Source organism: Dipodomys spectabilis, unplaced genomic scaffold (assembly GCF_019054845.1).
Source record: "Dipodomys spectabilis isolate Male_0828 unplaced genomic scaffold, ASM1905484v1 ptg000212l, whole genome shotgun sequence".
NCBI classification, from domain to species: Eukaryota; Metazoa; Chordata; class Mammalia; order Rodentia; family Heteromyidae; genus Dipodomys; species Dipodomys spectabilis.
In genome coordinates this window covers 2018122-2081722 of record NW_024870889.1, presented here as the reverse complement: position 1 = coordinate 2081722, position 63601 = coordinate 2018122, and the positions used below count along the sequence as shown (strand labels likewise).

The window sequence follows — 63601 nt, the reverse complement described above, 5'->3', positions numbered from 1 at the left end:
TTCCCGGCCCCGAGGAGTCCTGCAGGTAGCCACGGGGCAGCGTGCCACCCTTGCCTTGCCGGGAGCATGCGTGTTTGTGACGGTTGGGCCTTCAGAGGGCACGGGTGGCATGCGGAGAGGCCTGTGGGTGGCCACCCAGGGCTTCTCTTCCACTTTATGTGCTGTGTGGTCTAACTGCAGGGCATTTCTGATCGGGGGGCCAAGGTCCGCGCCCCAGGCTGCCCACGGTGGTGTGGGACCTTCCCACTTCCTGAGTGTGGTGACTCGCGGGTCTTCCTGCCACAAGCTGGGCCCTGCCACAGGGGAGCAGCCCGGGCTGGGCGCTGGGCTTCACCTTCAGTCCCACAGTGACAAGGGGGGGTCATGCCCCAGGACCTGGGCACCGAGTGCCCCGGAGGGTGGCTTCCGTCTGGTGAGCGCCACTCCTGTGGGCCAGGCCCTCCACCGGCTCGGTGGGAATCACCGCTTCGTGGTCACACAACGCCAGGCGAGGGTGATGCCCGCCCCCGCCGACAGATGAGGAAGCGCACTGTGGTGGGCCGGCTTGCCAGCAGTGCCCCCGCGTGGAGGTCAGCCGGGAGCCTGGGCTGTGGGCGTGCTGTCCCTCCCCACCCCACGCCAGGCCCTGGCTTCAGAGAGAGCAGCTGCAGAAGAGGGGCCGGATGCTGGCCGGGGACCAGGCACCAGGGAAGGGGGTCTGTGCGCGGTGGGTCGTGGCACCCAGCCAGGACCGCTGGGAGGATGCCGGACTAGGGGTTCATCAAGAAGAGACAGGCCGGCACAGTTGGGGTCCTGCTTAGTGTGCGGCCCTTGGGGCTGCCCCAGAGCCGGCGGCTTCAGCACCTTGGCCAGCACCGGGGATTCTGGGCCGGGGCTGGAGGGCTGGGAAAGGGCCGGGGTGAAGCCTCCGCCATTTCCCTCTTCCCTTGGCTTGCACACGGCTCCCCAGTCACCTCCGTGGTCCGTGATTCCTGCTCCTCCCTCTGCGGGTGTCCTCCCCACCAGGACTCTGTCCCGGTGCTCCACCCTTCACCGGATGCCTCTCCCAGCCCCACAGGGCACCAAGCACCCTGCTTCTGCACTGGCCCTCCTGGAGGATCCGCGGCGGCCAGGAGAGCCCCAGAGCCAGTGGGTCCCAGAGCTCTGCTCCCACCGGGCCGCAGGGCCGGCTCCTCCCCCAGCCCCAGGCCCCGCCCCACACGCGGCGGCTCCTCCCCCAGCCCCAGACCCCGCCCCACTCCACATGCGGTGGCTCCTCCCCAGGCCCCGCCCCTCCATGCGCGGCGGCTCCTCCCCCAGGCCCCGCCCCTCCACGCGTGGCGGCTCCTGCCCCAGGTCCCGCCCCACACGCGGCGGCTCCTCCCCCAGCCCGAGGCCCCGCCCTCCACGCGTGGCGGCTCCTCCCCCAGCCCCAGCCCCCGCCCCGCTCCGCACGCGGTGGCTCCTCCCCCAGCCCCAGGCCCCGCCCCACTCCACATGCGGCGGCTCCTCCCCCAGCCCCAGGCCCCGCCCTGCCCCACACGCGGCGGCTCCTCCCCCAGCCCTAGGCCCCGCCCCGCACGCGGCGGCTCCTCCCCCAGCCCCAGGCCCCGCCCTGCCCCACACGCGGCGGCTCCTCCCCCAGCCCCAGGCCCCGCCCACTCCACATGCGGCGGCTCCTCCCCCAGCCCCAGGCCCCGCCCTGCTCCACACGCGGCGGCTCCTCCCCCAGCCCCAGGCCCCGCCCACTCCACATGCGGCGGCTCCTCCCCCAGCCCCAGGCCCCGCCCTGCTCCACACGCGGCGGCTCCTGCCCCAGCCCCAGGCCCCGCCCTGCTCCACACGCGGCGGCTCCTGCCCCAGCCCCAGGCCCCGCCCTGCTCCACACGCGGCGGCTCCTCCCCCAGGCCCCGCCCCACACGCGGCGGCTCCTCCCCCAGGCCCCGCCCCTCCACGCGGCGGCTCCTCCCCCAGCCCCAGGCCCCGCCCTGCTCCACACGCGGCGGCTCCTCCCCCAGCCCCAGGCCCCGCCCCTCCACGCGCGGCGGCTCCTCCCCCAGCCCCAGGCCCCGCCCCTCCACGCGCGGCGGCTCCTGTCCCAGCCCCAGGCCCCGCCCTGCTCCACACGCGGCGGCTCCTCCCCCAGCCCCAGGCCCCGCCCTGCTCCACACGCGGCGGCTCCTCCCCCAGCCCCAGGCCCCGCCCTGCTCCACACGCGGCGGCTCCTCCCCCAGCCCCAGGCCCCGCCCTGCTCCACACGCGGCGGCTCCTCCCCCAGCCCGAGGCCCCGCCCTCCACGCGCGGCGGCTGCTCTGCTGCCCCCTCGTGGGTGGGTCTCTTCCCCTACACTTCCCTTGCCCCCTTTTCTAGATCTGCCCAGAACTTCTCCACCCCTGACTAGGATGGCGCCCGCCCAAGTCTCCTCTCGCTGACTTCCATCACCCATCCTAAAGTCAGCCCCAGAGGACCAGAAGAAGTGCAGTCTCCGGACCGGGCCGGAATAAAGCGCTGCCTGGGTCCCCAGGCTGCCCCGCTCCCGCCCCACTCAGAGCAGCGCAGCCCGTGCCACCGCCCTGCCCACGCTGGGCACAGCCCATGCCTCCCGCCACCCCAGCCCACGTCCTCCCCACTCCTGGCAGGAAGGTGCTTGGCACCGGTGGCCCTGTCTCCTGACTGCCGTGAGAGAGGAAAGCCAGGCCGGGGGGTGGGGGGAGCCAGCCCTGGGGGGAGCCAGCCCTGGGGGGAGCCAGCCCTGGGGGGAACCAGGCCGGGGGGGGGGGGAGCCAGGCCTGGGGGGAGGGACTAGGCCCTGGGGGGAGCCAGCCCTGGGGGGAGCCAGCCCTGGGGGGAGCCAGGCCCAGGGGGGAGCCAGCCCTGGGGGCGGGGGGGGGAGGGGGACTAGGCCCTGGGGGGGGGCGAGCCAGGCCCGCGGGTCTCGCCCATGCACGGAGCTGCCAGCTTCTCCCCACAGTCCCGCATCAAGTCACCGTCCCAGCCGCCCTCCTGGTCCCACCTGTATCTCCGCAGCCCCTACCCCTTACTCTGGCCAAGGCCCCAAACCCCAACACCGAAGCCCTGGCAGGTGGCCCAGCCGCGGGCACACTGCGCCTACAGTCAGCAGGGGGCGCACCTTGTCCACTGTCTCTGCGACCAGAGCCAATGAGGACAGGCTTGGTCCTCCTACACAGGTATGGAAACTGAGGCCCTGAGGGGGACAGCGTGGGGGGAGTCCCAGGCCCCCAAAAGGGTGAGAGGGATCCGAGGCGTGAGTCCAAGCTTCCACCTCCAGGAGAGGAGAGGAGAGGCTCCCCAGCCCAGCCACCTCCCACAGCTCACCCACATCCTGCCTTCCTCTCTTCCTCCATCTCCCACTGCAGCCTGGACTCGGCTTCCATCTTGAAGCAGGCAGTGTGGAGGGAGAGGGCTGGGGGAGCGAGGTCCCCTCTGAGCTCGGAGGACCTCCCCTGAGATGCAGCCTTGGACACTTGCTGGCACAGAGGCGAATGGCCACGGCGGCAGGCTGGCCCGGCCGCTCCTCCATCGGTTCCTCTGGGTGCACCTCCCATGGGAGACACTGCAGTGTCCTCCGCCTGACCTCTGCACCCCCAGGGCCCAGGGCTGGGTGCATGCGTGCACGTGTGCACATGTCTGTGTCTGTGTGTCCATACGCTCCTGTGTGATGTAACTGACAGGCGGGTGTGGAATTGGGATGAGAGTCTGAGGGCTCGGGCAGCACCAGTGAGGACAGAGCATGCTCACTCCGGCCGGGGAGGGGCTGGGGGCAGGGAGTAATCTCAACACTTAGGAGGCTAAAATAGAAGATCTCAAGTTCAAGGCCAGCCTGGGCTACAGAAAAACCTTGTCCCAAAAAAACAGAAAGAGGATGAAAGGGAGAGGAGGAGGAGGAAGAAGGGAGGGAGGGGCTCACATGTGAGGACTAGAAAGTATACAGGCCCACACATCTCTACAGTAACTATGAAAGCTAGCTAGCAGTTGCTGGGTTGTTTGCAAGTCTGAGGGAAAATGAGCCTTTGCCTAGAATTCCACACCCAGACCACTGATCAGCTGACCAGAAAAGTAGTCAAAATCAGCCAGGCTCACACCTGGCATCCCAGATACTCAGCAGGCTGAGATCTGAGGATCATGCCTGGAAACCAGCTGGGGCAGAAAAGTCCCCTTGAGACTCTTAGCTTCAATTAACCACTCAAAAAACTGGAAATAGGAGACGGATGGGAGGGCAGAGAGGAGTCAGGGAGGAGGGAGGGAAGGGATGGTAGGGGAAAAACAAAGGAGGGGGTAACAATCCTCCATTGGAAAGGTACTCATTACCTTGCTCATGTAACTGTAACCCCTCTGTAAAGTATCTTTACAATCAAAAATATGTACTAAAGAATTTAAAAATTAAAAAAAAAACAGAGTGGCTGTGGCTCAAAGCGGTAGAGCATTAGCCTTGAGCAAAAGAGCTCAGGACAGTGCCCAGGCCCTGATTTTCAAGCCCTGGGACTAGGAAAATAAAATCAAAACCCATGTGTGTAGAAAAGGCTTATTATTGGCAAAGTGTGAGGTAAAATACTGAGAAAATTTGAATCATGGTTGTGGAAAAATTAGCCTTATAACAAAGGGTTTAACATAATGTGCTCCATCAGCTAAGAACAATCCTCGAAAGGATCCATCTGGACCAGGAATGTGGCTCAGTGGTAGAGAGCTTGCCGAGGATGCATGAAGTCCTTGGTTTGATTCCTCGGTACCATGTGAATAGAAAAGGCCGGAAGTGGTGCTGTGGCTCAAGTGGTAGAGGGCTAGCCTTGAGCAAAAGAAGCCAGGGACAGTGCCCAGGCCCTGAGTTCAAGCCCCAGCACTGGAAAAAAAAAAAAAGGATCAATCTAAGGTTGGACACCACTGGCTCAAGCCTATAATCCCAGCTACTCAGGAGGCAGAGATCGGGAGGATTGTGGTTTGAGGCTAGCCCAGCCAAAACAGCACATGACTCTGATTAGGATATGTTTCGAACCTGAGTGGAAATGTCATAATAATCTCTTCAGAAAAATCTCTTTAAGAGCTGGGAAGGTGGCTCAGCGGTAGAGCGCTTGCCTTGCATGCGTGAGGCCCTGGGTTCGATTCCTCAGAACCACATAAGAAAAAAGCCGGAAGTGGCGCTGTGGTTCAAGGGGTAGAGCGCTAGCCTTGAGCTGAAGAGCTGAGGGACAGTGCCCAGGCCCAGAGTTCAGGCCCCACGACCAGACCCCCCAAAAATCTCTTTAATACTAATATATGCTCATTTAAAAAAATGACACCCCATCTTAACAGAAAATGTTGGGTGTGGAGGTATGTGCCTGACATTCTAGCCATAATAAGCGGATCACAGTCCAGGACAGTCTGGGCAAAAGTAAGACTCTCCCTTTCCCTATTTCCAAAATAACAAGAGCAAGGGCTAAAGGCGTGGCTCAAGTGGTAGATCACCTGCCTAGCAAGTAGCCCTGAGTTCAAGCAAAAAAATGGATGTTTCTATTTATATGACATTTAACCATGTCCCAGAACAAAGGTCACAAGCATTTGTAGGGAAAAATTATCTAGTACTCAATGATACAAAGTTCACAGTGTTAAGTGGCCAATAAAAACTTACCAGGCATGCAAAGAAGTAGAAAAATGAATAATGAAGATAAAAAACAAATCCAGAAATGAAGCAGATGATAAAAATAAAAAACTAATAGATTAAAAACATGAAAATCATTTCATAAATATATTTCCAAGTTCAAAACTGAAAACAGTAAAAAAAAAAAAAAGATCAAACTCACAGATAGAAACTTTTTTTTTTGCCCTGAACTCTGGGCCTGGCCGCTGTCCCTCAGCTCTTCAGCTCAAGACTAGCACTCTACCGCTTGAACCACAGCGCCACTTCCGGCTTTTTTTTTTGCTTATGTGGTGCTGAGGAATCGAACCCAGGGCCTCTGGCATACAAGGCAAGTGCTCTACCACTGAGCCACCTTCCCAGCCCCACAGATAGAAACTTTAATACCCAGAAAATAAAAACAACACAGGATGCAATTGTTAGAAAATTAGATGCTGGACTTACTTAAATGGCACAATAATAATCCAAAACGACAGTAGGAGAAAGCAAAAGCCTCTTTAAAAGAGTATAGCTTCTGTGATCTTTGGGACAACCTCACAGAGCACAGAGTACTTGTCACCAGAATCCCAGAAAAGGGGAGAGGGCTTGGCAAAAAAGATTTAAAGAAATAATAACTGAAAACTCAAAAATGGATGAAAATGATCACCACAAATCTACGAATCAGAAAACCATACCAACGTGCACGACCCATCAGGAAGCCAGTGATGGAACTCATCCTCAAGGTGTCCAGAGCGCGGGGGGATGGGCGGGGTGGGGGAGACCCACAGACCTTTCTCCAAAGTAATGCAAGCCGGGGACAATGGAACCACCAATGCCAGGAAAGAAAAGGTTTCAGCCCCCAAATCTATAGCCAGTGAATACACACATCAAACTAACAAGCTGAGTAAACTTCTTCTGACTTAGAAATGTTGAATAAATCCCTTACCAGCAGACCTGTGCTACAAGAAATATTAAAGAATTTCTCCAGGCACAAACCAAATATCAAATGGAAGTCTGATCTCCACAAAGGAATAAAGAACACTAAGTACTGCAAACGGTTCTTTTTCATGTTCACATCTCACTGAAAGATAATCAACTAGAGCAAAAAATAGTAACACTATATAGTGAGGTTTAAAATATGTAGAAAAAATAAATATGTAGAAATAAAGGGTGAGGCACCTGTGGCTCACTCCTGTGATCTTAGCTACCCAGCAGACTGAGATAGAAGGTTTTGGGTTCAAAGTCAACCCAGGCAGATAAATTTAAGAGACTTTTATTTCCACAAAAAGCCAAAAGTGGAGTTGTGACTCAAGTGGTAGAGTGCTAGCCCCAAGACCAGCACACACATGAAAACATGCGCACACACAATAGATAAGTAAATAAGTAACAACAGGACACAAGCTGAGGAGGAAAATGGAAATACATGGTGCACACTTGTAAGCTTTATTTATTTATTTACTTATTTAATTTTATTTTTTGCCAGTCGTGAGGCCTGAACTCTGGGCCTGAGCGCTGTCCCTCAGCTCTTCAGCTCAAGGCTAGCGCTCTACCACTGGAGCCACAGCACCACTTCCGGCTTTTTCTGTTTATGTGGTGCTGAGGAATCGAACCCAGGGCCTCATGCTTGCAAGGCATGCACTCTACCACTGAGCCACCTTCCCAGCCCACTTGTAAGCTTTAATACTAAACTACATAGAAGGGTTTTTTGTTGTTGTTTTGTTTTTTTTGGTCAGCTGTAGGGCTTGAACTCAGGGTCTGGGTGCTGTCCCCGAGCTCTTTTGCTAGAGCTCTACCACTTAGAGCCACATGCCACTTCTGATTTTCTGGTGGCTAATTGAAGATAAAAGTCTCACGGGCTTTCCTGCCTGGGTTGGCTCTGAACCACAATTCTCAGATTTCCGCTTCCTGTCAGTAGGATTACAGGCAGGAGCCACCAGCGCCTGGCTATAGAAGTTATTATACTATACACACATTGGTCTAGATTCCTGGAAAAAATTGAATGTGGTAGCTAAAGGTGGCGGGTATACCACATCCCCACCGCCAAGGAAGCTGGCACACAGAGATGGCGTCATGAGATCGAATCTCTCCATGACTCACAGCCACATCTGTGTGAATGCAGACACTGAACCGGCGTGCACAGCGAAGAATCTGCCTGAGGACACAGGTCTCAGACCAAGTCCCACGGCCAAGTGACACATGACTACCGCAGTGAGGAGTGCACCAAACTCGTAAGACTACGAAGGAGGTGACACCGAACTGAAGCAACTGCTCCAGAGAAGAGTGGGAAGAAAGAGAAAAGGGAGAGCAAATAGGACAACAAACAAACAGACAAACAAGGGAAGATGGAGCTCAGGCAATCCCAGGGACCTCGCTGAAAAGCAGGGCTGTCAGGCACATGAGGGAGCAAGTTCCCAGTGTGAGCTGTGCGGGAGACACGGCAGCCAGGCCTGCCGGGCTCGCGGCTGGCAGGAAAGCCAGAAGATCGTACGTTGAGATGCGGAGAGAAATGGGCCAAAGTAAAAGAACAAAAGTAAATGGCAGGTAACTCATCAAAAGCAAGCTGCCGTGCCTGTATTAAACAAAATAGGAATATTTACAACCATGAATATAATTAAAGTCTTACTCCTGGGGTGTGTGTGTGTGTGTGTGTGTGTGTGTGTGTGTGTGTGTGTGTGTGTGTGTGTGTGTGTGTGTGTTGGTACTGGGCTTGAACTTGGTCTCTGGCTCTCACTTTTCTTGCTCACAGCTTGTGCTCTACCACTTGAACCATACCTCCAGTCCAGCAGTTTGCTGGTTGACTGCTGATGGAGTCTAACAGAGTTTTCTACCTAGGAGATGCGCCAAGTCTCAGCCTCCTGAGTAGCCAGGATTACAGAAGCAAGCCACCTGTGGCCCGTGTTTACTTCTGTTTTGAAACACACGGTGGTGGAGCTTTGCTTGCCAGGCCAGTGCCCTGCCACTGACAGAGCCCCACAGAGCCAAACAGGCTTGCTTCAGAAGAGACAGCAACTCTGAAGAGGCGGGGCTTCAAAATGCAAGGAGCAGAATTGTACAGAGCTGAAAGAAGGACTAGAAAGATCCATATAAAGGGCTCTTCTTCCAGTAAGTGACAGAGCAGGCCAACAACTCCCTCAGGACATACGCTGTTTGGACAATGCTATCAGCCAACTGAGCCTGACTGACTGCAGACATTCCTTTACTCACAGCGGGCTCTGTCCCCACGAGCCCACTGGAAGCAACCCTCTCCTGAGTCCTATCTGCATTGAAGGCCCTCATCAATCCACCGTAAAGTTGAAAACTTGCAAGCTGACCACTCTAAAGTTCATAGCTGGCACTCAACCACCTCCAGCAGAAAAGACATTGCTGTGGGCACACGGTGTGTGTGTGGGGGGGTGTCTACCAGGACCAGTCACGAGCAACTCCAATCAACTTACAATGGTCCAGATAACCTCCTGCGGCCTGTACATCAAACAGGATTAAATGTAAAGTAACAGAAAGATATTTCCCAATATCTTGAAACTAAACACTGCCAGGTAACCCAAATGTCAAAGAAGTTTCAAGTGAGAAATGAGTGGGTATTTCGAAGGAATAAAAACAAAAGCAAAGCTGGGTGCTGGGGGCTCATGCCTGTAATCCTAGCTTCTCAGGAGGCTGAGATCTGAGGATCACGGTTCAAAGCCAGCCTGGGCAGGAAAAGTCTGTGAGTCTCCTATCTCCAATAAGCCACTGAAAAAAGCCAGCAGTGGAGCTGTGGCTCATAGTGGTCGAGTGCTAGCCTTGAGCACAAAAGCTTAGGGACAACTTGTTCCAGCCCCTGCGTTCAAGCCCCATGGCCAACAACAACAACAACAACAAAGCAAAATATATCTAAATTTGTGTGATGAAGCTAAAGCTGCACTCAGAGGAACATGTCGAAGAGTCCGAACTTCAGCACAGACTTACAGAGTGTCACAGCGTCCTCAGCTTCTACCCTCAGACGCTAGATGTTGGCTAAAATACACAGATTTTCAGTTAGACAGGAGGAATAATTCAAGAGATCTATACAGCATAGCAACTATAGTTAAAAACATTATGTTGAAGTCTTAAAAATTGTTAAGTAGTTGAACTAACGCAAGTGTCAATGAGTTTGGTTTAACCATTCCACCAGGAATACAACATGATCCCAAGCAAGTTCTACGCGGCAAGTACACGCAGCATGCATGTGTCAAGGAAACAAAGTGATGGTTTTTTAAAAAGGAACTAGAAAAAAAAAGAGCAGCAAGCAGCAACCCAAGAAAGAAAAAAAATGATAGCGATCAGAGTAGAAACCAATGAAATGAAGAACAAAATAATGGAGAGAAATGGTTTAAAAACAAACCAAATAAACAAAAGGAAAGAAGGAAAGCTGGTTGTTTCCAAACATCAGTAGAAGCAGTAAACTAGCAAGACTGACTAAGGAAAAGGGAGAAAGAAAAAACACGTCTTCAAGTTTAAGAATGGGAGATGCGACATCATTACAGATGCCGCAGATCTTAAAAGAGAACACTGCAACTTTATAACCATAAACTCCACAACTTAGATAAAATAAGCAAGTCCTTTCTGATCTATTAAAACTCAGTAACATTGGGCTGGGAAGGTGGCTCAGTGGTAAAGCGCTTGCCTTGCATGCCTGAGGCCCTGGGTTCGATTCCTCAGCACCACATAAGCAAAAAGAAAAAAGCCGGAAGTGGCGCTGTGGCTCAAGTGGTAGAGCGCTAGCCTTGAGCTGAAGAGCTGAGGGACAGCGCCCAGGCCCAGAGTTCAGGCCCCACGACTGGACCCAAAAAACAAAACAAAACAAAAAAAAAACTCAGTAACATAAATACTCGGAGTAGTCCTGTACCTATGGACATCCTAGAACTCGCAGCTAACCTTGAAGCAAAGGGGCCGCCAGGAGTGGAGCTGGGACGGGAGGGAGGGCTGGCCAAGGCCCAGACCGCATCCCTCCGGGGCTGAGGAGGATCTGTTCAGGGTCTCGGTGTGGTCCACAGCTTCCCGGCCTACACGTATGTCATCAAAGTGTGCGCTGTGAATATGTGCACTGTGCTGGAAGTCCCTTAACCTCCACTAAACCCGAAACCACCACAAGGCTGAAGGCGCAGGCAGGCTGGCTTCCAGGAGTGCCGCCTCTTCTTGCTGCAGCCCTCAGACCCCACCAGCTGCCCCAGCTGCACCGGCTTCCGCCTCCCGAGACCCTGGGGCGGCCGGAGCCATTGCCTGCAGCTCTGGTGTCAGGAGATGGAGATGCGTCTGTCCTTCCGTTCCTCTCTGGCCATTTTCCACCTGAACACCACAGAACTGGCCCGGCTGTCTGTGCGGCCTCTCCCAGACCTGGCCTCCCTGGGGCGTGCAAGGCTGGGGGGGGGGGTGGGGTAATGGATGCTGTGGGTCCTTTAGGGAACCGCACGAGGGCTGAGAGGGAATCTGGACCTGGTTCCCCCTGGACAGTGGTTCTTTTTTTTCTTACTTTTAAATTTTTTCTGTGCTGGTCCTGGGGCTTGAACTCAGGGCTTGCGTGCTGTGCTGTCCCTTGGCTGTCAGGCTCCAGGCTAGTGCTATGACTTGGGCCACACCTTTACTTTCAGCTTTTCTTCTTGGTGCTTCCCCGGAGACAAGAGTCTCATAGACTTTCCTGCCGGGGCTCGAAGATCTTCCATCTTCATAGCTCAGCCTCCAGAGTAGCTGGGATTACAGGTGTGAGCCATGGCCTGTGGGCCTGGTGGTTCTAGTTTGTGGAGCATCGCCTAGCCCCTGGCTGGCAGCTGCACTGAGGGCGCTACAGAGGTTTAAAGAAGCCCGAAGGATGTTTCTGGGAGGGAGAGGCCAGCTGACAGTGTCTGCGTGGGCAGGGGCGCTCCTGGGGGGCTGCCACAGGGCAGGGGGGCCGGCACCCCAGCTTGTCTGTGACTAACAGTGTTCTCAGAACACGGGACCTGCAGGGCCAGACCCAGGAAGTCCCAGGTCACACTGAGCCGGTGAGGCTGCCGGTCACGGGGACCTGGCCCTGTCAGCGCGGTGGAAAGACTCAGCCCACGGCGGCCCAGCTCCACGCGGAGAGGAAGGGGAGTATGGGCTGGGCGCCACGACCTTGGCTTGTGTCTGCCGCCCACCCACAGCCCGAGGAGGGCTGGACGGCTGAGCCAGGTGCCAGGCTCTTCGCGGTGGGAACTGTTGACCAAGGGAAGGAGCTCGGGCACTCAGCATGGGGGGGAGGGCTGGGCCTGGGGCTGAGCAGGAACCCCCGTCCCTCCAGCCCCAGGGACCCGCGGGGAGGCCCCAGCCACGGTGGCCCGCGGCTCCCTGGACAAGCCACCCTGCCTGTGCAGGCCACGCTGTGCTGCCTGTGGTGCCCCGGCTCCTCCCGACAGTGCTCAGCAGGGTGGGCACCCCGGCTCCTCCCGACAGTGCTCAGCAGGGTGGGCACCCCGGCTCCTCCCGACAGTGCTCAGCAGGGTGGGCACCCCGGCTCCTCCCGACAGTGCTCAGCAGGGTGGGCACCCCGGCTCCTCCCGACAGTGCTCAGCAGGGTGGGCACCCCGGCTCCCCAGGGACAGTGCTCAGCAGGGTGGGCACCCCGGCTCCTCCCGACAGTGCTCAGCAGGGTGGGCACCCCGGCTCCTCCCGACAGTGCTCAGCAGGGTGGGCACCCCGGCTCCTCCCGACAGTGCTCAGCAGGGTGGGCACCCCGGCTCCTCCCGACAGTGCTCAGCAGGGTGGGCACCCCGGCTCCTCCCGACAGTGCTCAGCAGGGTGGGCACCCCGGCTCCTCCCGACAGTGCTCAGCAGGGTGGGCACCCCGGCTCCCCAGGGACAGTGCTCAGCAGGGTGGGCACCCCGGCTCCTCCCGACAGTGCTCAGCAGGGTGGGCACCCCGGCTCCTCCCGACAGTGCTCAGCAGGGTGGGCACCCCGGCTCCTCCCGACAGTGTTCAGCAGGGTGGGCACCCCGGCTCCTCCCGACAGTGCTCAGCAGGGTGGGCACCCCGGCTCTTCCTGGACAGTGCTCAGCAGGGTGGGCACCCCGGCTCCTCAGGGACTGTGCTCAGCGGGGGGTGGGGGGGTAGTTTTCCTGCACACAGCCCCCACGGGTCCCCAGGCGCCTCCTTGTAGCTGGATGCGGATGCTCCCAGAGCAGAAGACTCGCCTGGTCTCCAGCTCGCTGAGTACAATGGAGGACTCCCCCAGCCGAGCAGAAGGCCTTCAGCCCCTCCCACTGGACAGTTCCCCATTCTCTTGACCCCCCCAAGCCAGCTCCCCCGGGGCCTCCAGCCAGAAGTGGATGGGGGGCAAGGGAGGGGTCTTGCCCTGAGGCGGGAAGCAGGCATAGGAGGCCAGATTTGGGCCCTGGGGCCCATTTCCCAGACTGGTCCCTGGAGGCAGGGCCAGCTCTGACTCCGAAGGCCTGGGGAGGGAGAGGGGTCAGAAGCAGAAGCAGCCGCAGGGGAGAGGCCGGGCCTTCCCTGAGGGGCGCGGGGCAGAGGCCGCCCGGCCCGCCCGCCCGGCTCTGCTTCGGGGCGGAGCGGCCACGGGTGCGGCTGGAGAAGGACAGGAGGCCTCAGGACACCGTGCTGCGTGGGAACACGTTTATTCTTATTAACCGGGGAGAGGGACCCCACCCGCACCGCCCAACCCGGCCCCGCGCTGCCGCCCGCACAGGCGCAGCCACCGCCGGGACGCCCGGCGTGGTCAGGCACATGCGGGAACCCCTCCGTGCGGGAGGCCGGGGCCCCGCGCAGCCGTCCCGGGCCCCGCGCGGACCCTCACCCCGGCGCCGTCGGGCGCGGACGCCTTCGCGTGGAGCCCCGCGGGCCGGGCCGCCTGCGGGCCCCGCGTCCCCCGGCCCGGGCCCGGCCGGTCCAAGACCCGGCGACCCGCGCTCCCTCCGGAGAGGCGTGCGGGGCCCGGGGCGCAGGGGGCGCGGCACCGCGGCTCCCGGCTCCGCGCCAGGGCCCGGCGGCCGAGCCCCGCACCCCTGCGGTTCCCAGAGCACGGGCCCACGCCGGCCACTCCCCGCCTTCCCGGCGCCCCGCGTGCCCGCCCGCAAGCCCCGCGCCCCCAAGCCCCGGCCCCGCGTCCCCGGCCCGCCCCGCGTCCCCGGCCCCGCGCCCCGCCCCGCGTCCCCGCGTCCCCGCGTCCCCGGCCGGGCAGGCGGCGGGGCGCGCCGGCCCCAGTGGTCCTAAACATTTCACAATTGCGCCATGGAACTGTTGAACTGCTGAGAACCACTGCGGCCGGCGCGCGGGAGCCGCCCGGCGCGGGGAGCCCCGGCCCGCGGCCGCCGACTCCGGGCCCCGCCTCGCCGTCCGCTCCGCGCCTCGCCGTCCCGTCCGCGGCGGCCCCGCCGGGCCCCGCGCCGCCCGCGGCCCTCGTCCCGCCCCGCGGCGCTCCGTGCGGCGGCGGCCCCGCCGCGGCGCCTTTTATGGCCCCGGCCGCCTCCGCCGCGCCGGCCCGACCGGTTTTTCCGGGCCGGGCGGTTCCGGGCCGCAGGTCGCGCGGCGGGTCGTCGGGGCCGGGGCTCGGCGCGCCCGCGGGGGCGGCCCTGACTCACCGCGCCCGGCCGCCCGCCCGAGACCCCGCACGGCCCGGGACCCCGCCTGAGACCCCGCCCGAGACCCCGCACGGCCCGGGACCCCGCCCGCCTGAGACCCCGCCCGAGACCCCGCACGGCCCGGGACCCCGACCCCGCCCGCCTGAGACCCCGCCCGGCCCGAGACCCCACCCGAGACCCCGCCCGGCCCGGGACCCCGCACACCCGGCACGGAGTCCGGGGCGCGGGCTGGAGCGGCGGCTGCGGAGGGGGCGGACCCGCCCGCCCCGTCGGGCTTTTCCCAGGGAACCTGGGGCGAAGGGAAAGTGAAACTGGAGGGGGGGAGGGGGGAGAGAGGGTGCGGTGGGGGAGGGAGAGGAAAGGGGAGGGCGCAGGGGGAGGGGGAGGGAGGGTGCACAGGAGGGGAAGGAAAGGGGAGGGCGCAGGGGGAGGGGGAGGGAGGGTGCACAGGAGGGGAAGGAAAGGGGAGGGCGCAGGGGGAGGGGGAGGGAGGGTGCACAGGAGGGGAAGGAAAGGGGAGGGCGCAGGGGGAGGGGGAGGGGAGGGTGCAGGGGGAGGGGGAGGGAGGGTGCAGGGGGGGAAGGAAAGGGGAGGGCGCAGGGGGAGGGGGAGGGAGGGTGCAGGGGGGAAGGAAAGGGGAGGGCGCAGGGGGAGGGGGAGGGGAGGGTGCAGGGGGGAGGGAAAGGGGAGGGCGCAGGGGGAGGGGGAGGGGAGGGTGCAGGGGGGAAGGAAAGGGGAGGGCGCAGGGGGGAGGGGGAGGGAGGGTGCAGGGGGGAAGGAAAGGGGAGGGCGCAGGGGGAGGGGGAGGGAGGGTGCACAGGAGGGGAAGGAAAGGGGAGGGCGCAGGGGGAGGGGGAGGGAGGGTGCAGGGGGGAGGGAAAGGGGAGGGCGCAGGGGGAGGGGGAGGGAGGGTGCAGGGGGGAAGGAAAGGGGAGGGCGCAGGGGGAGGGGGAGGGGAGGGTGCAGGGGGGAGGGAAAGGGGAGGGCGCAGGGGGAGGGGGAGGGAGGGTGCAGGGGGGAAGGAAAGGGGAGGGCGCAGGGGGAGGGGGAGGGGAGGGTGCAGGGGGGAGGGAAAGGGGAGGGCGCAGGGGGAGGGGGAGGGAGGGTGCACAGGAGGGGAAGGAAAGGGGAGGGCGCAGGGGGAGGGGGAGGGGAGGGTGCAGGGGGGAAGGAAAGGGGAGGGCGCAGGGGGAGGGGGAGGGAGGGTGCGGGGGGGAGGGGGCAGATGGCCTCAGAAGCCGAAGCCCCCTGACCCCCAGCCCCGCCAAGGTGGCCCCGCGTCCCCTGGCCTCCCCCTCCCTCTGACCCCCCCTGCTGCCTGGCAGGGAGCCTGCAGGAGCCGGAGGGGGGGCGGAGGGGCCGGAGCCCTCCCCCGGCTGTTCCCCCAAAGCCCAGGGCAGTGCCCAGGGCCAGCGCTTGGGCCCGGCCGGGCAGCCACCGAGCCGTGAGGGCCGCGACCCCACGCGGTTGGGGAAACGGAGGCACGGCGAGGTTTCCCACCTCCGGCTGCAGTGGAGGGGCTGGGGGAGGGCGGGAGGGGTGACGGTGGGGAGCTCGGAGCAGGACCCCCAGGTGTCCAGCGATGGGAGGGGGAGGGGCCCCTCTGCACCGCTCAGCCTGCGGGGTGGGGGGCTGAGGCGGGGGAGGGGAACAAGCCAAGTCCTTGTGGTCCTGAGATGTGGCGAGTGGTCCCTGGGGCACGGGGTGCCTGGGGCGCGGGGTTCCTGAGGTGCAGTGTTTGGGGGTGCCTGGGGTGTGGGGTCCCTGGGGTATGGGGTGTCTGGGGTGTGGGGTCCCTGGGGTGTGGGGTGTCTGGGGTTGGGGTGTCTGGGGTGTGGGGTGCCTGGGGTGTGGGCTGTCTGGGGTGCGGGGTCCCTGGGATGCGGGGTCCCTGGGGTGCGGGGTCCCTGGGGTGCACGGTGTCTGGGGTGCGGGGTGCCTGGGGTGCAGGGTGCCTGGGGTGCGGGGTGTCTGGGGTGCGGGGTGTCTGGGGTTGGGGTGCCTGGGGTGCAAGGTGCCTGGGGTGCGGGGTGCCTGGGGTACGGGGTGTCTGGGGTGCGGGGTCCCTGGGGTATGGGGTGTCTGGGGTGCGGGATGCCTGGGGTGCAGGGTGCCTGGGGTACGGGGTGTCTGGGGTGCAGGGTGTCTGGGGTGCGGGGTGTCTGGGGTGCGGGGTGTCTGGGGTGCGGGGTGTCTGGGGTGTGGGGTTCTGGGGTGTGGGGTCCCTGGGTTTGGGGTGCCTGGGGTGCGGGGTGTCTGGGGTGCAGGGTCCCTGGGGTGCGGGGTGCCTGGGGTGTGGGGTGCCTGGGGTGCGGGGTGCCTGGGGTGCGGGGTCCCTGGGGTGCGGGGTGTCTGGGGTGCGGGGTGCCTGGGGTGTGGGTGTCTGGGGTGTGGGGTGTCTGGGGTGCGGGATGCCTGGGGTGCGGGGTGCCTGGGGTGCGGGGTCCCTGGGGTGCGGGGTGCCTGGGGTGCGGGGTCCCTGGGGTGCGGGGTCCCTGGGGTGCGGGGTCCCTGGGGTGTGGGATGCCTGGGGTGTGGGATGCCTGGGGTGCGGGGTGTCTGGGGTGCGGGGTCCCTGGGGTGCGGGGTGTCTGGGGTGCGGGGTGTCTGGGGTGTGGGGTTCTGGGGTGTGGGGTCCCTGGGGTGTGGGGTGTCTGGGGTGCGGGGTCCCTGGGGTACAGGGTCCCTGGGGTACAGGGTACCCGGAGTGTGAGCACAGGACTCCCCCAGGGGAGTTGAGCCCCGCCCCATGGCAGAGCTGGGCAATGTCCACTTCCCCTGAGCCCGGTGCCTTCTTCAGAGGAGCGGACCCTTGCATGGCTAGGCTGGGCTCCGCAATACCAGGCCAGTGTGGGCCCTGGGAGCGCTCTGCCTTGGTTTCTCCATTGGAAAATGGGAGACTGAGGCCCCGTGGGAACGGACAGACCAACACCTGGCAGAGGGAGATCTCCAAGGTGGCCGGGCTGCGGCTCTTCCGGGGACCCGCTGCCTCTCAGTGGCCTCAGAGGAGGAATGGACACACGCGGGCCAGCAGGCCATCTCCCTCTCTCCTACTTTCCAGACACTGCCCGCTGCCAAAGCTCTTGGTGCCCCTGCTGCCCGTGTGGAGCCCGTGGCTCGTCTTGGGAGAGGGCCAGCCCAGCGGGGGCGCTCCACGCTGCCCCACCTGCCTGGGAGGGTCCTGCGGGCCACTGGGGCTGGGCGGCCAGGCTGCCAGTCCCTTGGGGGCAGAGCGAAGCCTGGCACCGCTGCCATGCTGTGGTTGGCGGGGCCCAGAGACGTGACCCAGAGCCCACTCTGCCCCAGAGGCCAGGAAGGTCCCCACCCCGGAGACAGCCTGGCTCCGGGCCCCCCAGCCCCTGGCATTCCCTGGGGGCTTCGGCGGGGTGTGGGGCACAGGCTTCTTGGGCCTGCCATGCTCAGGTGGCGTTGCCTGGTTGTGCAAGGCCCAGGCACACCTGTGTCTGGGTGAAGACCTGGGAGGCGGCCAGGGCAGCGCCAGCCAGGCTGGGAGCCAGGCTGAGGGCCTGGGGCGTGGGCGGCGGCCCGAGAGTCCAGGGCTGGCCCTTGGGGTCACACCTTGCCCTCCCCGGCTCTGGAGTCCGTGCACGGGACTGCAGCCAGTGGCTGTGGGTGGCAGGAGGGGTGGCCAGGGATTCGTGTTGAGTCCCGGGCTGGGGGTAGCTCAGCCCCTGCTGGACATTTAGAGCTCAAGCCCCAAACCCAGCACGTGTCAGATCCCCGACTTCAGCCGCCGTGCACGCCTGCAGCAGGCAGGACACAGCGCTCTGCCCTGGGCCGGGCGGCCCGCACAGCTTAGGTGGGGGATCCGGGCTGGTATATACCAAGGGTGGGGATGGACGCCGCTGGGGCTCACTGCCAGGGGCCGGGAAGAGCCAGAGCAGCCGCGCAGCAAGGGCCGCCTGGAGGAGGTGGCCGAATGCCAGATGAGATGGCGGGCATGGGAAGATGGGGCGGGGGCCGCCGGGGGAGGACACGGCTGGAGCAGGTCAGCATGCGGGGGGTCCCGCCCCAGGTGCCGGGGCGCAGGTCCCCACCGCCCACGAGAACAGCCGACAGACTCGTCCAGCCGGCTCGGGGAGCACGCAGGTGAGCCGCCCACTTTATTGCTATCTTGCCCAGCAACCACCATCAGGCTTGACAGGAAGCAGTCCTGGGGGGGGCATCTGTCTGGGGGGAATCAGTCAGGGGGGATCAATCCATCTGGGGGGGGGCAATCAGTCAGAGGGAGGGAGGGGCATCAGCCAGAGGGCGGGTGGGCTCCTGAGTTCCCTCCAGCTGGTCTCAGCAAGAAGAAATAGTGCCCACTGCAGCAGGGTGACCTCCGGTTAGACATCAGGCTGTACTTCCTGAAAATGAGGGATCTGCTAAGAACGCATGAAGCCCGGGCGATGGGCGCCCTGCCTCAGGACTCTACCAGCTTCCTGGTAGGGGAACCCAGCCGGCTGGGAATTCTCCAGAAGCATCACATAATGGAATGGAGACTGGGAGATGGGCAGGCGGAGTGCACACACCCTTGGGCCCCCAGCGTGTGTGTGTGTGTGTGTGTGTGGTGTGTGTGTGTGGTGTGTGTCTGGTGTGTGTGTGGTGGTGTGTGTGTGTGGTGTGTGTGTGTGGTGTGTGTGTCTGGTGTGTCTGGTGTGTGTGTGGTGGTGTGTGTGTGTGATGGTGTGTGTGTGTGGTGTGTGTGTGTGGTGGTGTGTGTGTGTGGTGTGTGTGTGGTGGTGTGTGTGTGTGGTGTGTGTGTGGTGGTGTGTGTGGTGGTGTGTGTGTCTGGTGTGTCTGGTGTGTGTCTGGTGTGTCTGGTGTGTGGTGTGTGTGTGGTGTGTGTGTGTGGTGGTGTGTGTGTGTGATGGTGTGTGTGTGGTGGTGTGTGTGGTGGTGTGTGTGTCTGGTGTGTGTGGTGTGTGTGTGGTGTGTGTGTGGTGTGTGTGTGGTGTGTGTGTGTGTGTGGTGTGTGTGTGGTGTGTGTGTGGTGTGTGTGTGGTGTGTGTGTGTGTGTGGTGTGTGTGTGGTGTGTGTGTGGTGTGTGTGTGTGGTGTGTGTGTGTGGTGTGTGTGTGTGGTGGTGTGTGTGTGTCTGGTGTGTGTGTGGTGTGTGTGTGGTGTGTGTGTGTGGTGGTGTGTGTGTGTGGTGGTGTGTGTGGTGGTGTGTGTGTCTGGTGTGTCTGGTGTGTGTCTGGTGTGTCTGGTGTGTGTGTGTGTGGTGTGTGTGTGGTGTGTGTGTGTGGTGGTGTGTGTGTGTGTGGTGTGTGTGTGGTGTGTGTGTGGTGGTGTGTGTGTGTGGTGTGTGTGTGGTGGTGTGTGTGTGTGTCTGGTGTGTGTCTGGTGTGTCTGGTGTGTGTGTGTGGTGGTGTGTGTGTGTGGTGTGTGTGTGTGGTGGTGTGTGTGTGTGGGTGTGTGTGGTGTGTGTGTGGTGTGTGTGTGGTGTGTGTGTGTGGTGTGTGTGTGTGGTGTGTGTGTGTGGTGGTGTGTGTGTGTGTCTGGTGTGTGTGTGGTGTGTGTGTGTGTGTGGTGTGTGTGTGGTGTGTGTGTGGTGTGTGTGTGTGGTGGTGTGTGTGTGTGGTGGTGTGTGTGGTGGTGTGTGTCTGGTGTGTCTGGTGTGTGTCTGGTGTGTCTGGTGTGTGTGTGTGTGGTGTGTGTGTGGTGTGTGTGTGTGGTGGTGTGTGTGTGTGGTGTGTGTGTGTGTGTGGTGTGTGTGTGTGTGTGGTGGTGTGTGTGTGTGGTGTGTGTGTGGTGGTGTGTGTGTGTGGTGTGTGTGTGGTGTGTGTGTGTGGTGGTGTGTGTGTGGTGTGTGTGTGTGTGTGTGGTATGTGTGTGGTGTGTGTGTGTGGTGGTGTGTGTGTGTGGTGTGTGTGTGTGGTGGTGTGTGTGTGTGGTGTGTGTGTGGTGTGTGTGTGTGGTGGTGTGTGTGTGTGCTGTGTGTGTGTGTGGTGGTGTGTGTGTGGTGTGTGTGGTGTGTGTGTGTGGTGGTGTGTGTGTGTGGTGGTGTGTGTGTGGTGTGTGTGTGGTGTGTGTCTGGTGTGTCTGGTGTGTGTGTGTGTGGTGTGTGTGTGGTGTGTGTGTGGTGTGTGTGTCTGGTGTGTGTGTGTGGTGTGTGTGTGTGTGGTGTGTGTGTGGTGTGTGTGTGGTGTGTGTGTGTGGTGGTGTGTGTGGTGGTGTGTGTGTGTGTGGTGTGTGTGTGTGGTGGTGTGTGTGGTGGTGTGTGTGTGTGTGGTGTGTGTGTGGTGTGTGTGTGTGGTGGTGTGTGTGTGTGGTGTGTGTGTGTGGTGGTGTGTGTGTGTGCTGTGTGTGTGTGTGGTGGTGTGTGTGGTGGTGTGTCTGGTGTGTGTCTGGTGTGTGTGTGTGTGGTGTGTGTGTGGTGTGTGTGTGGTGGTGTGTGTGTGGTGTGTGTGTGTGTGATGTGTGTGTGGTGTGTGTGTGGTGTGTGTGTGTGGTGTGTGTGTGTGGTGGTGTGTGTGTGCTGTGTGTGTGTGTGGTGGTGTGTGTGTGGTGTGTGTGTGGTGGTGTGTGTGTGTGGTGGTGTGTGTGGTGGTGTGTGTGTCTGGTGTGTCTGGTGTGTGTCTGGTGTGTGTGGTGTGTGTGTGTGTGGTATGTGTGCTGTGTGTGTGTGTGGTGGTGTGTGTGTGGTGTGTGTGTGTGGTGGTGTGTGTGTGGTGTGTGTGTGTGGTGGTGTGTGTGTGTGCTGTGTGTGTGGTGTGTGTTGTGTGTGTGTGTGGTGTGCGTGTGTGTCTCTGGGCCGCCGAGGCCCTGACTGGCACAGGCCGGGTCTGAAGTGGGCCTTCCGGCCCCGCCCACCCGCCCCGCCCCCATCCACCCAGGCGCTTACGCGGTTGTCCTTCAGGCTCTGGAGAAGGGCCACCACGTCGGGCTTCCCTGCTGCTTCCGCCTGCAGGGGAGAGGCGTGGAGGGGCTGCCCACCATGCAGGACACCTCCTCGTTACACCTGCTCCCCTGCCCACAAACAGGGTGCCCCACCCTCCTCTCCACGGCCCCAGACCCAGAGGAGGGCCCCGTGTGCTGCCGATGTGGGAGAGCGTGTCCCCAGAGGACTGGGGTTCCTGGGAGGAACTGGGGGTGAGGAGGAGCGGGCGGGACAGTCAGAGTGGCCTTCCTGGAGGCGCTGTCTCAGCCGGGGTGCAAGAAGTACTTACGACCTGCAGGGCAGTGTGCCCGTTGTACCCGGGCTGTGTCAGGTCGGCCCCCGCCTGCCACCAGGCCTGCAGGCCAGTGCAGTCTGCCTTGGATGCCAGCCTGGGGGGGGGGAGGGCCGTCAGGGCCTGGGGGCCACCGTCACCAGCCCCCCCCACTCTCAGTGCCAAGCCAGCTTCAAACAGCTGATCAGGCAGAGCCAGGCCCTGGGGCTGGAGTCCAGTTTCACAGTGGGTGTGGCTGTGACTCAGGTCCAGCGCATGCGCACACGCGTGTGCACAGACGCACACCTCTCCCTGCACAGCTCCAGTTTCATATTTCACAACACAGCCCTGGGGGTGCTGGAGCCGGTGCGGGGTAAGGAGGAGCCCAGACCCCACCCCACAGAACCAAGGGCGGAGCGGGCCATGGAGTGGCCTGTCAGCAAGAGGGGGGCAGGCAGGAGCTGGGGTGCCGCCACACAGGAGGGCCTCAGGAGGAACCGCCCAGGCCCCCACGCCCGCACCGGGGGCAGCCAGCCCCACCTCACCCCAGCCAGCCAGCCAAGCAGCTCAGGCCGGCTGAGCCCGGGTTCCGCAGGACCGGCCTACTCCCTCAGTTTGCCCATCTGTCATGAGCCACAAAGGCCTGCCTGGGGTATGGCCCTGGAACTTTCAAAGCCAAGACCAGCCTTAACCCTCCTGCCCCTCCCTGCCTCGCACCAGCAAGAGCAAACCCCAGATGGTGGCCTGGGCCGCCGCCTCTGCCCTGGGCCGGGCTGGGCCTGCCGTCCCTCCCCACTCCCCACGCCAGGATGCCCCCTCCCCCTCCCCTGCACCGCCCTGCCCCCTCACCGGCACAGCTCCGTCCCCACATCCTCCAGGTCCTGGGAGGACAGCTGGGCCCCAGCCGCCCGCAGACGTTGGATGACCCTCAGATGCCTGCGGGGGGGGGGGGGGAGAGGGGCTCCACTGAGCACCCGGCTCTTTGCTCTCAGGCCTGCTCAGGCTGGGCCACTGCGAGTCCCCCCCTCCCCCCGTGCCGGCAGTGCCCATCCATGCCCCTGACCTCCCCAGTCCAGGGAGCTTTCCCGGGGGTCTGGATGACCGGTCAGCAGGCATCCTTGGCCCTGGCTGAGCGGCAACCCCACCCAAGCCATGCCTCCCAGGACACCCTGGGGCCGGCGCCCTGGGGACAGTCCCGCACCTGAGTCAGCTAGTCCTCCTCTCACACGCACCCCAGGCGACCCCCTCCCCCCGCCACGGGGCCCAGGGATAGCTCTGGGGAAACTGAGTCAGGCGTGTCCCATGCCTGCAGTTGGGTGTAGTTGGGGATGGGTGCGGGTGGGGGATGGGTGCTGGCCGGGAAGGAAGGGCCACAGACACATGAATGGTGTCCTGGCTGCCCGTGATGGGGGGGGCGTGGCGTGGCTTCCTGGCTGGGGAGGGGCAGCTCGCCCATGGGACAAGGGGCTCCAGCAAGGCCAAGGAAGAGCGTGAGAGCGAAGACAAGGCTGCCCAGGAGAGTGCCGCTCTCATCGCCAGCTCCCTTCTTGCCAGGTGCTGGGTGCCTAATGCCATGGCTGCCCCGCCATCCTCGGAGCCGCCGGCTGGGCCCTGGGAGGCCCGGCCAGCCATGCTCAGACGCACTCAGGCATGGGAGGGAGGGGCACCGGCTGGAGCGTGGTGAAGGCGGGCGGGGCAGGTGAGCTCATCCTCCCCACCCACCTGCCCACGCCACGAGATGCCCAGTCAGATGTGCAGCCAGGATCACCCCAGAGTGGTGTGATGGCCACCCCACAGCGACCATCGCCCCCACCAACCCGCCAGGCCTGTTCCGGACAAAGGCTCAGCCCCCGCCTCGGCCAGTAAACCTGGGATCAGACACCGGCCTCCCACGGGGGACCGGCGTGCCCTTCCATAACTCATTCCCGCAGGCCACCCACCCCAGTGGGAAAATGTCGGGGAGAGGCTGGTCTGGAGCCCGGGGGCCTGGACGGCCCCAGGGGACAGAGGTTCTGATGTATCTGAGCATCAAAGGCAACTGAGGCACAAGGAAACAGACACAGTGGGCGTGCGGCCCGGCCCTGCCCGGCCGGGGCCGGCACCCAGGGGACGTGGGGCCAGCAGGCTGGCACATGGCCCTCCTCGGGTCTCGCGGCTGCCCTGGCCCTGCACCCCGTCTCCGTGCGGGCAGTACCTGCCCCTCACAGCCAGCAGCAGCGGGCTGTGCCCGTCCTCGTCCAGGGCGTTCATGTCCCTGCCTCTCTGCAGCAGCATGGCGACCACAGCCTCATGGCCCCTCCGCGCGGCCATGTGCAGCGGCGTCTGGCCCTTAGGATCCTTCAGGCTCAAGTCTCCGTCCTGGGGCCACACAAGAGCACACGGGCCGCCAGCGGGCGGTCAGGGCCCCGCAGGCCACAGGGAGGGGCCCATGCCTGCTTCCTGGGCTGCAGCAAGGCCCCGGGGTGGACAGACCAGCGCTGCTGCCCAGCGAGGCAGGCGGGGACGCAGTGAGGCCCGGGTGCCCCAAGCGCGAGCCCTGCCCTGGTCCCTGGCCGGGCGGCTCACCAGCTCCAGCAGATCCTGCAGGGCCTTCAGGTCACCAGCATGGGCTGCAGCCAGGGCCAGGCTGGGCGCCAGGGTGGCCCGCATGGCGTCGGCCTCCTGTGGGGAGGCAGAGAGCTGGAGTGCTCGGAGGGCAGCCGGTGGTTCTTGGACCGCACGCGCCGTGCCTGCTCCCCACACCCCACCCAGGGAGGTGCCCACCGCCTCTCTCAGAGGGTCTCCTGCCCCCTCCCCCACCTGCCAGCAAGGTCAGTGTAGAGGCCACTGGATTCTTTCCTGACCACAGCCCCCCACCCCTGCCGGCGGGACTGAGTCCTGTTGTCCCGAGGGGGACATGGGAACCTGTGCTCCCCCAAGCAAGAGCCTTGCTGAAGTCTCTCCATGGGGCCTCCTGCTGCAGCACCTGCCGCCCAGGGGCTCCCCGAGGGCCCGCGTGTCTGGTGCCCAGGGCTGACCCACCACAGAGCTGCTGCTCGTGGCCCACAGCGCCTGTCGCAGGCAAGCAGTAGGTGAGACAGCTCAGGAGGAAAAGGAGGCCAGGAGGCCCGCAGGCTGAGGCTGCCCTAAGAGAGGCTCTGCCCCCAGCTGCTCCCCCCCCAGCCCTGGACGCTCCCCAGGGGCAGGTGGTCACAGCGTGGGGTCCTCGGCCAGCATCTGGTTATGAAGCGGGAGGAGTCGGGCCGGGCCACGTGCCCGGGTGAAGGCGTGGGCTGAGTCTGGGAGCCCCAGTCCTCCTCCTGGGCACCCGCACGCTGCCCAGCCCGTGGGGTGCCTCCACTGCCTCCCAAGTCCCAGGCTGCGCCACACGGGGGAGTACCTGGCCACCGCCGAGCCCGAGCAGCCAGTCCACTCTGCAGGCCAGCGTGCGGTCCTGCGGCGGGGACCCGCACTCATCCCGCATCGGCAGAGTCATCTCCCCTCGAAGGTCCTTGACCAGCAGCTGGAGGGGGACGGGGCGGCTAACAGGCCCGGCCAGGGCGGGGCGGGCGTCCTGAGCTGCTATGAGGGCCAAGACCCCGGGCAGAGCGGAGGGGCTCCCAGGCCTGCCCCCCACCCCGTGCTCCCCCTCCATCCTCACACTCAAGAGTGGCCGCGGCTGGTGTTACCCAAGGCCTCACCGGGTGCGGTGCCCGTGAGCCCTGGGGGGGGGTCTGGGAACTGTGGGGAGCTCAGCAGGACCAGAACCAGAAACCTCGCAGGGAAGGGCGGGCCTGAACAGGAGGTCAGGTGAGGGCCGAGGGGGCCCTCCCCTCCTCAGGGAGCCCGCTCCCCTGCCCCCTGCCCTCTGAGCGTGTGCGCCAGCCAACACCCCTCGGGAGTCGGGCACACGCATGCGCATGTGCGCGCCGGCCCCGCCTACCCCGGCTGGGCTCACCTTCTTCCTGTCCTCCAGGCTCAGCCCTGGCTGCCCCAGCACGTAGGACAGCTTGGCCAGCGCGGCCTCTGCTGTCATGTCAAAGCCCGAGACGATGCCGGCTCCCGCCCTGTCCTGCAGAGGGCCACGTGGACCAGCCAGGTCGCTCAGCCCCAGCCGTCCCGTCCAGTCCCGTCCCCCCCCCCCCACCTGTGTCCCACCCTACCAGGCCCGATGCGTAGTCTGAGGTCACGGTCCCCCTGAGGCACTGGGTGCAGTTGACGATGAGCAGGCCGCGCTCCCCGGCCGCGCGGAGCTCCTGCAGCAGGTCCTCCTTGGTGGGACCGTTCCCGGCCCCAAAGGTCTCCATGACCAGGCCCTTCAGTGGGGGCTGCACGACGGCCCGGACCTGGGTGGGGGCGGGCGGGGGTGCTGGGCAGCCGTGCCGGCACATGGCCCGGCACACTGCCGCAAACTGGAGCAGCCAGACCCCTCTCTGCTCCGCTGTGGCTAGAGGCCTCCTCGCTTCCCCCGTGTCCAGAGTGAGGGCAATGGTGGGGTGGGAGAGACAGGGCCCGGGGCAGGCCGGGCGGCGCTCCCTCCCAGTCACTCCAGGGCTACCTAGAACGCTGGCCCTGCCCTCAACCCCAGCAGGCTGGGGTCCTGTCAGCATCTCAGAACACAGGAGAGGGAGCAGCCAGGCCTGAGCCACCACAGGAGCGAGAGCTCACCAAGAAAGAGATCACCGAGAAAGAGCAGAGTCCCCAAACTTGGAAGGCTGAGGCAGGAGGCTCTAGCGTGAGAGGCCCACACGGGCCTAGTGAGCTGCGGGAGGGGTGAAGGGGGAGGGAGAGAGCGAGGGCGAGAGCAAGCAGAACAGAGTCCTACGGCCACTCCAGACCGGCCCTAGGCGGTCAGGGGCAGCAGACCTGGTGGTCCAGAACATCTTCAGATGTCCGCACTGACTGACCACACTGACCAGCCCACATCCCTAACCAGCCTGGAGGGCCGGGAGGGCGCAAGACCTCCCACACAGGCCAGACACCGCTGGGAGGGCCTCGGCCACACGGCGAGGCTGGGCCTGGGCCTGGGGTGCAGGGAAGCGGGCGCCACGCGGGGTGACAGCTGCCCCGGGCACTCAGGTGGCAGGGAAGTCCCGGGGACCCATGGGCAGGGGAGCCAGAGCAGGCGCAGAGTGGACACGGGAGGCAGCGGGCGGCAGCAGGCGGCAGCAGGCGCCCCCTACCATGGAGGCGGAGATCCCAGGGTAGAGGCGCAGCAGGGCCACCTTCTGCTCCATGCAGCTGTGCACGCGCAGCGGGCCTTTGCCGCCGGCCCTCCGCACCAGCTCCGCGTTGACTGTGGGAACAGAGGAGGGCTTGGAGCCGCAGACCACCCGGCCGCCTGCGCTCGCACCCCTCCGGCCCTCCTGGTCCTGATTTCTCCAGGAGCACAGCCGGGGCTCCAGCTGTCTGCCTGCGGCTCCCCGCTGAGCCCCTGCAGAGTCCTCTGACCAGATAGTCAGCAAGTTATTGCTTGAGTCTTTGGACCCTCATCCTGGAGGAAAGCAGCATTGGCAGCTTCGACCCAATCTGCCGGGTTGTAGCCGCAGCACATCGCCTCCTCCCGGCGCGGCCTGGGAGCCGGGAACGGTTAGCCTGCACCCCAGCCTGAGGGACCCCGCCAGTGTGGGTAGGGCTGGCAGGCAAGCCTGGGGCCTGACCCTGCAGCCCGTGGGGGGGGGGGCGGGGGGCAGTCCCCTAGCACTGTGACACTGGGGGCGAGGAGGGGGCTCCAGCTCAGCCCAGGGAAACTGAAACCCAGGAAAGGAAGACCAGTGCCTGAAGTGTGGTGTGCAGAAGCCAGGTCAGCACCAGGCTCCAGGGCCTTCCTCCAGGGCTCTTCTGCCCACCCCGTGGTATCCCCACCCCACGGGCAGCTACAGGCCCACGTGGCCTGCTGTGTGAGCCGGATCACCTCAGATCTGGCGGGGCGGGGTGGGCAGGAGAGGGGAACGGGGCAAAGGCCACTCCCTTGGCAGGAGCCAGAGAAGAGCTCTGTGGAACCCTGGAGTTCCCCCTCAGGGGCCCTGGAGCCAAGGGGCAGGGCCCCCATACCCAGGACGGAGAAGGGAGGGCAGAGTGGCCAGCCAGGCGGGCAATGCCTTGGTCTACAGCCAGGGGGCCGGCAGGGAGCCACATGTGTGGGACGTGGCCTCGCCCGGCGGCCACGTGGGGTGCAGAGGAGGGCCTCCGCAGTGGGGTGTAAGACCCCAACTTGTGGGCAGCCTGACCCCCCCTCCCCTGTCTGTCCCTACCTGGAGTGGCTACGGCCTCTGGCAGGAGGGAGAGGGGGAGGGGGAGAGGAGGGGGGGAGGGAAGCTCTCCCTACCACCACTGCCTCCATTGCCTGCCTGCCTGCCACCTGGAAGGCCCTCCAGCTCACTTCTTCCCAGAGGGTGGGGGCCAGCTCGTGGGAGCCTCCCCCCCTCCCCCCCCCCCCCCCCCCCCCGCATCTGGATTCCCAGCCGGCTGGTAGGCGGTGAACACAAACACCTACCTGTCTCCTGCGCCCCGGGGCCACACCCCAGCCACAGCCAGGGCTTTCCCAACCCGGGTGCTGGAACCAGCCGGGCAGCCTGACATCAGTGGATGGGTGGAGCTCAGGTTCCCACACCCCAGCACATAAGTGTGTGGGATCTCAGGGCGGGGGCTGGGGACTGGGCGTGGGGGGATAGGGCCAAGGGTGGGTGGCCTCCGTGCCCAGCCCAGAAGCTGCTGGCCAGAGGCAGCTGTCCTGGGTACGGTGGAAGCCCTGAGATCTGAGGTAGAGGCCCTGGATCTGAGGTGGAGGCCTGAGATCTGGGGTGGAAGCCTGGGATCTGGGGTGAAGGCTTAGGATCTGAGTTGGAGGCCTGGGATCTGAGGTGGAGGCCTGGGATCTGAGGTGGAGGCCTGGGATCTGGGGTGGAGGCCCAGGATCTGAGGTAGAGGGCCTGGATCTGAGGTAGAGGCCCTGGATCTGAGGTAGAGGTCCCAGATCTGGGGTGGAGGCCCAGGATCTTAGGTAGAGGTCCTGGATCTGAGATAAAGGCCTTGGATCTGAGGTAGAGGTCCCAGATCTGGGGTGGAGGCCTGGGATCTGGGGTGGAGGCCCAGGATCTGGGGCGGAGGCCCAGGATCTGAGGCAGTGGCCCTGGATCTGAGGTAGAGGTCCCGGATCTGGGGTGGAGGTCTGGGATCTGAGGTAGAGGCCTGGGATCTGGGGTGGAGGCCTGGGATCTAGGGTGGAAGCCCCAGATCTGAGATGGAGTCCTGGGATCTGGGGTGAAGGCCTCTCTGTTGCTCCCACAGATTCAGACACTACAGTTCTGAGCCAGGATGAGGTGACGCAAACCCACGAAGCCAGGACTGTGAGCAGAACCTCAGCCTCCCTGACCCCTGACCCCTCTGGGGAGTGTGGCCCCCCGGGGACCAAGGCCCTGGCTGTCCCCAGCCCACCTTCCTCTGGGGAGGGTCGGCACCTCCCTAAACTGGGGAACGGTGCCTGTTTCACCAGGAAGTTCCCCTCCAGGCCCCAGCACAACTCCAGATCTGACCCGCAGGTCATTGCAGCCAGGCCAGGCCCTCTGGTGCCCCCCTCCTGCCCCCAGGCCTGGCTCTGCCCAGCCCTGGCAAAGCATCAAGGCCCCAAATGCCCCCAAAGAAGCCCTGCTCTGCTGCAGGTCCCCAGGGACCGGTTCCCACAGCGGGGACCCAACGCTGCCGCTGCCTCAGCCAGGACACAGGAGCAGGCGTGGCAGAACCACACCACGGCCGTCCCGGGCCCAGGCCCCCCGTAGACTGGGGACAGGGCCTGAGGAGAGGCCACGAGGACTCTGGCTCTGGGTCCGGGATGGCAGAAGCCCCTTGGGGCGGGGCTGTCCTGCGCCGAAGGACGGTGAGCTGGGTGCCCTCCCTTGGGCTGTTACAGTGGCCTGAGACCCCAGCAAGGCTGCCCAGAGCGCAGGTCTCGCAGGCTGCGCTACGTAGCCGGGCCAGATGGGGTGGCGCGACCCCCGGGGGAAGCCTCTGGGCTCCCTGACCCTCCTGGGGGGTGGCAAAGCGGTCCAGGGGACCTTGTGGGACATGTGGTAACCAGGTGGGCAGCAGAGTCCCAGTCCCGGAGGGGAACACTTCGGCTTAGGGCCATGTGGGGCAGAGCGCCTGGGCGGCAGACCCCCCAAGGCTCGGGACCAGGCCCCAGCTGGGCCTTTGGGGCCGGCGAGCCCAGCCGCCCGCTCTGGCGCCCACTTACGGGTGACGTCCGCGCCCATGACGGCCAGCGGGGGGAGGTTGGGGGAGCAGAAAGCCTCAAACTTCCGCGCGTCCACCTTGGTGGTCCTGTTGCCCCGGAAGAGCTGGTTCTGGAAGAACAGGCAGACCTGGGAGAGGAGGGGCAGGGCTCGGAGCCGGGCCTCGGGGTGACCCGGGGAACCCGGGGTGACCCTCGGGAGGTGGCCCCTCTGTGGACAACTGCAGCTCAGGCTACTTCCTGCCTGCCCCGCCCTGCGTGGACCCCCAGCCATTGGGGTCTGGGGAGCAGGCACGGGTGGCAGACCTGGGGGCGTGGACGATTCCAGAGTGCCCTCTGCATGGAGTGGGGGCACAAGGACGCCAGCCTCTGACGGGCGGGGTACGGCAGGAGGAGAGTCAGACGAGACAAGGGGAGAGGGGCTAACCACCCTGCCCTTCCTGGCCAGGAACTGCTGAGAACCGGCCTGGCCTTCCAAGGCCGGGAAGTCCCTGAGCCTCCGTGACACCGGCGTGGCACGGGGCACTGTGGGGGAGGGGCAGGCCTGTGCTGGGCACGGTCTATTTCATGTGTTCCTAAACACAACTATTGCACTTCCCTGATAAAACACTGGGGGCTGGGAAGGTGGCTCAGTGGTAGAGCGCTTGCCTTGCATGCATGAGGCCCTGGGTTCGATACCTTAGCACCATATAAGCAAAAAGAAAAAAGCCAGAAGTGGCACTGTGGCTCAATTGCTAGCCTTGAGCTGAAGAGCTGAGGGACAGCGCCCAGGCCCAGAGTTCAGACCCCACGACCGGACCCCCCCCCAAAAAAAAACCAAACACCTGTCTACAATTATTATGTTTACATGATATAAAATCTGGAGGTAAATACTCCAGGCCACTAATAACACTGTCTCTGTGAAGTGAGGTTGAATAACTTTATTTCCTCTGCTTTATCCATTTCTAGAGGTTTCCCATGATTGTTCATTGTAGAGTAAGAGGAAAAAAATCTCATCAGTTGACCATGTCCTGCTGGGCACCAGATCCACCAGCTCTTCCTCCCCAGGGAACCACGGCCCTGTGTCCACATCCCCAGGGCACCACGGCCCTGTGCCCACCCTCCCCAGGGAACTACCGCACCATGTCCACCCTCCCCAGGACACCACTGCCCCGTGTACACCCTCCCCAGGACACCACGGCCCCGTGTCCATGATCCCCAGGACACCACGGCCCTGTGTCCACCCTCCCCAGGACACCACGGCCCTGTGTCCACTCTCCCCTAGACACCACGGCCCCGTGTCCACTCTCCCCAGGACACCACGGCCCCGTGTCCACCCTCCCCAGGGCACCACGGCCCCGTGTCCACCCTCCCCAGGGCACCACGGCCCCATGTCCACCCTCCCCAGGGCACCACGGCCCCATGTCCACCCTCCCCAGGACACCACGGCCCCACATCCACCCTCCCCAGGGCACCATGGCCCCATGTCCACCCTCCCGAGGGTGAGCCCCAGGCTAGGCCAGGCACCTCAGGGATGATGTACTGTCCAGCCATGAGGAGGGCCCCCAGTAGGTTCTCACGACCATCATTCCACAGCGCATGGATGGGCACCTGGGGAGAGCCAGGAGGGGGATTTGAGGCCTGGGGAGGGGCCGTGGGAGAGGCTGTGGGGGCTGAGGCCTGGGGAGGGGCCGTGGGAGAGGCCGTGGGGGCTGAGGCCTGGGGAGGGGCCGTGGGAGCTGAGGCCTGAGGAGAGGCCGTGGGAGCTGAGGCCTGGGGAGGGGCCGTGGGAGAGGCCGTGGGGGCTGAGGCCGTGGGAGAGGTCGTGGGAGCTGAGGCCTGGGCTGAGGCTGTGGGAGAGGCCGTGGGAGCTGAGGCCTGAGGAGAGGCCATGGGGGCTGAGGCCTGGGGAGAGGCCGTGGGGGCTGAGGCCTGGGGAGAGGCCGTGGGAGAGGCCGTGGGGGCTGAGGCCTGGGGAGAGGCCATGGGAGAGGCTGTGGGAGAGGCCGTGGGAGAGGCCATGGGAGAGGCTGTGGGAGAGGCTGTGGGAGAGGCCGTGGGAGAGGCCATGAGGGTTGAGGCCTGGGTAGAGGCCGTGGGGGCTGAGGTCTGGGGAGAGGCCATGGGAGAGGCCGTGGGAGAGGCCGTGGGAGCTGAGGCCTAGGGAGAGGCCGTGGGGGCTGAGGCCGTGGGAGAGGCCATGAGGGTTGAGGCCTGGGGAGAGGCCGTGGGGGCTGAGGTCTGGGGAGAGGCCGTGGGGGCTGAGGTCTGGGGAGAGGCCGTGGGTGCTGAGGCCGTGGGAGAGGCCATGGGGGCTGAGGTCTGGGGAGAGGCCGTGGGAGCTGAGGCCCAGGAAGCACCTGTAGGGCCTGGCTTCACCCTCTCAAAGCCTCCAGTAGAGGGGAGCGAGGCTGGAGTGGGCGTGGAGTGGGGGGTATGTGGGGCTGGGCCCGGGTGGCTGCGGTGGACAGATGTGAGGCCGATGGGAGAGGAAAGGCCTCCTCACCCAGCAGGCTGTGGGGCCCTGGGCTGCCATCAATCCCAGATCCAGGGGTTGGTCAGAGCTGGCCTCGGACAGCCCAGCAGGGGTGCCTCTGCCTGTACCTCCTAGGGGTCCCCACATCCCAGCGGGTAGTGCACAGCGGGGGACTTAGCCGGGGTGGGGAGAGGGCCTTCCCCGGGCAGGAGCCCTGGCCCGCCTCAGCGTTGCTCTGGAGCCTGGGGCCGCGCAGGTACCTGGGCGCCGGTGAGAATGACGGGCTTCTGCAGGTTCTCCAGCATGAAGGACAGCACAGAGGCCGCGAAGGCCATGGTGTCCGTGCCGTGGATGACCACAAAGGCGTGGTACTGCTCATAGTGTTTCTGTGGAAGGGGGCACATTCAGGGCAGGCTGGCCGGCCCACCACAGGCCTCTGCTTGGAATGGGGGCGGGGGTACAGTGGGGGTGGGAGAGGAAAGGAACGAGGCACAGATAGGTACCCAGGAAGGCTCAGTGTGATCACCCTGCAGCCAGAAAGACAGCCATGCCTCCCGTGGGGACCCCACTTCCCTGTGACTCCCCTCAGAGCAGGAGAGACTGGGTCCGGGGGCTCTGGACACCCCACTAGGAACAGGGCCCCTAGGTTTCAGCCAGCACCTCCTAGGCATGGCTGTCTTCCCGGAGCTCCAAGCAGCCCCTGGATGGGGTCCTCTCTGCTGCCTCCAGAGCAGCAGGGGCAACAGGGGACTGAGAGCCTTGCTAGCATGCACGCGGATGACCAGAGGGGGCCCAGCTGTCACTGGAGGCCAGGGAAGGGAGGCCCACCTCCTACAGGGAGGTAGATCCTGGCTCTGGCTGCCAGGGACAGGCTGGGAGCCCAGGGGCCTTCCTACCCCGGGGGGTGGGGGTGGGAGCTCACTCACGGGGGGGGGGGGGGGGGGAAGGGGGAGGGAACCTCCCCTACATGGTCTACCTACACCAGGCCTGGCTGTCCCATCTAAAGACTGCCGCGTGGAGGTGGCGCCCCCTGCTGGCCATGGGTGGCACAGCTGGGAAGGATTTTCTGAAGCTGGTTAGCAGCTGACGGCCTGGCCACAAGCCCACAGGGCACCACAGGCCCACAGGGCACCACTGGACCTCAGCAGCGCAGCAGGGCCTGAGCCAGTGGATGACCTGCCACCACCAGGCCACAGGTGCCACAGGAGGCCCTCTTCCCGGAATGGGAACGTACCCAAGGTCAAACAGGAGGCTGGGCAGTTCAGCTGGGGGCGGAGGGAGCTGCTGCCCCCAAGGAGAAGGAAACAGGTGTGTGGCTAGGTTGGCTGTGGCAACAACATTCCAGGGAAGATGATGAGAGCCGAGCCTGGAGGGCAGGCCAGGCACAGAGAGCCCCGGGACCCTGCCAGCCCCCCCCACTGCCCCGTCCTCCCCGAGGTCTGGGGGAGGGGCAGTCCTCCTCCACCAGCGACCCCCAGCCCCTCCCCCCGCCCGCATGCCACTGCAAGCCGGCCCTGCTCCCCTAGACACCCCGTCCACCCCTGTGCCACCCTGCGGCCCCAGCCACAGACCCCACCTACCTGGATGGTCTCGGCGACCTGAACCCACTCGGGGATGGCCATGTCGCTGGAGTCGAAGAGGGGCTGGCACTCCAGCACTGTGTAGATGATCCTCTGGCCCGAGCTGGTGGGGCTGCAGGAGGCAGAAGCTGGCCCCCATCCCCGCCACGCCACGCCTCCCTGCCTGCCATGCCCCTCCCCCTCCCCCCAAGCCCACCAAGCCCCTCCCCTCCTGTGCCCACCATGCCCCCCCGGGGCGCTCCAGTGCCTGCCGGCTCTGGGATGGGCTCAGCACATGCTCCCAACTCCCCGCAGCCCACCACCAGGCCCAGCCGCTGCTCTGGGAGCCTCCTGAGGTGGACGGCCTCCCTGAGAAGGGTCAGGCTGTCCCTGGGCAGGGCCACTCCCTCACCCCAGCTGGGGCTGGGCCGGAAGCAGCAGCAAGGAGGGAGCGTACCAGGGGAGGTGCCCAGCCACAAGGGCACCGGGGCCACCGAGCCCATCCCAGGGGCTGGGGGTGCAGGTAGGAGGAGGGGGAAGGCCCCGGGCGGTGGGGGAGGGGCCGCACTCACGGCAGGGCCAGCGTGTCTTGGGGGAGGCTGTGGTCCCGGGCATATGCCTTGTCGTGGAACATGGGCAGCATCCTCAGCGCGGCAGCCAGGCCCTTTCCAGGGACGAGCACTGTAAGCGGAGTCCGGACGTTGGGTGGGGCAGGGCTGGCTGCTGCGAGCCTGCCCCATGGCTGCCCGGCTCTGGGCAGGAGCGGATGGGCCCTAAGGGTGCCTTGGGCGGGAGGACAGGCTGCAGCTGCTAATGCTGAGCCCTTGGGGGGCTGCCAGTGCCCCTGTCTGGATGCCGGATGCGGTGGCTTTCCCGGGGGGGGGGGCAGGCACCGACTCCTCTTCTTGAACCCAGACGGCCCCAGCCCAGGTCCTGCCTCTGCTGACACCCAGCATGTCCACGCTCCCCACCAACAGAGGCTCCGGGGGCCGGGCCTGCTCCAGCCTTTGTCTACCACCCCACCTCGAATGCCCACCACGTGTGGCTGGCACGGCCCACAGGTCCTGGCTCCGCTCAGGGCAGGAAGTGCCTCCAAGAAGTGCCCCACAATGCCCAGCCACCGGGCCCTTCACACACCACCTGATGGCCCAGTGCTCCGAGAGGAGGCCCGGCACACAGCAGGACAGCAGGTGCCCAAACATGTGTGCCCTGCAGCAGCTCTGCCCTGCGCCCAGCACCATCAGCACCCTGTCCCAAGGAAACCAAAGGTCGCAGGCAAGGGTCCTGAGAAACAACGGCTCAGCCGAGGCTTCCGGGAAGCAAAGGCTGAGGTCCTGGCGGGCAGCTCTGGGGCCAGCCCGCCAGGCCTCGGCGCCACCCTCGGGGAGGAGGCCAGGCAAAGGCTATGGGGCCACTCTGCAGCAGCAGGGACGCCTTGGCTGCGAAGCGCCTGGGACCAGCTGTGGCCCCTGGTCGGGCAGCCCCGCGGGAGCCCAGCTTCCCACGGCCCCACCCCAAGCCAGGCTTGACACCAGTGGGGAGCCAGCTCCCTCTGGTGGCAGGCTGGGGACGCACACCGGGCCACAGGTGAGCTCGGGGTCCGTGGTGCCTGACACCCCTTGACAAGTCTTTGCTGAACTCCGCAGAGGCAGACGTGGTGCCCTCTGCACTGCTGCAGGCACAGAAGCTATCCCAACAGCGGCGGTGCACACGGCCTCACAATGGCAAAGCCCCGGCCCACCTGCAGCCGGCACCAAGGCCAGGCCAGGCCAGCAGCCCTGAACCGGAACAGACACGGAGAAGCCCAGGGCTCCCCGGAGGCGGGGCCCACCTGTCCCTCAGGCCTGCCGCCCTCCCCACACGCCTGCCCCATGCATGCCTGTCTATGTGAAGTCTTTTAAATGCCACCTGTGACGATGATAAAACAAACTGTCATTCATGTGATCCTAACACAATACCCGAGGTCTGTGGCTGCAGGTGTGTGCACTGTGAGCCTGCAGTCTACACATAGTGTCTGCAGGGTCCAGTTGTGCAGACTTGGTGCAGGTACTGCTCCCTCAACCACAACGCCCTGTCTCCACCTTCATCACTGAAACTGTCAGTGTAGCCGGGCGCCAGTGGCTCACGCCTGTCATCCTAGCTACTCAGGAGGCTGAGATCTTATGATCACAGTTCAAAGCCAGCCTGGGCAAGGAAAGCCCATCAGACTCTTACCTCCAATTAACCACCAGAAAACGAGAAGTAGCACTGTGGCTCAAGTGGTAGAGCGCTAGTCTTGAGTTGAAGAGCTGAGGGACAGCGCCCAGGCCCAGAGTTCAAGACCCACGACTGACAAAAAAAAAAGGTGAATGTACCAAGGCACTGATGGCTCACACCTGTAACCCTAGCTACTCAGGAGGCTGAGATCTTCAGATGATGGTTCAAAGGCAGCATAGGCAGGAAAGTCCAGGAGAATCTTATCTCTGATTAACAATAAAAAAAAACAATAGCAATAGAGCTGTGGCCCAGGTGGTAGAGCACTAGCCTTGAGCACAAAAGCTCAAGGACAGCAACACACACACACACACACACACACACACACACACACACCCTACAAAATGGTTGGTGAAACTTTAGTGTTTTGCCTGTTACTTGTATCAGATGGAAAAAGACATTTTGAGCATTCCTGTTGTTCAACACCTGGCCTATATTTATTTGTCTGGACTCAATGAGTATTATATACTATATCAGGAGCTCTGGGGTCACAGGCACTGTCCCCCTAGCTGGAAAAGATCTAAAGTTGTTTGTCAGTCGTGGGGCTTGAATTCTGGGCCTGGGCGCTGTCCCTCAGCTCTTCAGCTCAAGACTAGTGAGTTACCATTAGAACCACAGCGCCACTTCCGGCTTTCTACTGGTTTATTGGAGATAAGAGTCTCACAGTTTCTTGCCCAGGCTGGCTTTGAAACACAATCCTCAGATTTCAACCTCCTGAGTAGCTAGGATTACAGGTGTGAGCCACCAGCACCTGGCAGATCTAAAGTTTTGATTTGTGTCAATGACCTAAACCTGTTATCTTACCCAACCAAGGATTCAAACTTTTGCTGTGAGCATGAAAACTAAATCAATGCTTGTGTGTCGCCTGATGCTAACTGCTGCTCGTTCCTTGGTGTGTTGGGTGTGCTGGTGTCCTCTAGGTCTGACTTGGCGTGTTGGGTGTGCTGGTGTCCTCTAGGTCTGACTTGGTGTGTTGGGTGTGCTGGTGTCCTCTAGGTACAGACTTGGTGTGTTGGGTGTGCTAGTGTCCTCTAGGTCAGACTTGGTGTGTTGGGTGTGCTGGTGTCCTCTAGGTACAGACTTGGTGTGTTGGGTGTGCTAGTGTCCTCTAGGTCAGACTTGGTGTGTTGGGTGTGCTAGTGTCCTCTAGGTCTGACTTGGTGTGTTGGGTGTGCTAGTGTCCTCTAGGTCTGACTTGGTGTGTTGGGTGTGCTAGTGTCCTCTAGGTCTGACTTGGTGTGTTGGGTGTGCTGGTGTCCTCTAGGTACAGACTTGGTGTGTTGGGTGTGCTAGTGTCCTCTAGGTACAGACTTGGTGTGTTGGGTGTGCTAGTGTCCTCTAGGTCTGACTTGGTGTGTTGGGTGTGCTGGTGTCCTCTAGGTCTGACTTGGTGTGTTGGGTGTGCTGGTGTCCTCTAGGTCTGACTTGGTGTGTTGGGTGTGCTAGTGTCCTCTAGGTCTGACTTGGTGTGTTGGGTGTGCTGGTGTCCTCTAGGTCTGACTTGGTGTGTTGGGTGTGCTGGTGTCCTCTAGGTCAGACTTGGTGTGTTGGGTGTGCTAGTGTCCTCTAGGTCTGACTTGGTGTGTTGGGTGTGCTGGTGTCCTCTAGGTACAGACTTGGTGTGTTGGGTGTGCTAGTGTCCTCTAGGTACAGACTTGGTGTGTTGGGTGTGCTAGTGTCCTCTAGGTCTGACTTGGTGTGTTGGGTGTGCTAGTGTCCTCTAGGTCTGACTTGGTGTGTTGGGTGTGCTGGTGTCCTCTAGGTCTGACTTGGTGTGTTGGGTGTGCTAGTGTCCTCTAGATCTGACTTGGTGTGTTGGGTGTGCTGGTGTCCTCTAGGTACAGACTTGGTGTGTTGGGTGTGCTGGTGTCCTCTGGGTCAGACTTGGTGTGTTGGGTGTGCTGGTGTCCTCTAGGTCTGACTTGGTGTGTTGGGTGTGCTAGTGTCCTCTAGGTCAGACTTGGTGTGTTGGGTGTGCTGGTGTCCTCTAGGTCTGACTTGGTGTGTTGGGTGTGCTAGTGTCCTCTAGGTCTGACTTGGTGTGTTGGGTGTGCTGGTGTCCTCTAGGTACAGACTTGGTGTGTTGGGTGTGCTAGTGTCCCCTAGGTCTGACTTGGTGTGTTGGGTGTGCTGGTGTCCCCTATGTCTGACTTGGTGTGTTGGGTGTGCTAGTGTCCTCTAGGTCTGACTTGGTGTGTTGGGTGTGCTGGTGTCCTCTAGGTCTGACTTGGTGTGTTGGGTGTGCTGGTGTCCTCTAGGTACAGACTTGGTGTGTTGGGTGTGCTGGTGTCCTCTAGGTACAGACTTGGTGTGTTGGGTGTGCTAGTGTCCTCTAGGTCTGACTTGGTGTGTTGGGTGTGCTGGTGTCCTCTAGGTACAGACTGGGTGTGTTGGGTGTGCTAGTATCCTCTAGGTACAGACTTGGTGTGTTGGGTGTGCTAGTGTCCTCTAGGTCTGACTTGGTGTGTTGGGTGTGCTAGTGTCCTCTAGGTCTGACTTTGTGTGTTGGGTGTGCTGGTGTCCTCTAGGTCTGACTTGGTGTGTTGGGTGTGCTAGTGTCCTCTAGATCTGACTTGGTGTGTTGGGTGTGCTAGTGTCCTCTAGGTACAGACTTGGTGTGTTGGGTGTGCTGGTGTCCTCTAGGTCAGACTTGGTGTGTTGGGTGTGCTGGTGTCCTCTAGGTCTGACTTGGTGTGTTGGGTGTGCTGGTGTCCTCTAGGTACAGACTTGGTGTGTTGGGTGTGCTAGTGTCCTCTAGGTCTGACTTGGTGTGTTGGGTGTGCTGGTGTCCTCTAGGTCTGACTTGGTGTGTTGGGTGTGCTGGTGTCCTCTAGGTCTGACTTGGTGTGTTGGGTGTGCTGGTGTCCTCTAGGTCTGACTTGGTGTGTTGGGTGTGCTGGTGTCCTCTAGGTCTGACTTGGTGTGTTGGGTGTGCTGGTGTCCTCTAGGTCTGACTTGGTGTGTTGGGTGTGCTGGTGTCCTCTAGGTACAGACTTGGTGTGTTGGGTGTGCTAGTGTCCTCTAGGTCTGACTTGGTGTGTTGGGTGTGCTGGTGTCCTCTAGGTCTGACTTGGTGTGTTGGGTGTGCTAGTGTCCTCTAGGTCTGACTTGGTGTGTTGGGTGTGCTGGTGTCCTCTAGGTCTGACTTGGTGTGTTGGGTGTGCTAGTGTCCTCTAGGTACAGACTTGGTATGTTGGGTGTGCTAGTGTTCTCTGGGTCCACATTCTGACTTTCTGGAATGCCAAACCTTACGAAGCTGGTGTCCGAAACCTAAAATTGCAAGTGATGCTGGTTTGTGTGCATTTCTTCCTAACTGACCGGGACATCTGAATGCTGCCGATGTGATGCTATTACCCCCACTGCTATCTGGCCCCAACGGAAACACTCCCGGTCAGTCCCACAGGGAATGACTCAAGCAGAGTTAGCTTTTCAAAGCTAAGGGGTTTATGCACATCCTGCTTAGGAGCTACTACTTTTTAAAATGTTGTTGCCTCTCTTTTTTTTTTGGGTCCGGTTGTGGGGCCTGAACTCTGGGCCTGGGCGCTGTCCCTCAGCTCTTCAGCTCAAGGCTAGCACCCTACCACTTCAGCCACAGTGCCACTTCCGGCTTTTTTCTTTTTGCTTATGTGGTGCTGAGGAATCGAACCCAGGGCCTCAGGCATGCAAAGCAAGCGCTCTACCACTGAACCACCTTCCCAGCCCCATTGTTGTTGCTTCTTAGCCAATCAGTTTGGTCTTTCGGGAACACACTCCCCCCTGACTTGCCCGTGGCCCGGCCCAGCAAGTGATCAGACCAGCTGGGCCATGGGACGGTGAGGAGAGCCCCACACAGGGCTCCTCCCTGCAACTAGGGGCCCTGCGGAAACCAGGGGTCCAGGAGGTGTGCAGACAAGAGGGGACACCGTCACATTCCACATGGAGAGGCCTGTGCCAACCCTGCTGCAAGGACTGGCACCTGTGCCAAGGAGAAATGGTTCCTAGGCACATTCCGTGCTGCCAGTCTTGTCCACCTTCCCGGGGAGAGTCCTGGATCTCCCTCCAACTTTGTTTCTTCCCCTCTCCAGGCTATAAAACTACAAATGATATAGCATAAGGCGGTCGCTATGAAACTCGGAGGTGAAGCTGATGAGACGCCTCAGGACTGGACAGCCGCCACAGCCCCGCCGGGCCCCACCACCTGTCACCTCCGCAGGAAAATTAAAGAAAATCCAGTAAGGATTAAAAAGAGCATCTGCAAGCCAGCGCCAGTGGCTCAGGCCTGTAACCCCAGCTATGAGGATCAAGAAAGTCTTAGCTCCAAACTAAGGGAAAAAAAAAGGCCAGCAGTGACACTGTGGCTCAAGCTGTAGAACACTAACCTGGAGCCAAAGAGGGCACCCAGAGCACCCGGGCCCTAATTTCAAGCCCCAGGAGTGGCAAAAACACAAAAACACCCAGCATCTGCCTGGTTGGCTGGCACCAGAGCCCGCTGGGCGGCAGCAGGCTGCACCGCTCGCTGCCCTCTTTAGGACCAAAGCCACCAAGCTGCCTGGGACGCCGGCCCAGGAGTACCAGCCCCTACCCTGGATGTTCCTGCCGGGGGATGGGCCTTGCTGGATAAAGTTTCTAGCTCTTTCTGGATCTCTAACCTGATATCCAAGGTCTCACACCTCAGGATATGTACAGCACACAACCTTTGAAGCAGTTATAAGAGACCACCAACTCATTAATATCCTTTGAAAATGTAAGGCACTGGGGGGGGGGGGGGGGAGGGAAAGGGAGCAGGCAGGCAGAGCAGGCAGGGCCCAGGGTTGCCAGGCAACAGGTGGAGCAGACTTCCCACAGTTACCAGGGTCACTCACAAAGCCAGCCCCAAGCTCGTCCACAGCTCTGTTCCCAACTTTCAAAGAAACACCGGAACCCGGCCCTGGACTGACACCGTTCCACAGCTCGGAGGCTCAGCCAGCAGAGCCGAGCCCTGGGGGTACAGTGACCCTCAATGACCTTTGCCCCAAGATGCCTAGGACCTCAGTTTAGGATTGTCCCGTCTCTAGGAGAAACACACACGGGCTCCATGGGTCTTGGTCAGCCTGGGCACCAGCCACACAAGCCCCGTGGGCCAGACAAGCTTCTCGCCACAGCAGCAGGAAAGAAGTCATGCTCCCCCTGCCCCCCTCCCCCTGCCCCCCTCCCGGCCTGTCTCCTCTTCACTCTTGCCCTGGGCTGCCCTCTCCGGGGTATACTTTCGCTTTCACTTCTCTTCTCCGGGCTGGGCTGGGGCGTGGCATCTTGCCCGAATCCTCGGGCCAGGGAAGGCCAGGGGGGGGGGGGTCTCGGCTCTGAATTTCCAGGGACAGCCGGGGCTACGTGACCCAGCACTGAGACCTGGTTTGGTTTTGTTTAAGGGTGTTGTGGAGGAGTGTTCCTGGGGTGGAGGCCAGCAGTCTCCTCCTGGACCCAGGGAGGAGGAAAGGAGGTAGATGGGGAAGTGGCTGACAGACTGGCAGGGGTATTTGGCAATTTGGCAAGCTCTCCTACCCCAAGGGAAAGGAGGTCAGAGGGCAGCTGGCTCAGGCCCAGGTAGAACCGGCTGTCTGGGGTATGCGAGCTGCTGGGACACAGGGGACAGGGCTGGTGTGCTGAAGAGGAGAGGGCTGTGGGGGGCTGCAGGCTCCGGAGGAGGCTTGTGGCTGGCAGAGGGGGGCGGAGCTTGCCATGAGCTGGTCCTGCGGGCCCTGAGGGCACCATGTGGTCCTTCCAGGGTCCCGGCTCTGATGGGGAGCAGCACCACGCTGGCCCCGCCTGTCCCCTCCCTCCCTCTCCCCCTGGGACTCCATGGGGCTCCGTGGGCAGGGGTCTCAAACAGAGACAAAGCCCAGGGCCAGTGGCTCAGGCCTGCAACCCCAGCTACTCAGGAGGCTGGGATCTGAGTATGGTGGTTCGAGGCCAGCCCTGGCAGGAAAAGTCCATGAGACTCTTCTCTTCCTTTACCCACCAGAAAGCTAGGAGTGGCGCTGCGGCTCAGGTGGTGCAGCGCCCGCCTTGAGCTATCCACTCAATGCTGGCACCGAAAACCAAAACCAAAAGCAACGCTGATGGGGCAGGGGTGGGGGGCGCCCCGGCCGGACGGGAGGGGGCCCCGGCGAGGTGTGGGACCCGGGGCGCAGGGGCGGCCACTCACCTCCGCCCTCCATCAGCATGCCGATGGTGCCGCCGGTGTAGACGGCCAGCAGATGCCGCTTGGAATCGGCCACGCGCGCCATGCCGGCACCGGGGTCCGGGGTCCGGGGACACGAGCTCTGCGCGGAGCCGCCGCGGGGCTCGTTTTGTAGCGTCCGGCGTCCGGGCGCGCGGGCGGGGCGGGGTAAACAGGGCGGGTGTGCCCCGGCCGGCGGTGACGCGGGACTTGGGGGAAAGTTGGGACTCCGCACCGGCAGTGGGCGGGGCCCGCGAGGGGCGGGGCCCGGCGGCGGGCGGGGCCTGGGGCTCCCGGAGCCCGGCCCGCGAGCGGAGCGCACCCCGTGGCGAGCGCACCCCGTGCCGGCTCCCGGGCCGCGCCGACGGCCTTGCGTGTTGAGCAAACACCCCGTGCCCCACGGGCCGCCATGGCCGAGGACCTGCGGGCCGGGCCCGGGCCTGGGCGTCCGCTTCCCGGGGTTGCCCGGGCCGGCCTCACCTGCGGTCCGGTCCGGGAGCCCAGCCGGCGGCGGTGGCCCCAGAGGCGGGTCCTGCCCGGGACGGCGCGGGACGCCCGGGCTCCCACTCCCGGCTCCCACCCCCTGCACGCGGGCCTCGTCCCAGCCCGCGGCTCTGCGAAGCCCCGGCGACGCGTGCGGGTGGCAGGGCCGTGCTTGCACCTCACACAGGCACGCCGCTCACGCCCCGCGTGCGCTCTGCTCACACGCACACCTCCGACCCCCCACCCCGTGCGCTCTGCTCACACGCATGCCGCCCCCGTGCGCTCTCCTCACACGCGCACCTCCCCCCCCCCCCCCCGCGCTCTCCTCACACGCGCACCGCCCCCCCCCCCCCCCCGTGCGCTCTCCTCACACGCGCACCTCCCCCCCCCCGTGCGCTCTCCTCACACGCGCACCTCCCCCCCCCCCCGTGCGCTCTCCTCACACGCGCACCTCCCCCCGTGCGCTCTCCTCACACGCGCACCTCCCCCCGTGCGCTCTCCTCACACGCGCACCTCCCCCGTGCGCTCTCCTCACACGCGCACCTCCCCCCCCCCGTGCGCTCTCCTTACACGTGCACCTCCCCCCCGTGCGCTCTCCTTACACGTGCACCTCCCCCCCGTGCGCTCTCCTCACACGTGCACCTCCCCCCCGTGCGCTCTCCTCACACGCGCACCTCCCCCCCCCCGTGCGCTCTCCTCACACGCGCACCTCCCCCCCGTGCGCTCTCCTCACACGCGCACCTCCCCCCCCCGTGCGCTCTCCTCACACGCGCACCTCCCCCCGTGCGCTCTCCTCACACGCGCACCTCCCCCCGTGCGCTCTCCTCACACGCGCACCCCCCCCCCCCGTGCGCTCTCCTCACACGCGCACCTCCCCCGTGCGCTCTCCTCACACGCGCACCTCCCCCGTGCGCTCTCCTCACACGCGCACCTCCCTCCCCCCCCGTGCGCTCTCCTCACGCGCGCACCTCCCCCCCCGTGCGCTCTCCTCACACGCGCACCTCCCCCCCCTGTGCGCTCTCCTCACACGCGCACCTCCCCCCGTGCGCTCTCCTCACACGTGCACCTCCCCCCGTGCGCTCTCCTCACACGCGCACCTCCCCCCGTGCGCTCTCCTCACACGCGCACCTCCCCCCGTGCGCTCTCCTCACACGCGCACCTCCCCCCCCCCGCGTACGCTCTCCTCACACGCGCACCTCCCCCCCCCCGTGCGCTCTCCTCACACGCGCACCTCCCCCCCCCCGTGCGCTCTCCTCACATGCACCTCCCCCCCCGTGCGCTCTCCTCACACGCGCACCTCCCCCCCCCCCGTGCGCTCTCCTCACACGCGCACCTCCCCCCCCCGTGCGCTCTCCTCACATGCACCTCCCCCCCCCGTGCGCTCTCCTCACACGCGCACCTCCCCCCCCGCGTACGCTCTCCTCACACGTGCACCTCCCCCCCGTGCGCTCTCCTCACACGCGCACCTCCCCCCGTGCGCTCTCCTCACACGCGCACCTCCCCCCCCCCGCGTACGCTCTCCTCACACGCGCACCTCCCCCCCCGTGCGCTCTCCTCACACGCGCACCTCCCCCCCGTGCGCTCTCCTCACATGCACCTCCCCCCCCCCGTGCGCTCTCCTCACACGCGCACCTCCCCCCCCCGTGCGCTCTCCTCACACGCGCACCTCCCCCCCGTGCGCTCTCCTCACACGCGCACCTCCCCCCCCTGTGCGCTCTCCTCACACGCGCACCTCCCCCCGTGCGCTCTCCTCACACGTGCACCTCCCCCCGTGCGCTCTCCTCACACGCGCACCTCCCCCCCCCCCGTGCGCTCTCCTCACACGCGCACCTCCCCCCCGTGCGCTCTCCTCACACGCGCACCTCCCCCCCGTGCGCTCTCCTCACAAGCACACCTCCCCCCCCCCCCCGCGTGCGCTCTCCTCACACGTGCACCTCCCCCCCCCCGTGCGCTCTCCTCACACGCGCACCTCCCCCCGTGCGCTCTCCTCACACGTGCACCTCCCCCCCTGCGCTCTCCTCACACGCGCACCTCCCCCCCCCCGTGCGCTCTCCTCACACGCGCACCTCCCCCCCGTGCGCTCTCCTCACACGCGCACCTCCCCCCCCCCGCGTACGCTCTCCTCACACGCGCACCTCCCCCCCCGTGCGCTCTCCTCACACGCGCACCTCCCCCCCCCGTGCGCTCTCCTCACACGCGCACCTCCCCCCCCCGTGCGCTCTCCTCACACGCGCACCTCCCCCCCCCGTGCGCTCTCCTCACACGCGCACCTCCCCCCCCCGTGCGCTCTCCTCACATGCACCTCCCCCCCCCGTGCGCTCTCCTCACACGCGCACCTCCCCCCCCCCCGTGCGCTCTCCTCACACGCGCACCTCCCCCCCCGTGCGCTCTCCTCACACGCGCACCTCCCCCCCGTGCGCTCTCCTCACACGCGCACCTCCCCCCCCGTGCGCTCTCCTCACATGCACCTCCCCCCCCCGTGCGCTCTCCTCACACGCGCACCTCCCCACCCGTGCGCTCTCCTCACGCGCACCTCCCCCCCGTGCGCTCTCCTCACACGCGCACCTCCCCCCCCGCGTACGCTCTCCTCACACGCGCACCTCCCCCCCCGTGCGCTCTCCTCACACGCGCACCTCCCCCCCCGTGCGCTCTCCTCACATGCACCTCCCCCCCCGTGCGCTCTCCTCACACGCGCACCTCCCCCCCCCCCCGTGCGCTCTCCTCACACGCGCACCTCCCCCGTGCGCTCTCCTCACACGCGCACCTCCCCTGAGTGCACTCTCCTCACAGGGGTCTGTAGGGACAGGGGGTCCACAAGGCAGGGGATCCACAGGGGCAGGGGACCCACCGGGACAGGGGGTCCACAGGGGAGGACGTGTGGAAGGCCTGAGTGGGGAGGGTCTCTGGGGACCCGGGGAGCCAAGGGTTTGGTGGCTGGGATGTATGGGGAAGGGCACAGATGGGCTCCGCGTGATCCGCCCTGAGCCGTGATAGCGGAGGCCCGCACCCCATGCTGGGGCTCAGATGGCCGCGGAGCCACTGCTCAGGCCTGGACTCATCAGCCACGGAGAAGCAACATGAGGACAAGCTCAGTGAGCTGTCCCCCTCTACCTCCCTGTGACCCACAGCATGCCCCCCTTTGACCCATGGCACGAGCCCCCACCCCTCTACCCCCGTGACCGGCGGCAGACACGCACAGTTGCCCATCTGGTGAGTCAGCTCAGATGCTCACTTCCTCCACACAGCCAGCGACCTTGCCAGGCACTGCCTCATCAGCAAGGAAAATCGCCAAAGCGCACAGCTGCGGCGCCCATGGCCCCAGCCTGGGGACAGCACCAGCAATAGAGGAAGACCATGGGTGCCACAGCAGCTGCCACCCACTCGGCACTCCTAGAACGCAACAACAAAAGTCACTGACAAGCGTGAACTCCTGGGTGGAGACGGGAGGGCGGGCCTGGGAGAGAGAGCAGAAGACACCTGACTCATGAAATTGTAATCCCTCTGTATATCACCTCTTTAACAACAATAAGTTAACAAAATAAACATTAAAGAGGGAACTAACCAGATTTTAAAGTAGGCAAAGGCCAGGCACTGGTGGCTGACACCTATAATCTTAGCTCCTGGGGAGGCTGGGGTTTGAGGATCAAGGTCTAAGGCGGCCACAGGGCAGAGGCAGGACAGCCTGGGGAGAGTGAGCTATGGCAACTGGCTGTCAGGGATGGAAAGACTCCAGCTCAACCTCTGTCCATCTACTTCCCTTAAGATTAAGGGAACCAAGTCATTTAGGGGAAAACAAAACAGTAATATAATAAAACTGGGGTCTGGTGAAGGTGACTCAGAAATATGGTCTTTAGAAACACAGAAGCACTGTCTTTGCTTCAAAGAGACACAACATCCTTCCTAAAGGATGCATTTCTCACCCAAGGATTAACAACTGTCTGATAGGATGCTCCACATGCAGGTGGCAGTGCACCTCCCTGTCTCAATGACAAGGATCTGTCTCACGGCAGGACTCATTCTTACCTGGAAACTCAGAGAATAATTGCAGGTATGCTTAGAGCAAAGACAAAGCACCTAGCTCTGTATAACTTTAAGCCAGACCCCTTCCTTTACCCTATAAATACCCAACAGCCCAAGGAGCTGGGTGTGTATCTGTCTGTCTGTCTGTCTGTTTATGGGTCTGTGTGTATTATGTGTCTCTCTCTGTGTCTATCTCCCTACGAGAGAGCACCCACACTCCACTAGTGTGCCCCTGCCCTTCTGTTTGTCTCCCTTCTGTGCCTGTTTGTCTGCTTGCCTGCTTCTTTGCTTACTCATAAAGCTCAGCCAAGTTTCCTTCCCATTGTGACTTAACCAGAAATTCTTACTCTGTGATCAAAGTCAAGGACCCTAAGAGAAAAGTCCCTATATTTAAAGAGGAGCTTCACAAACCTTCACTGCGTCTGGTGACAATGCCAGTGTGGGTAGGAAGATCTGTGAGATTCTTATCCACAGGAACCGCTAAAAGGCTGGGAGTGATTCTGGGACTCAAGGGTAAAGTGCCTGCTCACCTTGAGCGAGAAGCAAGGGGCAGCACCCAGGCCCTGAGACCCAGGCCCAGCACTGGCACTAAGTAAATCAAATGGACAAATGACTCACATGGCTGGACTCCAACTTGATCTACCAATGGCTAAGGAGCTCAGGAAGATGTGTTCAACGTTGCTAATCACTGGAGAAATGTGAACCAAGGCACAATGAAACACACACACACACAAACAGTATGGAGAAGGGAAGTTCTGTGACCTGTAGATGGAACTGTACAAGTGCAGCCATGATGCAGAGTAGTATGGTGGCCCCTCAAAAAGTTAAGAATGAACTACCATAGGGGATCTGCTGGGTGCTGTGGCTCATGCCTGCGGTCCCAGTCACTTAGGAGACAGAAGATTACAGTTCAAGACCAGTGTCAGCAAAAAAAGTTATGAGACCCCTTCTTAACCCATAAAAGTTGATGTGGTGGCATGTGCCTGTCATCCTAACTACGCAGGAAGCGTAAGTAGGTAGCATGCAGTCCAGGCTGGCACCCAGACACAAATCAAGACCCTATCTCAAAAAAATAACCTGAGCAAAAAGGGCTTAGGACATGGATCAAGTGGAACAGTACTTTCCTAGCAAGCTCTAGGCCTTGTGTAAACCTTGTACAGCGAAGAGGAGAGCGCTACAGATTTCTATCACAACAACGTGAATTATTTACCATGACTGACAATGGTAAAGTTCAGGATTCGCCACAGAAATGAAAGTGGATAGGCAACAAGAAAATGTCCGCAGAATGCATGTGGTAATGAGAGGAATGAACCCCGCAGCCTGTGAGCAGAGCTCTGGAGCACGCAGGCAGAAGAGCCCCGTCCTCAGGACCAAGGACAGCACTCCCCCCCCCCCCCCCCGCCCCCACTATAGAGCTCTGCGGCAGGGACAGGGGTGATTACAGAATGGCCTGAGGGCAACGTGGGGCTGGCAGGCTGGGCACTCCGGCTGAGCCCCCCGGAAGCCAGGGGGAAAGGAGAAGCCCGGCCTGTGGCCTGCGCTCTGAGCACCTCAGCTTCTGGGAGATAGACAAGTGCCTTCACCATGGAGATGTCCATGCCGGCCAGGCGCTCAGCCTGCAGCGAGGAGAGCAAGGACCCACGGAGACATCTTCACAGCGGTTTCCTCATCAGAAAGAAGCCAGGCACATCAGACGGGATGGAGACGCTGGCCCACTTACGCAACGTGCTATAAAGAACAAATTATGATGGCCACCGTGCCCAATACCCCTCCCACCTGTGCAGGCCAACAGTACCGTGGCGGGGTTTGCTGTGTGCGCGGGAACCTCTGCGGGCCAGAGTCCTGCGGAGCAAAGAGGTGGAGCACGGAGTGGCAATGCCGCCACCGCGCCCAGCAGGGCAGTCCCATCCGGATCTTCCTGCATGCACTGTGAACTACACTGCAAGTGTTTTCTTTCATTTCGGAGAGAAAGAGAAGATGAAAAATGAGAAAAGGGTGTGTGTGAGGGAGGGCAGACTTCCAGGCATGGTGGCACCTGCCTGTAATCCACACCAAGAGGTAGAGATCAGAAGGACCAGTTTGGGGCCAGCTCAAGAAATAAATAAGCCAGAGCTGGGCGCTGGTGGCTCACGCCTGTAATCCTAGCTACTCAGGAGGCTGAGTTCTGAGGATCACAGTTCAAAGCCAGCCCGGGCAGGAAAAGTCCGTGAGACTCTTTATCTGCAATAAACTACCAGAAAACCAGAAGTGGCACTGTGGCTCAAGTGGTAGAGCACTTGCCTTGAGCTGAAGAGCTGAGGGACAGCGCCCAAGCCCAGAGTTCAAGCCCCATGACCGACCAAAAAAAAAAAAAAAAGACCTGACCTGAAAACTAAAGCAAAAAGGGCTTGTGGACATGGCTCAAGTGGTAGAGGACCTGCTCTAGCAAGTACAAGGTCCTGGGTTCAAACTCTGGTTATGAAAAAAAAAAAAAAAAAGAAACAAAAGGAGAGGACAGACAAGGAAAACAACTACTGCCTGAAGTTTTTTGTAGCCCTGCTGATGCCTTTTACTTCAATTCAGCACAAATCAAAAGTTTACTTGAAGGGAGTCATGGAGACTCATCATGCCTGCAATCATTGCTACTTGAGATTGGGAGGATCAGGATTCGAGGCTAGCCAGGTCACAAGACCCCCTTCTGAACCAGTATCTGGGAGTTCTGGCATGCACCCATCATTCCAGCCATGGTAGGAAGTGTTGAAACAGGCGGCTCATGGTCCAGGGCAGGCCTAGATAGAAGGCAAGACCCCATCTCAAAAACAGTACAGAGAAAGGGCTGGAGGCAGCCTGGAGTACCGAGTCCAGATGTCTGTGTAAGAGCCTTACAAAGGACCAAGTCCTGCTGGGCCTGCAGGGACCGCACCCAGTGGCTCCTTTTGGCTAGAGTGGAAGCAACGCCTACAGTATACACCGCATGACTTCTGGTAGGCAGTGATGGTCTCCCCGTGCAAACTGTTCCAGGAACCCAAGCAGAAGCAGCAGCTCGTGGGGAAACCCCACTTGAGCACACCCCTGATCACAGGCCAATTCAGATCCCCTCCAAGTCTCTGCGGCCTTGTAACGTTACACTGCTTCTCGGAGGCTAAGAGCATCTGCAAGTGAGTGACAGACTGATATAGCTGTTCCAGTACAACGTGGAATCTGGAGAATAATCCTGACCATGTCTGGAAGCAGGGCGCATCCTCTGCGCCCCTCTCCCGTGGTGCGCAGTTACCTTGCCCCCGCCTCCCCCGCCCCCCAGCTCTCTCCCTGAGCTGGCTTTCACTTCGGGGGTGGTCCCGCCCCTCCTCTGTATCCCTTAAAACTCAGCAGTGTCCAACACAAACTTGTTACTCGAATTCTAATGGCTGAGAGACTTAAAAAAAAGAAAATTGAGACAGGGTCTTGCCATAGAGCTCAGGCTGGCCTCAAACTTACAATGCTCCAGCCTTAGCTTACCAAGTACTGGATTACAGGCATGTTCCACCACACCCAGCTGACCACCTGCGCTTCTCAAAGCAAGCCTGGCTTCCTGGAGTGTGGCGAGCTGGCCCGGTCAAGAGTTGATTTGAATCTAGGAAAAGTTGAATTAACAGCCTGGAGCAAATATTCACAACCATAAGTAATTTAGAATATTTCGTTTACTTTGCTTTCTGATTCTGACTTTTATGATTCTTTCTGTGGCTTAGCACTTAGTTAGTTGGATGTATATTTTTTTTTATAGTACATAATTGTATCAGACAGGAATTACATTTGGCTGCTTTTACCAGTTTAAAAACCCACAAAAGGGTACTCTAATCCTAGTTACTCAGGAGGCTGAGATCTGAGGATCATGGTTCAAAGCCAGCGTGGGCAGGGAAGTGTGTGAGACTTTTATCTACAATTAGCCACCAAATAAACAGAAGTAGGGCTGGGAAGGTGGCTCAGTGTTAGAGCGCTTGCCTTGCATGCATGAGGCCCTGGGTTCGATTCCTCAGCACCACATAAGCAAAAAGAAAAGAAAAAAGCCAGAAGTGGCGCTGTGGCTAAGTGGTAGAGTGCTAGCCTTGAGCTGAAGAGCTGAGGGACAGCACCCAGGCCCAGAGTTCAGGCCCTACGACCAGACACCCCCCCAAAAAAAAAACCAGAAGTAGGGCTTGGAAGGTGGCTCAGTGGTAGAGCGCTTGCCTTGCATGCATGAGGCCCTGGGTTCAATTCCTCAGCACCACATAAGCCTTGAGCTGGAGAGCTGAGGGACAGTGCTCAGGCCCAAGTTCAGGCCCCACGACTGACAAAAAAAAAAAAAAAAAAGAACCTCAGGACAGTGCCCAGGCCCCGAGTTCAAGCTCCAGGACTAGCGCGTACACACACACCACCACCACCACCACCACCAACAACAACAACAACAACAAACAAACCTCACAAAAGGACCAGGCAGCAAGGATTACAGGTCTAAGCACCAGCACCTGGCCTTCATGTCTTTAAAGAAATCTAGACCCAGCATGTGGGAAAGACATGTGATAGTGATGTTTATCTTTTTTTGAGGCAATGGGGTTGAACTTCAGGCCTTGTGATTACTAGGCAAGCACTCTACCACTTGAGCCATGTCTCCAGGCCTTTTGCTTTGGTTTTTTTTTCTGTCTGTCTGTTGCCCTGTGTTTCCAGACAGGGTCTGTCTGCTTTTGCCTGGCCCAGGCTTGGACCCGAATCGTCTGTCTCTACCTCCTGGGTAGCTGGGATTCCAGGTGTGTGCCACCTGGGAGGGTATTTGTCTGATTTGGCTTTTGCTTACCCTAATGACCACCAGTGCCATCCATTTTCCTAAACTGACATCATTTTGTTGCTTTTTTACGCCCCAGGTTTTTATCTCCAAGTCGTCTGCTGACGGGCCGAGGCTGCCGCACGGCTTGGGGTGGTGATGGGATGGCCTGGCAGGTGCCTGGCCAGGTCCCGTGAGGATCCTGTCTCTGCTTTGCCTGGACGCAGGCCCCTCACCAGTGGTACCAGAGTCCTAGGTGCTGATGGCGAAGACCTGCTCTCCACCTGCCGGGAAGGGGCATCTGCAGTGCACGCAGGGGGCCTCATACCTTCAAGCCCAGGGTGTGCCCACTGTGAATTCGCACAGACACAGTGTCCCAGTTCTACTGGCAGTACATACTCCCAGCTATCTAGGGACAAATGGCACAACACAGCTCCTTTCACCGCCTGCCAGACTACGGGAACAAAGCTCACGGCTCAGCGATTCCTTTACTACGAAGGGACCCGAGCATCTTCCGTTTGGTGGCTGTTAGATTTGATCTCCCATAGACTACCTGTGCACATCCATTGCCCGGCTTCCCCCCCACACTCTCCTCTTCCCTGGCAATTATTGTCTTTATTATTCCTCTGTCATTTGTACCAACTTATTCAATCTGATCTATCCAGTGGTTAGTTATGGTATCATTTGCCATACAGACTTTTCTAATGCTTAGATGGTCAAATGCGTTTTATCTCCTTAAAGAACTGCTGATGTTCCAATCTAAGTACACGTAGCACTAACACTTGGAGCCCAATACTGCTCATGGGCAGGCATTCATTCATTCATGAAGCCTTTAAAATGCTTTCATACAATCTCAACAAGACCCCCTGTTGAGATTCTAATTGGAATTGTATTATATTTGTGCACTGACTTGGGAGAACTGACATTTTTATGGAGTAAGATCTTCTCAAATAGGCTTTCATTTTTCTACTTCACTTCTCAATTCTGTAGAAGGTTGTTTTTTTTTTCTCCTCCAAGTATTTGCCTTTCTAGTCATTTGTAGTGCACTCGTTAGTCATTGCTAACCGCGGCCATTCCAACCAGCAAGTGACTTTACAGTTAACGGGTCTCTGTGATTACAGAGTCAACCTGAACACAAGCTTCTTCACTACTTACACAAAGTAAGGGCTTTGCTGCATTTTCATGATGCATGTAATATACTTCAGTCACATACATCCCACCCCCAGCTTGCCCCCCTCCTGCTTCCCCCTCCCAATAGTCTCCCTTCTACTTTCTCTTCTTCTTTTCTTTTCTCCAGTCCTGGGGCTTTAACGCAGGGCCTGGGTGCTGTCCCTGAGCTTCTGTGTTCAAAGCTAGCACTCTACCACTTGCGCCACAGCACCACTTTTGGCCTTTTTGGAGTAGTTTTTTGGAGATAAGTTTCATGGACTTTCTTGCCTGAGCTGGCTTCAAACCATGATCCTAAGATTTTAGCCTCCTGGATGGCTGGAATTAGGTGTGTGAGCCAGCAGTGCCCAGCCTACTTTCATATCTTTTTAAAAATCTAGATCCTGGAAGTGGCGCTGTAGCTTAAGTGGTAGAGCGCTCGCCTTGAGCTGAGGGACAGTGCCCAGGCCCAGAGTTCAAGGCCCACGACCAACCAAAATAATAATAATAATAATAATAAATAAAAATCTAGATCCTGCAAATGATGAAGGCATGTGTTCATGATGGTTATCTTTTTTTAAGCTATTGGGGATTGAACTTAGGGCCTTGTGATTACTAGGCAAGCAGTCTACCACTTAAGGCATGTCTCTCGACCTTTTGTTTTGTCTTTGTCTGTCTCTTGCTTGTGTTTTCAGATAGGGTCTGTGCTTTTGCCTGGCCCAGGCTTGGACCTGAATCGTCTATCTCTACCCCCTGCATAGCTGGGATTCCAGGTGTGTGCCACCTGGCAGGATATTAGTCTGGTTTGGTTTGTTTACTCTAAGGATCTCTAGTTCCATCTATTTTCCTGAGAATGGCTTTTATTTCTTCTTTATGGTTAAACTGTATATATGCCACATCATCTGCCAAAGGACCTCAGGTGGGCGATGTGGCTACCACGATGGAAGCAGCGTGGTATCCTCAGGTAAGCACCCAGGAGCCGCCGCTGGGTGACGTGGGGGTCGTGTCCGGCTGTCTGAGGAGCTCAGTACTGGCTCCACAATGACCTCACACCACGCATCCCGGCACCGTAAAGGCTCCTTTCCCCATACCCTCGGCAGCACCCCACGATTCCGATGACGGCATTCTACCTGGGGAGATGGGATCTCAGGAGAGTTAATTTGTATTTACTTTTGGCTAAAGATAGTGAGTTTTTCTTCATGTATCTATTAGCCAATTGCATTTCTCCTCTTGAGAACTACCTGTTCAATCCATCTGCCCATATCTTGATTATCTTATTTATTCTTTTGGTTTTAACACTGTAAAAATGTCTGTTTGTATCAAAAGCAACCTATAGATTTAATGCAATTCACACCAAAGTAACAATGACCTGCTTTACCAAAACAGAAAAAAATTCTAAAAATTCACATGGAAGCACCAAGACCCTTAACAGCCAAAGCAATCCTGAGTAAAAAGAGCAATGCCGGATCTATCACCGCACCTGATGTCAGACTCCAAAGCCAGACAACAGAAATCTCATGATATTGGTACAAAAGCAGACACGCAGACAAACTGAATAACTATAGGAACCAGAAATAAGCAATACAGTTATCTCCCTCTGATTCTCAACAGATGTCTCCCAAAACAAATGGTGCTGGGGAAACTGGGAATTCCAAAGTAGAAGACTGAGACAAAGATTTTCATCACTCACCACACACGAAAGCAATTCAAAACGGATCAAAAACCTTAATATGTCAAACCCCAAACTTTGAAACAATGGACACCAAGCATAAAAGAAACACTTATGGACACAGGCACAGGCAACACCTGGCTACAGGGCTCCGATAGCTCAGGAAGTCATAGCAATACTGACTAATAGGATAGCATCGCACTGAAAAGCTTCTGCAGGGAAAAGGACACAAGTACTAGAGTGGACAGACAACCTACAGAATGGGAGGAAACTTTTGCCAGCTATTCATCTTGTTAACGGATCAGGCTCATCGGGTTAGGGATCAGAAGGTTCTTGGCCTTGTCAGAGAAAGAACTCAAGGTTGAACACTAAAGCAGGAACGAAAGCAGAGAAAATGACGCTGGGTCACCCCTGGACAGCTGGACTCTGCATCACAAAGCCCTCGCACCCGCTGGGTGGAGAACTTTTGGTGCGGGTTGTTCGGAATGGTGCTTTTCATTTTCCACAGGCTGCAGGGAACCGCGAATCGGCAAGATCCTACTGTGCCACCCCAGTCCTCCACCTACACTGTTCAGAATCGTCATCCAAGTCCTCATTCCCTGCTACCAGCTTTCCTAACACCCTGCCGACCCTCTATGCCGAGGATTAACATCCGAAATACATAAAAGAGTCCGATCATGAATCTATCACTTTGATACCCAGTACAAGTGAGCCCCAGGAAGGGCCAAGCTGGCATGGACGGCGGGGGCCAGGTCTAGGGTGGAGGCCTGCTTTTGCCTCTGTGGCGAGTTCTGCTCTCCCCGTTCTCCTCCATGACACCTCCATTCCTAGACACGGGGCTCCTCCAAGAGCCTCGCCCCACCCTGACTGCAAAATTCTACCATTTTGACGAGTTCGCAACTTTAAAACCTATGAGTCAGCACTCTATCAATAATGATGAGTTTTCACTAAGCAAGCGGTTTTTTTTTTAATGAATCTTCCTAAATCAGTATGATCGCGTTATGTTTTGAATCCACCTCCCTCTCCCCCCACCCCAACCCAGTTAACATCTGGGTTGCCAGCTGATGGATTTGGGGAAGTGATACTGAACACTCTGAGCTCAACGACAGGATTAATGTCCCAATCTGTGGGCATTGTTGGGAAGTGTGGGGCCTGGTTGGAGGAACGGGCCTGGGGGCTCGCTCTGCCCCTGATGCTGTCTCTGCCTCTGCTTTATGACAGCCCTGAGGTGAGCCGCCTCGTCGAAGGCTGCGGAGCTCTGTCCAGTGCGCCGCATCGTCTGACTCATGAGGTCATCATTTTTCAGCTCATCTCTTCCAGCATTTTCATGATTCTCTAAGTCCCCACTTCAGTTTCTGATTTTGACTATTTGTGTCCTCTGTTTTCCTTAGTCTATTCATAGGCTGGAGTCCCTACCTCACCCCACTAACAAATACTGATATGAAATGGATCAATAGATCAACGTAAGAGCTAAAACTATAAAACCATTGAAATAAAAAAGATAGGAGCAAACTTTACTGCCTTGAGTTTGTTAATGAATCCTCTGACTTTATACTAAAAACCAAGGGCAGTGAAAGGTATGAATTGGACTCCATCAACATTTAAAAAAAACAAAACAAGAAAAAATCTGGGCCAGGCACCAGTGGCTTGTAAGCCTAGCTACTCAGGAGGCTGAGAGCTGCCAGCCCGCACAGGAAAGTCTATGAGACTTGATCAAAAAACAGAAGTGGAACTGTGGCTCAAAGAGCTCTAGCCACCAACACAAAAGCTCAGGGACAGGACCCAAGCAGCACAAAAATAATAAATAAAAGTTTAAAAATCTGTTCAGCAAGTGACATTATCAACAATAAAAAAAAAATCTAAATAATGGGAGAAAATACCGGCAAATCGTGTTTCTGATAAGAACCTACCATGCAGAATATATAAAGAACTCCTCAAACATGGCAAAGACCTGATCCCAAGTCTGTCTGTCTGTCAGTTACAGCGTACCACAGACTGGGGAGCTGCCATGCACGGGTGTGCATGCAGCACGTGGCAGTGAGTCTGAGGGGACTCCGGGCGAGGGCGAGGGCCGTGTGCTGGTCATGTGGGGACAAAGGTGAAAGAGCAGAAGCACGTGGGCAGGAAGCCCAGACAGGAGCCTGCACAACACCCGCTCGTGAGGCCGCACCTGCCCCCACCGGCCGGACTGAGCCGCCAGGCCGCAGGGGCGCGCCCGCTTCGGAACGCTGCGTAATGGTAACAAGGGCAATTCTTCAAGAATACATAAGACCCTTAGTTCATACTGACCCGAGTTTAACATGCACAGGCACCATTGGTAGGATGTAAGAAGGAGCCTACCCCACCCCATGATCAGAGTCGGAGACTTTAACCCCATTAGTAACTGACAAGTTGGCAGGTGGAAGATCAGAATACGTGTGTGTGTGTGTGCGCGCGTATAGTTTAACTGAGCATCCATTAACCAAGCAGAGCTGATGCCTACATACCCCTCACACATAAGAGGAAAAAAGTCCAGCGCTGAGTGTACTCCATCATCTCGTTCGCTTTCCACGGCAGTCACCTGAGCAGCAACTGAGAAAACGCCGATAAAGCACAACCGCCAGCAACACAGTCTTCGGGAGCTGCCCTCTGTCCCGTGTCTGCCGAGGCCTGGGCGCCACACTATGCCAGGCACTGGCCTCCAGCTCCTCAGCCACGCCTGGGGACGTGGATGACCCTGGGGTGCTGGGACTTCCCTCACCTGCCTGCTCCGGCCCCACCGGTTCAAGGCCAACGTCTCCCCAGGGCCTCCGGCAGCCATCCGGCTGCTGTTGCTGTCTCTCACCAACAGCACAGCTCCACCACGTCCAGCCGGTTGAGGGTCCGCCTGCAGCGGGCTGCCTGACTTCTCCCGCTGCTCCCGCCCCAGGCTCTGCTCAGGCGGCCTCTGAGCGATGTCAGCGAGCGCTCAGGGCGACCGCCAGAGCCTGAGCGAGCCACGCCAGCCCTCTCCTGCCACCTGCCAGCCCGAGGGACGGCCTCCTGACGCCCAGTGCCTGGATGACACACCACACACCACTGGAGACACAGACGCAGGCCGCTGCTCCACTCACCGCTGACCCTGACAGGCCGGGGCACAGCAGGTGCCGAGAGGTCACACCTGCTGCAGACGCGCATGGACGGCAGGCAGTGATGGCCTCCAGGGACCGGTGGCCTGGGATGAGAAGACTTCCCCCTGCCCTTGTGACACTGTGCACCTGCGGCTCACTACGCCCTGGAGCTTCCCTGGAGGTGTGTGGACGGGGACCAGCAAGGGGGAGGAGAGGGCGACACTGACGGCACCTCTGAAGGACGCTGTGCCACCAAAGCAAAGCATTCTCTTTGATACTTACAAGTCAATCTGATGAAGTGGGCCACTCCTCTAACCAGCAACACAGACGGAAACGGCATAACAGCGACTGACTCGATGGAAATAATGATACGATGGGATGGAGATAATTCCAGACAAGATTCAGCATGGAGGCAGAGTTCCTTAAAAAAACAAAACCCTCTTGGTATTCTTCAGGTCGTTAACCATGTGTTCAGTGTGATAGGCTGGGGGGGCCAGCTCCAGCCCGCCCGGCAGCGGCAGGCGGCAAAGGAGGTACGGGTGGCCCCGGTAGACCTGCCACCTCCTGGTGAGAAGGGAGGCCTGTCAGGCCTCAGTCTCCCCACTGGAAAAACTGCCCGGGAGGCAGGAGTGCCACCAAGGCAGCGGGGATGCGCCAGCCTCAGTGAGCTGCGGCCCCCCCCACGGCATCTGGCCAGCCTCTGACAGGACCCCGTCCCACAGATGCTCCCCAAAGCCGAACAATCCCGACCTCCACGCCAGGCCCGACTCCTGGCCCATGCTGCGCCCTCCTCTCCTCACAAGCTCCGGCCGCACGCGCGCGCGGGCAGCAGACGGACGGGGGTGAGCGGCTCCTCCCCGCCAACCTTGGCGTGAGAATCAACCAATGCACTGAATCCTCCTCACTGTACTGTCATGAAACCCAAGGTTGCTTTCCTTCAAAAACTGTTTGTTACGTTAATAAGTGTATTCTACTTAACTCACTCTACAGATTAGCAGGCTACATTATGACCTTTCCATACAGGTGTGGTATATCATGCTGTGACAAGGTCCACCTCTCCCTTCTTCCAGGGCTCCTTTACCCTTCTTCCTTAGCGCCTTTTCTACTGTGTGTGTGTGTATGTATGTGTGTGTGTGTGTGTGAGAGAGAGAGAGACAGAGAGAGAGAGAGAGAGAGAGAGGGAGGGAGGGAGGGAGGGAGGGGGAGAGAGAGAGAGAGCACATGCACTAGAACTGGGACTTGAACTCAGGGTCTTGTATTCCCACTGTTTTTCTGCTTAAGGCTGGTGCTTACCATTTGAGCCACTCCTCCAGTTCTGACTTTTTGCTGGCTAACTGGGGTTAAGAATCTCACAGATTTTTCTGCCCAGGCTAGCTTGGGAAATGGATTCTGACCTCAGCTTCCTAAGCAGCCAGGATCACAGGCGGGAGACATGAGCGCCTGGAGCAATGTTTTAGTCTTTTGAGGCAGAATCTTTCATCTTACAGGTGGGCCACAAGCTCCCAAGGGTTGGAAACGCACCACATATCCAGCTCCAATGCAGTTCTGATGCGACTTCCCAGATGGCTAAAGATGTTAACCTTAGCCGGGCGCTAGTGGCTCACGCCAGGAGCCACCATCTCAGGAGGCTGAGATCTGAGGATCGCGGTTCAAAGCCAGGCCGGGCAGGAGAGACCGTGAGACTCCTATCTCCAATAAACCACCAGAAAACCGGAAGTGGCACTGTAGCTCAAGTGGTAGAGTGCTCGCCTTGAGCTGAAGAGCTGAGGGACAATGCCCAGGCCCAGAGTTCAAGCCCCACGACCAACAAAAAAAGATGTTAACCTTTTCCATATACTTATAGACCATCTGTACTTCTTCTATTGACAAGTGTCTGTTTCCATCTTCAGACCATGTACGACTGGTTTACTGGTTCTTTTGTTCCTTGCATATTCTGGATATGAATCCCCTATTGGATAGTTGTATACTGTGCTGTCTTTTCTGTCCAGAGTCTTTTTTTTTAATTTGATGCAAGCCCATTTGTCAATTCTTGCTTTTATTTCCTGAACTCTTGGAATTAATTCAGGACATCTTTGCCTGTGCTGGTATCCTGAAGGATTTCTTGCTTTCCTCTAGTAGTTTCGAAGTTTCCAGTCTCTCCTGAGGTCTTTGATCTATTTGGTCTTTGTAAACAGAGAGATAGGGGTCTAATTTCAGTTTTCTACTGGATGTTGTTTTTCCCAACACCTTTGCCTCACCTCCAGTGTATGCTTCAGGCACTTTTACTGAAAATCAAGTCATAGCTCTGTGGGTTTATTTCTACTTATTCTATTTCACTGGTCTATGTGTCAGTTTTTATGCCAATGCCACTCTGGTTTTGTTCCTTTGGCTCTATATTTTAAAAACCAGATATTGTGATAGCTCCAGGATTGCTGTGTGTGTGTGTGTGCATGCACCGGTCCTGGGTACTTGAACTCCCAGCTTAGATACTACCTCTGAACTTTTTGATCAAGGATAGTGCTCTACCACTTGAGCCACACCTCCACTCTGGCTTTTTACTGGTTAACTGGAGGTAAGAGTCTCATAGGCTTTCCTACCTGGGTTGGCTCTGAACTACAATCCTCACATTGGAGTCCTAAGTGCCTAGGATTACAGGTGTAAGCCAGCAGCCTGGGCCCCAGGCTCATTCTTTTCACTCAACTGCTCTATTTCGGGTCTTTGTGTTTCCATATGAATTTAAGAACTTTTTCTTGTTCTGTGAAGAATACCACTGGAATTTTAGTGGAGACTGCATTGAATCTATAGTTCATTTTTGGTAGCATCGTACTTTTTACAGTGTTAGTTTTTCAAATCCATAAACATGGAAAGTCTTCTTGTGTCTTCAATTTTGGGGGGGGTATTTTTAAATTTTTGCTGTAGAGTTCTTTTGCTTCCTTGGTTATTAGGGTTTTATTTGTTTTTTAGGCTACTATGAATGAGATTGTTTTCCAGTTTATCTTAGCAGGCTTTTTTTTTTTTTTTGCCAGTCCTAAGGCTTGAACTCTGGGCCTGGGCACTGACCCTGAGCTTCTTTTGCTCAAGATTAGCACTCTACCTACCACCTGAGCCACAGTGCCACTTCTGGTTTTTTGTTTATGTGGTACTGAGGAATTGAACCCAGGGCTTCATGTGTGCTAGGCAAGCACTCTACCACCAAGCCACCCTCCCAGCCCAGCAGGCACATTACTGATGTATAGAAAGTCTGGTTAGAGGGTCCTGGCCTGCTGTAATGTTTTGCCTGGACCCCTGGGCACACTATGCTGATGGCCTCTTCCACGGGCCGTGCATGCTAGGAGCCTGGGGGCAGTGGCCCTCTGCAGGGACTGTGCGGTGGTCCAGGGGACCCAAGCACATGCATACTGAAGCAATTAAAGGGCTTAACATGACACCCAGGAGACAGTGCCAAGCAGCAAGCAGTGCTGCTTCCACAGACGGCCACAGCATTTCCTTCTCCACTGCTACTGAGAGGGCAGAAGTTAGTTGTTTTGAAAAAAGTTATTAATCAGCAAATGAGGGTTCTAGAAAAGTAAAAGGAGCACCACCAAATGCGGACCTGCAACAAGGATTCTAACAAAGTGTTCCAAACACCAGTGTGAAACCGCAACTCCAGAAAGCGCTGCTACAGCAGGGGAGCATGAGGAAGCTCAACCGTTCAACCTCTCAAGTGCAGCGGATCCTGACCCATCAGCCATCCCTCGCCATCACCACCACACCAAAGTATACGGGGTTTTCTGGGCTTGGAAAGACCTCCTTCAATCCCTCAGAATGAAGATGTCCACACAGTTGGCAAGCTAAGGCTAACAGGGAGTGTTCTATTGTTCTATTAGTGAAAGCGTCTGCCAGTGTGGACAACTGGACAGAAATGATCTTGTGTATGGTGCTTCAGGTACAGTCCATCACCCACAGAACACCGGCGACATGACAGGTAGATGCAGCTTCATTAAGACAACAGATAATTCAACTAGATGGATGGATGCCGGAGATTCCTAGGGGAGAACAAAGAACAGGCTAAAAGAGAAACACTCACGTATTCATTGACTGGAGCATTCTGGCTGCTTAATAGCTGTCTCTGGCTTCCCTGCTAGATATAACCTCAGCATTCAAATTATCTTGTCTCCACAGCTGGAAACAAAGGACTGAAAACTTCTTTGTTTCTTTGTATGCCCTGAAAATGCATTTCTTCAGAAAGTAGGGGGGAAGTACTTGTAGAAGTAGATTCGGTTGAGTTTAAATGAGTTCTACAGTAACACATACATAAAATTCTCTTTTGCATGCTTTTGTAAGTAGACTTGTTTGCTTTTTTCTTTTTAAAGAAATTGATTTTTTTGTCTTATCAATCTGCACAGCTAATTCTCTGAGAGAATACAGAAAACAGACATGGAATAAGGATCTGCAGAAGAAAACCCTTCATCCTGCTTCCCAGTATTAATTATTAACAGACACTTGTATACTACATTTCAGTGTTAACACTTCGATGTCATGATTTACTACCAGTTTTAAGCAATCAAGCCACCTAACACTCATGATTGCTTGTGCAGATTAACCCCCAGAGACTCTGATTATCTAGGTGTAACGTGTATTTTCATATTGGTTTTGTAGATGGTTTTCTGCAAAGTTTGTTTTATTAAGTCTATGTGTGATGCCTCGGTCTAGCCATAGCATCAACAGGGGCTCCCAAGGGGGCAGGGGACGGATGAAGGAGACGGAGAAGAAGGCTGAAGGCACAACTCTGTTTATTCCTGCAAAAGCCTCAGCTACATAGACTTTCTGTATTTGTCAAATACTTGCATCACATTGTTCCAGGACCCACTGCGCCAACAAGTACAGACAGTATGCATCCTCCCTCATTCTATTTCAAAGTCTTTGTCTTTGTCTACCAAACTCCCTCAGATAAGCCCCCAGGCCCAAAGCTGAGAAAAATACTTCCTCAAATAAAAGGGCAAGTATGTGCAGCCCAGAGGGTTGAAGTCAATGGCCATTGCTGGCTCCTACCACCTCAGGGTCTGCATTGTGACTTTTTAGGACTAAAGAATAAGGCACAGCCAGGCGCCAGTGGCTCATGCCTGTCATCCTAGCTACTCAGGAGGATGACATCTGAGGATCGTGGTTCAAAGCCAACCAGGGCAGGAAAGTGCATGAGACTCTGATCTCCAATAAACCATCAGAAAACTGGAAGTGGCGCTGTGGCTCAAGTGGTACAGCGCTAGCCTTGAGGTGAAGAGCTCAGGGATAGCGCCCAAGCCCAGAGTTTAAGCCCCACAACCAACCAAAAATAAATAAATAAAAGAATAAGGCACAGACGTAGTGTGTTTTAATAAAGTTGTAACCAAAACCCAAAAAGCTACCAATTTTTGTATGCTGACATTGTGTCCTGCTCTGCTGAGTTTACTGGTCCTGTCTTTGGAGGGGTCTTCAGGATCTTCAAGACACAGACTCACCATGTGAAGACAGGAGTGACATCACCTCCTCCGGCCCAATTTCTACCTATTCCTTCTCTTACAGGACTGCTCTGGCCAGCACTTCAGGACTCTACTGAGCAAGGTGGCGAGGCAAGGCTCTCATCTCATCCTTTTAGAGGTGTTCTATTAACCCACCACCACGCAGCATGATGCTGGCTGTGAGTCGTTAACTATAGCCTTCTTTATGTTGTGATGTGATCTTTCAATGTCTAATTTTTACTCTAGGCTTTTATCATGAAGGAATGCTGAGTTTTATCAGAGGCTTCTTTTTTCCTATACCATCCTTGTTTCTCTGTAGCAGAACCAATGTGATTATAGTATATCATCTTGTTAATGTGTTGCTGAATTTAACTTCCAAGCATTGAGAATTATTATTATTGTTATGATTATTTTGCCGGTCCTGGGGACTGAACTTAGGACCTGGGCGCTGTCCCTGAGCTGCTTTTGCTCAAGGCTAGTGCTCTCCCACTTGAGCCACAGCTCCACTTCTGGCTTTTTCTGTTTATGTGGTGCTAAGGAGTTTAACCCAGGGCCTCATGCACACAAGACAAGCTCTCTACCACTGAGTCACCTTCCCAGCCCTGATTAAGGATTTTTTTTTTCATCTAAAATCACAACAAGGATCTTGGCCTTCATGTGTGGATGTTGTGTCCTTGTCTGGTATTGTTTCCACAGTAACTGAAGTGTCACAGACTGTGTTAGGAAGAGTTCCTTCCCTTCGTATTCATAGAAGAGGGAGAGGAGTATTGTCAAACCTGATTACATTTCCCAGTGATCAGTCTGATTCTAGGCTTTTCTTTGTTGGAAGACTTCAGTTTTGGGTTTTTTTCCTTGTTCTTTGGGCTGGGGGACTTTATTACTGATTTGTTTCAATGCTCATTGTAAGTCTGTTTAGATTTTTATATCCTCTTGGCTCCCTTTCTTCTGGATCTCTCAGTTTGCTGGCTTGTGACCTTTCACACACACACACACACACGCACACGCACACACACACACACACAC

The 63601-nt window shown here is 59.5% G+C and overlaps 1 protein-coding gene across 2 annotated transcripts; it reads right to left on the bottom strand.

The window, feature by feature from the left end:
• Positions 1-18237: 18237 nt before the first annotated feature.
• Aspg (asparaginase) lies at positions 18238-42126 on the bottom strand. 2 transcript variants are annotated; one of them, XM_042696897.1, is made up of 16 exons: positions 41945-42124; positions 34104-34212; positions 33553-33664; positions 32233-32358; positions 31024-31107; positions 29521-29647; positions 26471-26583; positions 25451-25633; positions 25246-25359; positions 24688-24810; positions 23874-23969; positions 23503-23666; positions 22158-22244; positions 21327-21426; positions 21002-21061; positions 18238-18522 (listed from the first exon to the last, which is right to left on the bottom strand). In XM_042696897.1, exons 1-16 carry the CDS (start codon positions 42024-42026, stop codon positions 18502-18504), a joined length of 1701 nt encoding a protein of 566 aa, XP_042552831.1. In that variant the 5' UTR covers positions 42027-42124; the 3' UTR covers positions 18238-18501. The 2 variants fall into 2 exon arrangements, with proteins under 2 accessions (XP_042552831.1, XP_042552832.1); XM_042696898.1 differs by lacking the exon at positions 22158-22244 and having other exon boundaries at positions 41945-42126.
• Between the last annotated feature and the right edge of the window lie 21475 nt (positions 42127-63601).

Coding starts and splice junctions, on each gene's coding strand:
- Aspg (XM_042696897.1), bottom strand. CDS start 42,026: ATGGCGCGCGTGGCCGATTCCAAGCGGCATCTGCTGGCCGTCTACACC. Junction 31,108..32,232: donor TCATTCTCACCGGCGCCCAG/GTACCTGCGCGG, acceptor GGCTCTCCCCAG/GTGCCCATCCATGCGCTGTG. Junction 25,634..26,470: donor CTGGGATCTCCGCCTCCATG/GTAGGGGGCGCC, acceptor GCCCCCACCCAG/GTCCGGGCCGTCGTGCAGCC.